Here is a 72,089-nt window from a genome sequence, read left to right on the forward strand (position 1 = left end):
AGTGGGCCAATGCCGAATGGAGGGGAATAGACGCCGCCACCGTCAGTTATGCGGAGTTCTCCCGCCGCTTCAGGGCGGTTTTCGATCATCCCCCAGAGGGGAAAGCGGCGGGGGAGCGTCTGTTCCACCTCAGACAGTGGAAGAGGAGTGCGCAGGAATTCGCACTGGATTTCCGGACTCTGGCGGCCAATGCGGGATGGAATGAGAGGGCCCTCATCGACCACTATAGGTGCAGCCTACGGGAGGACGTTCGCCGAGAGTTGGCCTGCAGGGACACCAACCTAAACTTCGATCAGTTGGTGGACATGTCGATCCGTCTGGATACCCTGTTGGCTACCCGCGGACGTCCGGAGCTGGGGCCGTCCATTCCATCCCCCAGCACCTCCGAGCCGAGCCCTATGGAGCTCGGGGGTGCTGGTGCTAGAGAGAGGAGGAGAGAGACCCGGAGAGAGGCCGTCCCCTGCACCAACTGTGGCCGTAGAGGACACACTGCGGTTCGGTGCTGGGGAGGGTCTCCTAGGGATCGAGGCAGCAGGTCACGCACTGATGAGTCATTCCAGGTGAGTAAGCGCCCAACACACCCAGAGCTCTCTGTTGTCCACTTGTGTATCCAAGTTGTGTTTCCCCAGGTTTCTTCTCACTCCCAGCATAAGGCGCTAGTCGATTCAGGCGCAGCTGGGAATTTTATTGATCGTAGTTTCTGTTATAAGTTAGGAATTCCCCTCATACCAGTTGATGTGCCCTTCCCTATCCATGCCCTAGACAGCCGCCCTTTGAGGTCGGGATTGATTAGGGAGGTCACGGCGCCACTTAAGATGAAGACGCAGGGGGGTCATGAGGAAATTATACAGTTGTATTTGATCGACTCTCCTGCGTTTCCCGTGGTGTTGGGGCTTCCTTGGTTAATATCTCATGACCCCAACATTTCGTGGCAACAGAGGGCTCTCAGGGAATGGTCTGATCAGTGTGTCGGGCAGTGTATAGGTGTTTCCGTAGGGGCGACAACGGTGGAAAGCCCGAACCAAATGCCCGCACTGCACATTCCTCCTGAGTATACAGATTTGGCACTCGTCTTCAGTAAGAAGATGGCGACTCAATTACCACCTCATAGATAGGGGGATTGTGCGTTAGACCTCCAGGCAGGCGCTGCACTTCCGCGTAGTCATGTGTATCCTCTGTCTCAAGAGGAGATGGCGGCTATGGAGACATACGTCGCCGAATCTCTGGGACAGGGATACATACGGCCCTCCACTTCTCCTGCGTCCTCGAGTTTCTTTTTTGTGAAGAAGAAAGATGGAGGTTTGCGCCCGTGGATTGATTACCGTGGTCTCAATCAGATTACCATTAAATACAGTTATCCTCTCCCTCTGATTGCGAGTATGACGGAGTCATTACACGGGGCGCGATTCTTCACAAAATTGGATCTCAGGAGCGCTTACAACCTGGTGCGCATTAGGGAAGGAGATGAATGGAAAACAGCATTTAGTACCACCTCGGGTCACTATGAGTATCTCGTCATGCCCTACGGGTTAATGAATGCTCCTTCAGTCTTCCAATCATTTGTGGACGAGATTTTCCGGGATTTGCATGGACAGGGTGTAGTGGTGTATATTGACGACATTCTAATATACTCTGCTACACGAGCCGAGCATGTGGCCCTGGTGCGTCGGGTGTTGGGTAGGCTGTTGGAGCATGACTTGTATGTGAAGGCGGAGAAATGCCTGTTTTTCCAGGAGTCCATCTCCTTCCTGGGACATCGGTTGTCCACGTCAGGGGTGGAGATGGAGATTGACCGCGTTTCAGCCGTGCGTAATTGGCAGACTCCTACCACGGTTAAGGAGGTGCAGCGGTTTTTGGGTTTTGCCAATTACTACCGGAGGTTTATCCGGGGTTTTGGACAGAGAGCAGCTCCCATCACCTCCCTGCTAAAGGGGGGCCCGGTGCGTTTGCAGTGGTCGGCTGAGGCGGACAGGGCGTTTAGACATCTGAAGGACCTGTTCACCTCGGTTCCGGTGCTGGCACATCCGGACCCCTCTTTGGCGTTCCAAGTGGAGGTGGACGCGTCAGAGGCGGGGATTGGTGCTGTACTGTCTCAACGCTCGGGCACGCCTCCTAAACTCCGTCCCTGTGCCTTTTATTCAAAGAAGCTCAGCCCGGCGGAACGTAATTATGACGTGGGGGACAGGGAGCTGCTAGCGGTGGTTCAAGCCCTAAAGGTGTGGAGGCATTGGCTTGAGGGGGCTAAACACCCTTTTCTCATTCTGACTGACCATCGTAACCTGGAGTACATCCGGGCAGCTAGGAGACTGAACCCTCGTCAGGCTAGGTGGGCCATGTTTCTGGCCCGGTTTGTCTTTAAGCTCACGTATATACCAGGGTCACAGAACGTTAAGGCAGACGCCCTGTCCCGGCGATATGACACAGAGGAGAGGTCCATTGAGCCCACTCCCATACTTCCGGAGTCTTGTCTGGTGGCACCGGTGGTGTGGGAGGTCGATGCGGAGATCGAGCGGGCATTACGTACCGACCCTACTCCTCCAGAGTGTCCAGAGGGGCGGAAGTACGTGCCGCTCGAGATCCGTGATCGACTGATTTATTGGGCTCACACGTCACCCTCCTCTGGTCATCCTGGTATTGGCCGGACAGTGCACTGCCTTAGTGAGAAGTACTGGTGGCCAACCTTAGCCAAGGACGTGAGGGTTTATGTCTCCTCCTGCTCGGTGTGCGCCCAGTGTAAGGCACCTAGACACCTGCCCAGGGGGTAGTTAGAACCCCCGTTCCACAACGGCCGTGGTCTCACCTATCGGTGGACTTTGTCACGGACCTTCCCCCCTCCCAGGGGAATACCACGATTTTGGTCGTTGTGGATCGGTTTTCTAAGGCCTGCCGTCTCATTCCAATGCCAGGTCTCCCTACTGCCCTACAAACCGCTGAGGCCCTGTTTACACACGTCTTCCGGCACTACGGGGTACCTGAGGATATAGTGTCTGATCGGGGTCCCCAGTTCACCTCTAGAGTCTGGAGGGCGTTTATGGAACGCTTGGGGTCTCGATTAGCCTTACCTCGGGTTTTCACCCTGAGAGTAATGGGCAGGTAGAGAGAGTAAACCAGGATGTGGGTAGGTTTCTGAGGTCCTATTGCCAGGACCGGCAGGAGGAGTGGTCGGGATATATCCCCTGGGCAGAGATTGCCCAGAACTCACTTTGCCACTCCTCCACTAATCTGACTCCTTTTCAGTATGTGTTGGGGTATCAGCCGGTCCTGGCACCCTGGCAACAGAGCCAGATCGAGGCTCCTGCGGTGGATGAATGATTTCGGCGCTCATGGAACGCTGCGCATGTCCATCTGCAGCGGGCTATCCGTAGGCATAAGGCGAGCGCCGATCGCCACCGCAATGAGGGTCCAGTTTATGCACCTGGAGATCGAGTCTGGCTCTCGACTCGAAACCTGCCCCTTCGCCTGCCCTGCCGGAAGCTGGGTCGGCGGTTTGTGGGGCCATTTAAAGTCCTGAGGAGATTGAACGAGGTATGTTACAGGTTACAACTGCCCAATGATTACCGCATTAACCCCTCGTTCCATGTGTCTCTCCTCAGGCCGGTGGTAGCTGGTCCACTCCAGGAGAATGAGATACAAGAGGCTCCTCCGCCCCCACTGGACATCGAGGGGGCTCCGGCGTACTCAGTCCGGGGGGTCTGCAGTATCTCGTAGAGTGGGAGGGGTACGGTCCGGAGGAACGGTGCTGGGTGCCTAGGAGGGACATCTTAGATCCCTCCCTCTTGACAGAGTTCCACCGGAGTCATCCAACTCGCCCTGCTCCGCGTCCTCCTGGCCGTCCCCGTGGCCGGGGTCGGCGCACGGCTGGAGCCGCGCGTCAAGGGGGGGGGGGGGGGGTACTGTCACGGATTCTGCCGAGGCTGCTCCTCCTCCTTGCTCGGGCAGGCTTCGGCGTTCGTCGTCCCCGGAGTACTAGCTACTGCCGATCGATGTTTCGGTGTTTGTCTTGTTTTGTCTTGAGTAGTTACACCTGTTGTCTATTATGTTTGATTGTTTAGCCTATAATTTCCCTTGTCTCACGTTTGGTATTTGTGTGTTATTGTTTTATGTCTAGTCGATGTTCGGCCTTGCTGTTATTCCATATTTCGTATATGGTGTTTTTCCCTCCAGTTGCGGAGGTGTTTGTTTTGTACTTTACATTTAGTAAAGTAGTCTGCCTGAATCTCTGTGTCCTGCGTCTAACTTCACTCGCCGCGTACACATCACTCCCTGACACTGGGGCCTTTCAGAACAGGTGTGTATATATACTGAGATCATGTGACAGATCATGTGACACTTAGATTGCACACAGGTGGACTTTATTTAACTAATTATGTGACTTCTGAAGGTAATTGGTTGCACCAGATCTTATTTAGGGGCTTCATAGCAAAGGGGGTGAATACATATGCACGCACCACTTTTCCGTTATTCATTCTTTTGAATTTTTTGAAAGACTTTTTTTTTTTCATTCCACTCCACCAATTTGGACTATTTTGGGTATGTCCATTACATGAAATCCAAATAAAAATCAATTTAAATTACAGGTTGTAATGCAACAAAATAGGAAAAACGCGATGGGGGATGAATAATTTTGCAAGGCAGTGTATGAACAGTGTATGAACTGTAAAAACAAAAAAGTTGAGTAGAATACAATGACATTATCTTATTTCTGTCTACTACAAAGGACAGTTTCACCTTAACTTGTATATCTTGTAATTTAGTCCATCTTCTATCACCTTAACTTGTACAGTAGGTATACAGGGGACATACAGACAGTGGGGCAATTGTGCTGTGATGGTGTGGGGCATTCATTTTCCTGTCATTTCTTTCACTGTGTTGTTTTCCACATTTTGTACAGGTGTGGCATCTGGTGTGAGCTGATGTTCAATGTACCCCTCCTGTGAAAATGTGCAGTATTATTTATCTTTGCAGACTTGAATTAATAGTTTTTTTATTCATTACATTTCTGTCCAGTTTTCAATCACAAGGCAATTGTTACTAATTTAGTCACACCATAATGCAAAACCATTTAAACAATATACAGTGCCTTGCAAAAGTATTCATCCCCCTTGGCGTTTTTCCTATTTTATTGCATTACAACATGTAATTTAAATGGATTTTTATTTGGATTTCAAGTAATTGACATACACAAAATAGTCCAAATTGGTGAAGTGAAATGAATAAAATAACTTGTTTCAAAAAATGCTAAAAAATAAATAACGGAAAAGTGGTGCGTGCATATGTATTCACCCCCTTTGCTATGAAGCCCCTAAATAAGATCTGGTGCAACCAATTACCTTCAGAAGTCACATAATTAGTTAAATAAAGTCCACCTGTGTGCAATCTAAGTGTCACATGATCTCAGTATATACAGTTGAAGTCGGAAGTTTACATACACTTAGGTTGGAGTCATTAAAACTTGTTTTTCAACCACTCCACAAATTTCTTGTTAACAAACTATAGTTTTGGCAAGTCGGTTAGGACATCTACTTTGTGCATGACACAAGTAGTTTTGCCAACAATTGTTTACAGAGAGATTATTTCACTTATAATTCACTGTATCACAATTCCAGTGGGTCAGAAGTTTACATACACTAAGTTGACTGTGCCTTTAAACAGCTTGGAAAATGTCAGAAAATGATGTCATGGCTTTAGAAGCTTCTGATAGGCTAATTGACATAATTTAAGTCAATTGTAGGTGTACCTGTGGATGTATTTCAAGGCCAACCTTCAAACTCAATGCCTCTTTGCTTGACATCATGGGAAAATCAAAAGAAATCAGCCAAGACCTCAGAAAAGAATGATAGAACTCCACAAGTCTGGTTCATCCTTGGGAGCTATTTCCAAATGCCTGAAGGTACCACGTTAATCTGTACAGACAATAGTACGCAAGTATAAACACCATGGGACCACGCAGCCATCATACCGCTCAGGAAGGAGACGCGTTCTGTCTCCTAGAAGATGCTGGAGGAAATAGGTACAAAAGTATATATATCTACAGTAAAGCTAGTCCTATATATTTACATGACCTGAAAGGCCGCTCAGCAAGGAAGAAGCCACTGCTCCAAAACCGCCATAAAAAAGCCAGACTACGGTTTCCAACTGTACATGGGGACAAAGATCGTACTTTTTTGAGAAATGTCCTCTGATCTGATGAAACAAAAATAGAACTGTTTGGCCATAATGACCATTGTTATGTTTGGAGGAAAAGGGGGGGGGTTTGCAAGCTGAAGAACACCATCCCAACCGTGAAGCACAGGGGTGGCAGCATCATGCTGTGGGGGTGCTTTGCTGCAGGAGAGACTGGTGCACTTCACAAAATAGATGGCATCATGAGGAAGGAAAATTATGTGGATATATTGAAGCAACATCTCAAGACATCAGTCAGGAAGTTAAAGCTTGGTCGCAAATGGGTCTTCCAAATGGACAATGACTCCAAGCATACTTGGGGTCATCGGCAGGGACTGGGAAACTGGTCAGAATTGAAGGAATGATGGATAGCGCTAAATACAGGGAAATTCTTGAGGGAAACCTGTTTCAGTCTTCCAGAGATTTGAGACTGGGACGGAGGTTCACCTTCCAGCAGGACAATGACCCTCAGAGGTGGGTAGTAACGAGTTACATTTACTCCGTTACATTTACTTGAGTAAGTTTTTGAAAAAATTATACTTCTAGGAGTAGTTTTAAATCACTATACTTTTTACTTTTACTTGAGTAGATTTGTGAAGAAGAAACTGTACTCTTACTCCGCTACATTAGGCTACAATGAGGTCGTTACTTTTCTTTTTACCTCTTTGGTATTCTACGCGTCATTGTCTTTATCCCCCCGCATATGCCTTATTTTAATGTTTTATTTTGACAGAGAGAGAGAGACTTCCGCTAAGGCTCTACCACGTGACTGTGTTTCACCAATCAAACGTAGTTGTGCAGTCTCGTCACTTTACCATACTCAATCTCAGTGGCGGGACGGGTTGGCTTTACAGTCATAGCAACACAAAAATGTCAGAATTAGCCGTCGGCAATGCAGACACAGACGAGGAGGAACACCCGCACCCCTGGCCTCATATTGAAAGCATGTTTACCTTAGTAAAAGTGCGAAAGAACAGCTACATTATGCGGTGTCTTCTGTGTCTACCAAAACAAACGGACATTTCAGCATTCAAGAACTCAACATCTAACTTGAGGAAACATGTAGCGGTAAGTTTCCTAAATTCGTTTTTTTTTGCTGTGGATAGGCGAATGTTTGTCTTTTAGGTTACATATGTTTTAAACATTTTCTATATATATATATATCCACATTTGATGTGATAATAAGTCTCTTTTAATGTCTTGATCTCCCTGTAGCCTCACAGATTTTTTTTTTGTCCACAGAGGATTCACCCCAACAAACTGGCAAAGTACACAGACTTACTAGAGAACCACAGAAAGCGTAAGTCCTCCTCTTCCAATGATACTCTTGTGAAAAAGGCAAAAATCACAGCCTTTGCTGCCCCAGGGCGGGTAACACAAGCAACGCTTGACAAGCTGATGCTAAATTTTGTATGTGAGGCCAACCAACCATTTTCTGTGGTTGAGACGCCATCCTTCAATACTTTGATAGAAACCTTGCAACCTCATACAGTAATGACAAGGAAAACGTTATGCACAAGAATACAAGAAGCTGCAAAACACAAGAAGAGCATAATCATCAAAAAGCTGAGTGCTGTGAACTATGTTGCTAACGTAGCTACTTAGGTGTCACCTGTCACTGGATAGACAACACCTCACTGGAGAGGCACTCCACATTGGCTTGTAGACCTGTCAAAGGCTCGCACACGTTTGATGTCCTTGCTGCTGCATTAGAGGAAATACATTCTGAGTACCACATCAGGGAAAAAGTGACCAGGACGACAACAGACAGTGGCTCAAACTTCCTTTCGATTATATGGTGAGGAGAAAGAGGAGGAAGCCATCAATGTACAAGAGGAGAGTGACTCCACCCTTGATGATGCAACAGAAGATCAGAGTGAGTCAGAGGTGGAGTATCAAGATGTCTGCAATTCTGGATGACAACACAGGCCTTGAGTACCAACTTCCAAGGCACCAAAAGTGTGCATGCCATCTCCTCAATCTTATATCCACAGTTGATGCCACTGCTGCAGGAGGAGCTGCAAACGAAACCTACAAGAGGCTGTCTCGGTCTGCTTTTGCAAAATGTCATGCTCTTTGGAATAAAACCAGCAGGTCAACCATGGCTCATGAAACAGTGGAACGTGAATGCAAGCTGCAGTTTCTCTGACCCAATCAGACACGCTGGAGCTCCCTGTTCCTCGCTGTAGAAAGGATTGTGCGCATTCACCGAGAGCAAGGAGAACAAGCAATTCGCAATGTCTGCACAGCATTAAAGATAAAGATGTAAGTTGACAAAATGTATATTTTGTTTTTAAAGAATAATAAAAGTAAATAAGCCTTGCTGATTAATGGGTGAATCCACTTGTCTCAAGTAACTAAGTTTTCTTTGCATGGTGGTGTGACAATTGTGGATGACTTGAATGAAATATATATATATTTTTTTTTTTGGTATTTAACATGTACAATGCATAATAAAGACATTGTACCAGAAATAGCTATAAGTAATTGTTTTTATCGTTACATATTTTATAGGTTCAATCCAGCTGAAAATGGGTTTTTGGTCGAGTATGCTGCTGTGATGAAGCCTGTTGCCATGGCCCTTAATATCCTCCAAGGGGAATCATCTGTGCATATGGGCCTCCTGCTGCCAACACTTTACCAGTTGCGGGACAAGCTGAAGAAGTTGGAGTCAACTTGCAAAATGTGTACACCTCTTGTTCACGCCCTGCAGCAAGGGATCCAGAAACGTTTTGGAGACGTCATGAAAGAGCCTGAGCTGATTGCAGCAGCAATACTCCTACCAAGATTCAGAACATCCTGGACCACAGAGGAGAACATCTTAAATGCTGGTAAATATACTTGTTTATCAATTCAAATGTGAACCAGTAGACATTGACCTATATAACTCTGTATAATGTTACTGTCATTTAGGATTATAGTGTGTCAGTGACAAACCACAGGGTGGCAATATAGTTAGTGTGACTTTTTTTTGCTGACTTTTCTTGTTAGATATTGGAACTGGAAGTAAACATAATGCCCGATCTACAACTACATCACTCTCCTCTAATGCCTTTTAGAGAACATGCATTCAGCTTAATTTGTGTTCTGGGATACTAGGCCTGCAATATTGTTTTATTTGGCCATCTATCATGGACTGGTGCTTTTTCAGTTGATGTGTACTGCTGCTCTTTTCCTCTGCTCAGTGAGATGTGCAGTGTGGCCTAATCACAGATCAGAGTATTCATTTCTAGGCACACAGAAAAAGGGCTGTTGCTTGCCATGCAATACAAAGGTACTGAGTAGGCCTAATCAACACCTATTGATTATTTTACGTTGACCGCTTCCTTCTGGTGTGCAGTTTTCTGTTCAGCATGCCTGGTATGAAATGTTTGTGTGTTTCCTTCTGTTGTTCTGTCACTGTGGAGACACACACACAGTTTATGAGAGTTTATGGGCTGCCTCGTTCTAGTTCTGCCTGGTAAAAAAAGTATAAAGGTTTGGAAATTTGTGTTACTTGTGCTTATTTATTTTTTATTTATTATTATTTTATTTTTTAATACTTAAATTTACCTGAATTATTTAAATTTAAGCTATTTTGTAATTCATTAAAGATGATTATTTTGTATTTTTGTCTGTCTGATTGTTGTCTTGTGTTAAAAAATAAATCAGACGTTACTCAACAGTTACTCAGTACTTGAGTAGTTTTTTCACCAAGTACTTTTTTACTCTTACTCAAGTAATTATTTGGATGACTACTTTTTACTTTTACTTGAGTCATATTATTCTGAAGTAACAGTACTTTTACTTGAGTACAATTTTTGGCTACTCTACCCACCTCTGATGACCCTAAGCATACTGCTAAAGCAACACTTGAATGGTTTAAGGGGAAACATTTAAATATCTTGGAATGGCCTAGTCAAAGCCCAGACCTCAATCTAATTGAGAATCTGTGGTATGACTTAAAGATTGCTGTACACCAGCAGAACCCATCCAACTTGAAGTAGCTGGAGCAGTTTTGCCTTGAAGAATGGGCATAAATCCCAGTGGCTAGATGTGCCAAGCTTATAGAGACATACCCCAAGAGACTTGCAGCTGTAATTGCTGCAAAAGGTGGCTCTACAAAGTATTGACTTTGGGGAGGGGGGGGTGAATAGTTATGCATGCTCAAGTTTTCTTTTTTTTGTGTCTAATTTCTTGTTTGTTTCACAATAAAAAATATTTTGCATCTTCAAAGTGGTAGGCATGTTGTGTAAATCAAATGATACAAACCCCCCAAAAATCCATTTTAATTCCAGGTTGTAAGGCAACAAAATAGGAAAAATGCCAAGGGGGGTGAATACTTTCGCAAGCCACTGTAGCTGCAAGCAGCCATGCCCGGAGTTCAAGCTTAATCTACATTTATTTTGTAATTAACAGTTCCTCGGACTGTGTAAGGACAACATAGCACTTGGCTACTTAGTTATGCATTGTTTACATTGGATGGGTGTGTTCTTGCTCATTGTCTCTCACTTTCTCCTTATTTGGCAAATTTCTGTCTTACCCATAGCGTCGCAAAGTGTTTATCCCTTATTTATTGTAACTGATGCATGATGTGATCAATGTGATTTATTTTGTACAACCTATTTTGCTAGAAAAATACATCTAAAGACATTGTTTGTTTAAACAATTTCATTGACTAGATTTATTTTTTAATAGATTTACAGATTTAAGAATGAACAGGACAACATTGATAAGGACACCGTTTACAGGGGAAATTGTATGTGTACATTTGCAAGGACTGATAAGAGAGTGCGTGCCTTGGCTTGTGTACTTAATGTGACATAATTAAGGTGTAGGGTTTATGCCAGGCCCTAGCCCATGCTGTGACTGACAGCAGCAGCTCTACTAGGTAACGATTGGCATTGGTGTCCATGTCAGTGGCTATGTACCATGTCAAGGGCTTCATCTTACAATGACCTGAGATTGTCCCCAACATAAATTGCAGTAATGAAGTCATTCTTTTGAAAAAACCTTCCAGCATTTTTAAACTAATGGCATTATATGAATTGCTTTATTTGACCATCACTTTTATTACTCTTCTACATTAGAGAGGGGGGGGGGGGTGGTATGGTTGTTTTTGCCCGCGCTACAGAAGGCTATATCGGTCTGCTAATGCAGGACTAGTAAAGGCCTTTTGTGAAAAATTCCAGTTATTATTATTTATTTTTTGATTCTGATTTTCAGGGGCTGCTGCAGCAGCCTCAGCACCAGGCCTGTGATTTTGTGATTTTAGGGCAAAGTCATTTGGCTTTGAAGAGGTGTCCAATCTGCCAGGGCACCAAGGGCTGCTAGTGCACCAAGGTCATTAACCAGAATAGGCAATTCAATTGATTTGAAAACCGAAAAACAGTAGCTATTCTGTTAAGAAAAACAGTGTATGTAAATGTAACAGGGTTGGTTATGTTTCCACTTGCCTCTAAAGAAATGTGTATTTAATGTTCAAGCATTCTTATTGGTTGGTTCAACTCTGATGACAATAAGGCGTGTTGTGATTGGCCCTGCTTGCAGCTAGGGGGGGAGATCGCGAACGTCAGGTCTTCCCAGTATGAAAATGTGATGCAAGGGGTAGGTCATGTTCTGAATACTGTTTTATATTTTACAATGTGTACAAGGTTGCTGTACGTTACTGATTTATACATGTGTGGGTATATTGTACCTGTTAGGGATTGAGGGGCTTTCTGAGATGTGCTTTGGCATATGATTGCTGTAGACAAGTGTGTTAGCTAGCATACACCGACATAATGGTCACATAAGCCCACTGCTAACACAGTTGCCTTCATGCTACAGATTTTGCCACCGACAACCATCCATATCGTTAAGCTCTGCACAACTAACGTGCTGTTTCCCATTTAATAACAGAAATAAATGATGTTCAACTGGGACCACTGGCTGATGTGGTTTATTAGGAGAAAACACAATGCAAGGAGAGTACGATATACATCTGTTACAAATGCACATAAATAATTTGCCTACATGTCGAAGTGTAGGTGATAGCCTATGTATATTGGCTACAGCCTGTCATGTCCAGACCGATGCTGACACGAGGGAGGCCCCTGAAAATGTAGCCACTTTAGTGAGACTTTTAATTACATATATATAGGCTAAACGCCAGTCATGTTTGACAAATATAATGTAGGATCATTATTAATATCAAAAGTCTTGATTCTGTAGCCATACTTGAGGCACTGTTCATTCAGATAGGAGAGAAAGGCCAGTGCCTGTTGCGCACTGCAACATCACCCACCTTGCAATCTGAGCGGAGGCAGTCAACATTTTGAAACGCTTTAACCATTAAGGTAATTGTTTAAAACTTGGACATTTTTTCATCATGTTATGAGGCATGTCTTACTGTGTTCCAAACATAGGAATGTTAAGGGGATTATTTTATAAACACTTCCTATGCCATTGAAACCTGTATTTCTCTCATGTTCTCAACTTTCTTTCATTGTCCATCATCCAAAGACACAATCCTAGTCATATTAACAATCCATGCTTGTTGTTGCGTCTTTAGAGCTTCCCTCTTTCTACATTTCTGAAGGATATTTTCATCTCTTTCATATGAAACCGCTAGCATTTGCGGTGCACTTTTGAGAACTGTGTTTTCCCACTAATTGCATTTTGGAACATTCGCTTTATAGCCTACTGCAGTGTGCGCATTGCTGTGCTTATAATGTGAAGAAATACCCTAATAGTTTATCAACATTTTAAGCTAAACATTCTGATCTGTTGCATCAGCCTCATGCCTTTTAAAAGGTTTGTTGTATTAATTTGGGATCTATAGCATCCCACAACTGTCCCAGAGTATGTTTGGAATAGGTCAACTTTTGTACTATTGGATATAGTAGATTGACATAGGCTAGTGCTTTTGCTGTTCCTTACTCATCTTGTTGGCTGACAAAGTAAATGTGGACAGTTCTTCTAACATCTTATCAATATACGCCTCGGAATTTGATAAGAAGGAGGCGCACCGTTGCATCCCTGATGTGTCTATCTTCCCTTGTAGCCTACTTTGGAGCTGCAATGCCTGTGAGAAGGACCCGATCAGGTGAGGGGCATTGGCTAATAAGAATTGAGATATCTGAGAGAGCCATGTAATTGAGAGGTGCTTCGGAGCATGGGCGATTGGCAGTCTGGAGAAGGTAATTATATTTATTATATTCAGCCCAAGGGCACAATGCACAGATTTCTTTCGAGGCTTGCTCAGCGCTCCTACTTCCCGCAGCTAACCATACAACCACAACGTTATTTAACTGGTCGTTCAGTACATAACCGTTCTATACAACGTTGCACACCGTTCTGTCGTACTGAACGCACTCCTTCATGGATTTGCAAGTATCTCTAAAGTGACATTTTCCATGACATCTAGCAATTGACAGTTGAAATAGCCAATGACAGTACTGCAGAGTAGGTACGTCAGCACATTACATACACGTCCTCCTTGTCTTTCAGGTACCAACTTCATATCCCGTATGAGTTCGATCAGTCAGTGAGGGACAGATTGCCTTCTCTGCGAACTACTAGCTAGCTATGTAGTTAGGCAGTTTACAGCTAATTATATCGAGTGAGTCACACAGTCAGGGCGCAGTAATTTTGATAAACACATAGCTACGCTACTGCAAACTGCCCTTATTATCAGCATTTTAACATAATCTGCGCGCTTCGCTGAAATGCTTCTCCTGGCCGGCGTAAGGGATGGAAGGGCTAACAGAAGTGTGATATGTGTCCTGCTGCCCCTGGCTGTCGCCGTGTTGATGTCGGCCGGAGTTGCTGGGATCCAGGAGGAACACAAACCAGTCCAAGAACAAACGCCACAAGAGGTAGCTAGCTAGCGATCATCAATAAAATGCAATACACCGATGTTTCGCATGCATGCTAACGGTAGCGGACTAGCTAGCTAACTAACGTTAGCAACTCGAAAGCATTCCACATAGATAGCTAATGCTAACTAGCTAGTTAGTATAGCCAAAGTAACGTCACCACCACCAGTATCTATTCCCCTAGTCACTGACCTCCTTTCGAGGTTCACGTTTTGGGGACATGGATTGGGGGGAAACATTGCAATCTGGGTTTGCTGGCTGTTCCTTTCGAGCTCGTGTGGTGTTCAGTTCCGCGTTCTGTTCATGTCACGAGCCCAAGTCAGGAAGTTGAACTAGCAATCAGTGAAGTAATTGATTCTCATAGCTAACGAGTATTATTGTACCCCTCAACGTAACTTGACTACCTGCTTCAATTAGACAGACTTTACACATTCCAAGATACATTATGTGGACACACTAATCATAACATGGTTTTCATGGCCAACCTGTTGTGGACCTGAACTGACATTTGTTTCCCTCTTCAACAGAAAGCACCTACTGCTCACGCCATTGGCCCTGAGGTCAGTGGAAATGACTCAAGCAAATCCGAGAACCTGGGCTTCATCCATGCCTTTGTGGCTGCCATCTCTGTCATCATTGTCTCTGAGCTGGGAGACAAGACTTTCTTCATCGCTGCCATCATGGCAATGCGCTACAACCGCCTCACTGTGCTGTTGGGGGCAATGCTAGCGCTTGGCTTTATGACCTGCATCTCAGGTTAGTGGATGAGAGGGGGGGGCCCTGATGATTCTGGGGGTTTTCTGGTTCAAAATGGGGTATAGGTGGTGGGCATGGCGGGGGTGTGGACATGGCCGTGGTCAATGGTGCAGTACCCGACTGAAAACGTTAGAGGCCCTCCTGTTTGCTGCAGTGGCCCAATTTTGCGATTTTAAAGCAAATTTCATGCAATTCTACACATTTTGCCATGTGGCGGAGATACAATGTTGCAGTTTGCTAATTTCCTGCAATTCTACACATTTTGCTATGAGGCTGAGAGAAAGAAATTCAGTTTTAAAGCAATTTCCTGCAATTCTACACAATTTGCCATGTCTTATACTATCTGAATGACTCAAACATTATAACAACATCAATGACCAAAATACTCCTGAATGCATACATTTGAGTTTAACATTCTCCCTGGCTGTCTAGCTTTTATTTAGGTGAATGTTAGTTATCAAAGATGATCTTATTAAAAAATATCTAGGTCCATTATATTTTCTAAATACTTTATATCGTAAACTTAAACAACATTTGGGTTTAGGTTTACACAGAACATTTTTCAATCCCAACAATTATTTTCATAAAATATTTATTTAAATGTTTTACTGTTTGGACATAGACGGCCCGAAAAACACGTAGGTGGCCCACCCAAGACTTTTCTTTGCAGAAAAACCCCTGTGATTGGAATAGATGTGACCTGGCTTCTAAGTTCGTTCATGTATCCCAATTAGTGGAGATACCACTGATGCATCCTGGGTTTGTCCGAATGTTTGTGTGAATATTTGGATCTGTACAGACTACAGGGCCATCACCCTGCCTGTTCTTTGTCTAACCAAGACTTTCTTGTGTTTTTATCAGTGATGTTTGGCTATGCCACCACTATCATCCCCAGGATCTACACATACTACGTGTCTACGGCTCTGTTCGCTATCTTTGGTGTGCGCATGCTGAGAGAGGGGCTGAAGATGAGTCCAGATGAGGGCCAGGAGGAGCTGGAGGAGGTGCAGGCTGAGATTAAAAAGAAGGATGAGGAGGTCTGTACACACACACGGCCTTTTCCCTACATTTGCATATTGTTATGCATTTTCATATTACCCTGCCGTATCTCTTGTTCTAGGGTTTCAATGTTTGGCTTGTATTCCTATTTCCTATAGCTGCAGATGTCTAAGCTGGTAAATGGGGCTCCAGATGTTGAGTCGGGCTCAGGATCAAGCCATCCTCAGAGGAAGTGGCACAGCTTCATCTCGCCTGTGTTCATCCAGGCCTTCACCCTCACCTTCCTGGCAGAGTGGGGAGACCGCTCTCAGCTCACCACCATCATCCTGGGTGCCCAGGAGGTGAGTCCTGACAGACCCACTGTTGAGTCTGTCCGCTTGCCTAGTCAAAATGGCACACTATGGCAAATGTTACACTTGACTTCAAGCCATGGCTATAAAGATGCAAAGTATTTTACAGTAGATACAAAGTCAGTTAATGATTAAGGTCAGGATGAAGGGTTACTGTTGCTGTGTATACTCAAAAGGAATTGTATTGTTAAGGAATTATTCTTGTGCATTCTTTCTACTGTACTGTCATGCTTTTGGGTTCTATGAGAGGGTTAAAGGTGTCATAAACCAATGCTCTGTCTCAGGATCCTTTTGGAGTGGCAGTGGGTGGTACTCTGGGACACTGTCTGTGCACAGGACTGGCTGTGGTTGGAGGAAGGATGATTGCACAGAAGATATCTGTCAGAACTGGTAATGTTTTTTTATTTTCTTCCTTTCAGTGTTCCTGGTCAAGTGGTCATCATAGCCTATACTGTAATGAATGTAGTAGTCATTGGAATTGTGTTTTGGACTTCTGTGTTTTTCTCTCCTCTTCAGTTACAATCATTGGTGGGATCATGTTCCTGGCCTTTGCCTTCTCTGCCCTCTTCATCAAGCCAGATGCTGGATTCTAATTGGAGGGAAGACTTTCAGGCAAATTTTGTACATACCTGTAAAGCTCAACTATGTTTATTAAGAGAGGCTGTGTGTGAGAGCGAGAATGTGTGTTTGTAAGAATGTGTGTGGTTTGAGAGAGAAAAATATGGAGAATATTCTCTAATGGGACTTAGTGTCTGTGTGAATTCTGTTCTCTTGTCTTACTGAGTCTGTGATCCCTCACCGGTCTGAGTCCTGTGGCCTACACCCAGAACAAGACTTACCTCTCCCTCACACTCAGGCCCGTCAGTACTGAGCTTGGGTTCCGTTTGTTCATTCATTCCCCATTCTTGGTTATTATTATATTATGCTTTAAAATCCTACTCCAGTCTCATTTTCACCTCATTTAACATCTGATTTACTTAACGGGGGGGGCTTTCCTCTTTTGTTCTCTATTGTTCCTCAAGCAAGGGGGTGGTCAATTACATCAGAGGGCACCATCAGACCAAGTGATCGAATGCCCTACTCCTTGAAGCTTGCAGTTGTCCCCCCCACCAAAATAAAACATGTGCAAATATTATTTTTTTATTACTTTTTTTTGTACTTGGGATATCGCTTTTCAACAGGAAAAGTTTAAAAAAATTGCTGGAGGACGTCTTTAAGAGCAGCTCATCCTTTGAGTGCATAGAATCTCCCCTCAGCATTAGCTGTGTTGCTTAGCAGCCATGTCAATGCCGGCTGAACACTGATTCCAGGTCAGTCCCATGGAGGGGAGTGTTATGGTCACTGTGGAGAGATTCAGTCCCTTTGATCTATGGCCAGGCCTCAGGTCAACTGCCATACTTTTTGTTCCCCTCAGAATGTCATCTGAACAGTAACATTGGGCAGACTTAGCTTCATAAACCCCATAATGAGTTGATCTACCATTTTTCCAGCTGTATCAGGGATGGGAATGTCTTCACTGTTGTGAATATTACTATTCAGCGATTTCCATCTGCTAGATAGACAGGACATGCCAGTTCTAAGCATCATGGGGATCCTGAAGCAGCAGTAACCCATTCAGTGTCAGTATTCTACATTCTGGCCTCGAGGCAGCGAAACACCCCACGGCCAGTCTGGCCCAATGGAGGCTGCGGGGGGAGCTATAGGAGGACGGCTCATTGTAATGTCTGGAATGGAACAGTATCAAACTCCGTTCCATTAATACCATTCCAGCCATTTATAAATGAGCCCTTCCTCCTATAGCTCCCCCACCAGCCTACTCTGGTCTGTCTGTTGTCTGCCACTCAAATTGCTACTAGGGTTTATAAAGAGGTTGTCTGAGGCCTACTGGTGATGAAATCATGGAACTAAATATTTCTTTACTTCCTCCTAAATTTCACTGCCGATTAAAAAGGACCTGAGCCACTAATTCTACTGCACCTTTCCTGAGTGGTTGGTTATGGTATTTATTTACTACTTTGGAGCACAGATGAGGATGTTGTTCTTGTTCACTTTTTTTTTTTTTGAAGGTACTGTAGACAAGAATATACCTTTTAAAAAAGTGCACAGGGTAATGTGACGCCATTGTCAATATTTGACCAGTTTTACCCTGTGACACCGATCAAGCGTGTACATGTACGTGGTTTGCGACAAATTAACTTTTGATTGAAAAGCCTGATCAATGTTTAAATGCTCAATAAAACCTGTCATGCTTAGAATTTCTTACCTTAACTATATTTTATGTACCAAGTTATCCTGGATATTTACATGTCATTTAGCAGACTCTGTCTTATCAAGAGCAACTTACAGGAGCAATTAGGGTTAAGTGCCTTGCTCAAGGGCACAGACAGATATTTCACCTAGTCAGCTCAGGGATTTGAACTTGCAACCTTTCGGTTACTTGCCAAACACTCTTAACTGCTAGGCTATCTGCCGGATATGAGTGATTGCAGCGAATTGCGAGAAGCAGGTTTCTTACCTGACAATTGACACTCGACTTCTAGTTTGGTTTGTCCATCAAAGGATTCAACTGAAAACAGACGTTTTTATTGAATAAGGGGAGAAAACGGCACTGTTTGCTTTAAAAGGTTCCATTATGTTTAGTTTATGTAAGATTAGTCTGGCTCTAGAAATTAATGTATAGCAGCACACTCCTTGCAGTGATATTAAAACACCATTAAAATGAAAAATGCCTTCAGAATGTGTCTTAGGGTTTTCACACAACCTAACTTAGCTATGCTGCAGAGCAGGGTTAGCACCATATAAATAAAATGGGTATGAAACAACCAAATAAATGAGGCCACTGTAGTAAGTCTTTTTTTTAATATGGGTACTCTGAGAACAATTAAATATGTTGGTCCATTCTACTGATTTCTGGGCACTCAAGGATCAATGTGGTGTTTGAATTTTGGGGTTCAACTAATATGGTGTCACAGAACTAGCCAGAGGTTGTGAAATTTGTTACTTGACTAAAATGTTGAGAAATCCATTAAACTACAAACTGTCCATTCTACTTGTTCTAAATCTAAAATTAGAAGTCTAATTATGGGTTAGCCCAAGTCAAGAACAGCTGGTGTAAAAAGTGGAACATAGCCCAAGGCTATGACTCGATAGTGCCAAGAGATATTGACGATTAAAACAGAATTTCAGTTCCAGGTGCTTTCTGGAAAGTGTCCTGCACAGATTAATTTCATGAGCCAAACAAGTGTTCTGCAAAGAACGCCACACATACAAAGATGAAATGATAGCAGAGAGAAGTACACTCACTGACAGACATTCAGAACTTCTAGTGTGTACATCAGAACATTGAACATGATTCCCCACCTTTTACATTGGGCTTCCCATCAGGGTATTAAAAACAGGTATAACAATTTATTCCCATCTTTCGCTTTGGATACAACACATTAATACCACTCCCTCCATTTTCCCCCACCTCACATAGTCTGGGTTGAATTACCTTATTGTAGCCTTTTGAGATACAACATAGGGGATTCCCTACTTTGATACGTCCAATAAACATGTGAATAAGTCTTATATGGGTAATTTGTTAAAATGGACCATAAATGTGGTCATCCTAGAGATGGTCCAAAATATTAAAATCTAGCATTCGTAATTGTTAAAACTTAATAAAAACAACAAAAGTATCTAGTATTCCTCATCACTTTTTCAGAGAATTTATAACATTTATTGGGAAAAAGAAACCAATTACATGGGGGGGATATATGATGTTAAATAGGGATTTCTTTAAATATTTCAGTACACCTTTGCATAACCATGAGCTCATGAGGAGTTCTGTTTTGGGGACATTAAATCAATAGTCTTCACACGTGTCACAGTTTGTTTTATTCCTTTCTCATTTGAGGTAACTCAGTGGGTAGATGTATTTTCTGTTTTGCTTCCCTTTCTACACAATGAAATCAGTATATTACAGTGTATGACGTTACATATCTACTAGCTCAATTCATCTTTTGAGGTCTAGCTTGGCAATAGAAAAATAATCTTAAAATGAGGTTTGTTTTCTGTTAAAATACTTTTAACCAAGCCCCCCTCAACTATTAATTTAATTATGCATGACCATTTTTACACAACTATGTTAGTGTTTGATATTGAATTACATTCATTCAAGTATTGCACTGCCTGACCCGGTACTGGTAGCTGTAAGGTTTATCACGCCATAGGTGGCACAGGTTTACTTTGTGTCAAAAGAATATCATAAAATCACAGTGACGAAACAACTAAGAGCAACCGTTTCTATACAAAGTGTTGAATAATCTGTGCCGATATGCGTTAACTTTGTGGTTATGAGAAGGACCAGCTTAGTTCTACTGTACAAGGCAATGCACCACCAATAGCCTAGCAGCAGGGACCACCATTTGCACTAAGCGTGAATTTCAAAAAGCAGAGAATAGCAGACTTCGTGTGACTTACTGCACTGTAAACACAAGGGCCTGGGACAGTTTTGCCATGAGGTACTGCAACATGAACATAGATTGGAGCAGCCAGCCTTGTTAGAGACCAGAGCAGGAAATTACCCCTAGAGGGCACAGACATTTTATAGTGTTGTGCTGTGATACCAGAGAGGTTTGATATGTGATTTGACAACTTCTACCAATAAAAAGTTAAATAATGTAGGTTTCACACAATCCTCAAGAAAAAAAATTGCCATCTATAAAGAAAAGTAAATTGAAATCAAACAGACCACAAAGATAAATGCTACTAATTAAACAACTTATTTCTGACCACATGATTCAGGATTTTCACACTGAAAATCAAGGAATGAGGGAAATGCCCAAGCAAGCATAACTAAATAGTTTGGCAATAGTTTTTTTTCTTGAGATGAATTTAACTAATCCTGTCCCTAACCATGACAAGTGAACATTCATGATGACTACTACTAAAGTGGCATTCTACAGAGGCCCCTGACAAGAAATGAGCAGCTTGGAAAACCAGACTCGAGCCCCACTCCACAACAGTTACCATAGAAACCTGGAAATCCCCTATGGAAGTTAATATGGCAATGTACAGTACAACCAGTTCATAGGACCCCACTCAACAACAGTCATTTTAAATTTGCCATGGAAAGTGACACCCCATCAGCACGACAATCAAACCATCACCTTATAACACAGTTACATGGGGATACGTACAGTCTGACAGGAGCAGCAGGAGCAGAAAAACTTCAAACATACCACGTCTGTTATCCGTATGATGAATTGTTTCAATTAATTCTCTTGGCAGGTCCAACTAACGCCAGTTTCACCTATTTCAGAGGTAATGTGTGTTCTAGGTCATGGATCAAATAGCCTTAGCATTTGCTCTATTCTTGTCTGGACTGGGCTTAGCCACAGTGCACTTTAGGATACATTGTTGTAGTTTGTCTTCTCCCATTCAAACAACTGAGAAGTGGAGAGTACTGTCTGTAAGGGGTACATAATGTTAAGAGGTATAAAATAAGTGCTATATGTTTACTTTAATGACCCCAGTAGCTCAGATGAGCATTTGAACATCTCTTGGTTAAGACAGTAACCCCCCCACAGTGTAATGCCTCCAGCACTGTCTGACTGGCTTTAGATAAACAGACAAGCTCACTTTACTAACACATGAAGATGAACTCAGATCACAACAATTGCTAGCGGCATTCTGTCCAAACACTTATTTGATGAGATCCACCATCATTTAATTTTCTAAAGAGGAGAGATGTCACTCATTTGTTTGTTCTGACATTGCCAACCCATAAAAGGCTTCATAGGAGATAAAGGTCATTAACATGCTGTAGTTGCAAGTGACAGGAGAAAGTAGGAACATAAGGGGATGCATTTCATTCATAGAACAGATACTAGATTTCTAACGGTGGAAATATCACTGTGTGAATTGCATTTCTTAGTTTAAGGTAATTTTTGTGACCATTTAAAACGTAATTGAATATATATTTATATGAGAATACTCATTTTTCTACACAAGCCTTTAGGGCTAAAAAATTACAGTATTGTAAAGCACTAGTATAGTCTGTACCTAAAGGTACTTTGCATGCATTGCTATGAGCGTTACGAGACCACTCTTAAAAGTCATAATGCCTCAGATTTAAATAAACTAAAGATAAACACTAATTACTTTTTAAAAGTAAAAAATGCTTATGAATAGTTATGACAAATGTTATGAGGCATGATGGCAGAGTAAATAAGGAGCTCATAAGCTTTCCATAGGATCCATTTAAAGTCTATTTGGTCAACTTTGGGTCTTTGCTTTATTTACTATTTAAAATATTGTTCTGAGTAAAAGCATGTATCTATTTAGTCCTCAACATGTCGCTTTGGACTACAATATATATTCTAAAAAAATATTGTAACTTTAAAACATTTCTGTTTTTAATCTCAATAGAGGAGTTTTCCTAAAACTACGAAAGTGAGGAAGAGGATGAAACAAACTGTGACACGACCAGCAGCATCAGCTGTGTCCACTACACAAACACCCACGCCCCCAAACAGACACACCCCCTGGGAAGAAGAAAGTCTGTGAAAAGATCAACCATTAGGTTTCCTTTTTTCATAGAGTACTAGAAAAAAACGGTATATTCAAAGCTACAAATAACAGACTATGCTTTTCATTTCATGCATCATATAAAATATTAGTTATTTTTCTTTTTTGTCCATATATTTACATATTTTTTGTTCTGTACAATAAAAGTTAAATCCACATGACATTCTTAAAAATATTTTCTGACCCATAATTACTTTGACATGAAAAACAATAATATGACAAATACAGAAAAACGAGGCATCTGTCTGTAGGACTTCTTTGAAGCCTGGATTGAAGCTCCAGACTGGATCGCCCTGCATAAATAAAATCTGTGAGTGTGACGGGAGCACACACTGAACACACAAGAAGAGGGTAGGGGAGGGGACAAGCACTGGCCCCTGTCACCGTGGTGAGGGGACCTCAACAGAGTGGAGGTCTCTGTGGGGGAAGAGTTCTGAGTATGGCCATAAAGCAGAGTGACCCGTGCTCACTGTGAGCACAGCATTGTTTTCTCTCTGACGCGCCAGTGGCTCATGAGTTCAGTGCAGGCAGCCAGAGATCCATCTATTGATCCATCCATCCATCCATCCATCATACATCACTCACTCTATAGACCAAGTTGAAGCAGGGTGGCCTCAGAGGCATAGTCTCAATACTGCTTTCTCAACCGAACTCTTCACCCCATCACACAAACAAATAGACCTGGGCTTGGTTCAGTCCACATGTCTGATTGGATGTTGCCGGGTTACTGGGGCTGTGTGCTGGAGCAGCCTGACATGCTATCTGCCCTGTGAGAGGCCAGCTGCTGCTCCTGTTGCTGCTGTTGTTGGAGCTGTTGTTGCTGTTGTTGTTGCTGCTGCTGGAGCTGTTGCTGCTGCTGCTGATGTTGCTGTTGTAGCTGCTGTTGTTGCGTGCTGGCGAAGGCTCCTTGCTGCTGCAGTGGGAACGCCGTCTGCAGGATCAACTGGGTGGACTGGTTTCCATGTAGCAGCCGAGGGCCCTAGAGAGGAAGAACAGAGAGGTGCGTGGCTGGTCAGAATAGGGACAAGTACTGGATCTACCTTTAGAGACGGTACTCTCTGGTGGTCACCTCACCTGGAGGAACTGTGTTTGTTGCTGGGCCAGCCCTTGCTGTGTGGCTTCGGCCTGAGACTGAGCCTGCGTCTGCTGCTCCTGCTGCTGAGGCTGCTGCTGGGCGATGCTGATGGTCTGAGTCTGGCCCTGCTGAGGAGCAAACGCTGTCACCACCTGGCCCATGAACATGGTCGTTGGGACCATGACCGCTCCACACGCCATCGGCCCAGTCACCAGCTTTGTCAGCAACTGAGACCCAGCAGGGAACCTGAGAGAGAAGAGGGAGTGAGGGTAGCAATGAATTAGCAACAGATTTAAAAAACGAACACACGAAAATGTATGCAAATCAGCATAGTTCTCAGCAACATCAGCCGCTGAGTGAGGCGCATACCGAGTGAGAGGAGAACATACCCTGTTGGTGGCATCGTGTACCTGATCTGTCCCGAGCGGTCCTGGGCAAAGTTTGCCACGGCAGCCGTGTTGTTGCTGCTGTTCTGGGCCAGGCTGGTGGCGATCTGGACCACATTGGCCTGGTTGGGCTGAGAGATCATCATGGTGTTGTAGAGGGAGGCCGGCAGGGCACTCTGCTGGGGCGGCAGAGAGTGAGTGGACCGCACTGAAGACTGTGAGAGGACAGAGCTTGTGTCTCGTAGCAGGTTCTGTTGTTGGGGCTGGGCCTGCTGCTGGGGTTGTTGTTGGACCGAGTGCTGCTGCGGAGTGCTGCCCTGCAGGCTACCTGCAGACACCACCTGGCCCTGCATGGTGAGAGCAGCCCCTGGCTGCATGGTGGTCCCCTGGGCCAGCTGCACAGAGCCCAGGCTCAGCCCACCTGCACCCGGCTGAAGGAACATCTGCACCAGAGCAAATACCACAGAGTAAGACTCATCTCCTTTCATAGACAAACACAGGCATAATGACACGTACATGCATCCACGCAAATGAGCGGACCTTTTGGTTCAAGTACTCACACAGTCAGTAAACCCTCTCCCAGTTCTACATAAGAGGCCCTTTTACCGCTGTTCCCCAGACAGACAGTAGGGGGCAGTGCTCACCTGTAGGCCATGGCCTTGCACCTTGTTGAGCTCTTCCTGGATCTGCCTGAGCTCCTGCTGCTGCCTCTGGATGTTGGCCTCAATCATCCTGGTCCTCTGCTCCAGCTGATCCTTCAGGTGCTGCATGGCGTCCAACTGGGTGGAGAACTGTACCATGGGCTAACAAAGTTGAAAATATGGGATGTTTGTGGACGGCTCATTATAATAAAAAAAATGTGTCACTGACTCTAGCAAAAGAAACTGCCAAATTACCGTCATGACGAAGATTTCTCACCTGGACACTGGGCTGGATCTGTAGCTGATGTGGTGGTGGTTGCGGCTGTTGCAGTTGTTGTTGCTGCTGTGGTTGTTGTTGTGGAACCATGGACGGGGCCATGTTCTGCCCTGTGTTCTGGGTGTGCTGGGAGCTCATCGATTGCTGTTGGATACAAACACAGGAACTACATTTGGAACCAAATCACTATCAAATATAGAGAGGCGGTGACCACAAGCTGAAAGAAACCCACACTGACCTGACTGCTGATGGATGATCTTCGCTGTGATGTCATCTCAATAGCAGAGACTGACTGGTATCCTGGTGTACCCCTGTCTGTCTTCAGCTTAGGTGCTAAGAAGGAAAAAACAAACACCTTACTCTTAGGATCAAAGAAGCTCTCAGGACGGATGACACCATATTAGACAAGATGGATGTAGTAATGTCATGTGGTCAGTGCTTACAGGCTGGGTTGGAGATGGCAGTGTGGGACGAGGACTTGTGGGAGCTGCGTGAGGAGGCGGAGGGCGTGCGGCTGCGGTCAAATCGCTCTAGGGCCTCCTTCAGGCTGGAGGTGTTGAGCTGGTGTTGAGACTCAGAACCAGAGTCCTGAGACTGCTGTGAGATGGAGAGACACTTTGGAAATACATCCTTCCTTTCTCCCTTGCATGAGGTAATCACTGATCTAACACAGTTGGATTGGTGAAAAGAAGGATCATACTACTGGGATTGAAGGACGCATTCAAAACCTGTAACCCCGCTGTTGCTCACCAAAGATGTTTTACAACATCCTTGTTGTCTGAGCACTTAACCATGTCTTACTCTAGTGAGAGTCACAGACATTGAGACATCTTATCCCTTAAGCTGAACAAGACGTCATTAACCAAAATCAGCCACCTCTTTATTCCTGGACTCAGTGATTTCTTATGTTCAGCGGTCAGCAAGTTCTCACATTGGTCTGATAAATGTCTCACCTTATCTACTGCAGAGATCTCTGGTGGCGACTCCTCAACAATCCCCAGCTCTCTGCGCTGTTCAGCCCTCACCTCAGCATAGCTGCACCACAAGAGAGAGACAGGGTTGAACATCATAACACAATGCCTGATGGTAGTGTATGTGATAGTGTTTAGGATATCAATGCAATAATGCTGGTTATATGTAGTATGACTGACACATATACTTGTTTGCAAGATATGCATATGAATATCATTTTTAGTGATTGGTCGATCTTTACCTGACGACAGTGTGCGTGCAGACGATGAACTCGGGCCTGGAATTCCACTGGTGGTAGGTGATGTAGTAATGGGTCTGGAGCCAGATCCACTGTTGCCCTTTGGTGAGAAACCTGTAGTAGCACGATTTCCCCTTCCCATACTGCATTACTGCAAAACACAGCGAGAGAGAGAGAGGAGAGAGATGATGTCACAGATGTGTACATTGGACAGGAAAACAAACACACTCATAAAATGTGCACTTATATAAAATACACAGATGCGACAAAAAACGGACTCACAGTGTTCGTGGCATTTGGCCAGTGTCTCCAGGTCATCCACATGGTAGTAGTCATACCCAGATGTACCCAGAACCTCAAACGGCAGGTAACCTATTATGGGCGGAGCCCTGAGGAGATAAACAATGTTATTAATGTGACAGCATAACCCATTCAAATACAATGATATACAGTTTCTCAGCCTGTAAAGCAGTAATAACACATTAAGAACCCATACAAAGCATTGTATTACCCTCTGAACATCGTGTCTACAGAGGTCCGTATAATAGAGGTTTTCAGTGGCAGTGAAACAGTAAGTACTCCATCTAGTGCTGTTGCTCCCAAACAGTTGAGACTCAGAGCTGTCTCCTCTAGAGAGCAAGCCTACTGACTGGCCCACATACAGAACACAGCAGCCAGCTAACAGAGTTGAACCAAACACACTCTCACTGGGACTGTGTTCTGACTGCTGTGCTGAGCCTCTTTTTTTTTTTTTTTTTTTTTTCACCTTTATTTAACCAGGTAAGCCAGTTGAGAACAAGTTTTCATTTACAACTGCGACCTGGCCAAGATAAAGCAAAGCAGTGCAATAAAAACAACAACACAGAGTTACATATGGGGTAAAAAAAACATAAAGTCAAAAAATACAACAGAAAATATATATACAGTGTGTGCAAATGTAGCAAGTTATGGAGGTAAGGCAATAAATAGGCTATAGTGCAAAATAATTACAATTAGTATTAACACTGGAATGCTAGATGTGCAAGAGATTATGTGCAAATAGAGATACTGGGGTGCAAAAGAGCAAAATAAATAACAATATAGGGATGAGGTAGTTGGGTGGGCTAATTTCAGATGGGCTGTGTACAGGTGCAGTGATCGGTAAGGTGCTCTGACAACTGATGCTTAAAGTTAGTGAGGGAGATAAGAGTCTCCAGCTTCAGAGATTTTTGCAATTCGTTCCAGTCATTGGCAGCAGAGAACTGGAAGGAATGGCGGCCAAAGGAGGTGTTGGCTTTGGGGATGACCAGTGAGATATACCTGCTGGAGCGCAGACTACGGGTGTGTGCTGCTATGGTGACCAATGAGCTAAGATAAGGCTGGGATTTGCCTAGCAGTGATTTATAGATGGCCTGGAGCCAGTGGGTTTGACGACGAACATGTAGTGAGGACCAGCCAACAAGAGCGTACAGGTCACAGTGGTGGGTAGTGTATGGGGCTTTGGAGACAAAACGGATGGCACTGTGATAGACTACATCCAATTTGCTGAGTAGAGTGTTGGAGGCTATTTTGTAAATGACATCGCCGAAGTCAAGGATCGGTAGGATAGTCAGTTTTACGAGGGCATGTTTGGCAGCATGAGTGAAGGAGGCTTTGTTGCGAAATAGGAAGCCGATTCTAGATTTAACTTTGGATTGGAGATTCTTAATGTGAGTCTGGAAGGAGAGTTTACAGTCTAACCAGACACCTAGGTATTTGTAGTTGTCCACATACTCTAGGTCAGACCCGTCGAGAGTAGTGATTCTAGTCGGGTGGGCGGGTGCCAGCAGCGTTCGATTGAAGAGCATGCATTTAGTTTTACTAGTGTTTAAGAGCAGTTGGAGGCTACTGAAGGAGTGTTGTATGGCATTGAAGCTCGTTTGGAGGATTGTTAACACAGTGTCCAATGAAGGGCCAGATGTATACAAAATGGTGTCGTCTGGGTAGAGGTGGATCTGAGAGTCACCAGCAGCAAGAGCGACATCATTGATATACACGGAGAAAAGAGTCGGCCCAAGAATTGAACCCTGTGGCACCCCCATAGAGACTGCCAGAGGTCCAGACAACAGGCCCTCCGATTTCACACATTGAACTCTATCTGAGAAGTAGTTGGTGAACCAGGCGAGGCAGTCATTTGAGAAACCAAGGCTATTTAGTCTGCCAATAAGAATGCGGTGGTTGACAGAGTCGAAAGCCTTGGCCAGGTCGATGAAGACGGCTGCACAGTACTGTCTATTATCGATCGCAGTTAAAATATCGTTTAGGACCTTGAGCGTGGCTGAAGTGCACCCATGACCAGCTCGGAAACCGGATTGCATAGCGGAGAAGGTACGGTGGGATTCGAAATGGTCGGTGATCTGTTTGTTAACTTGGCTTTCAAATACTTTCGAAAGGTAGGGCAGGATGGATATAGGTCTGTAACAGTTTGGATCTAGAGTGTCACCCCCTTTGAAGAGGGGGATGACCGCGGCAGCTTTCCAATCTCTGGGGATCTCAGACGTTACGAAAGAGAGGTTGAACGGGCTAGTAATAGGGGTTGCGACAATTTCGGCGGCTAGTTTTAGAAAGAAAGGGTCCAGATTGTCTAGCCCAGCTGATTTGTAGGGGTCCAGATTTTGCAGCTCTTTCAGAACATCAGCTGTCTGAATTTGTGTGAAGGAGAAGCGGGGGGGGGGGCATGGGCAAGTTGCAGCGGAGGGTGCAGAGTTGGTGGCCGGGGTAGTGGTAGCCAGGTGGAAAGCATGGCCAGCCGTAGCAAAATGCTTGTTGAAATTCTCGATTATTGTAGATTTATCGGTGGTGATAGTGTTTCCTAGCCTCAGTGCAGTGGGCAGCTGGGAGGAAGTGTTTACAGTGTCACAAAACTTTTTGGAGTTAGTGCTACAGGATGCAAATTTCTGTTTGAAAAAGTTAGCCTTTGCTTTCCTGACTGCTTGTGTATATTGGTTCCTAACTTCCCTGAAAAGTTGCATATCGCGGGGGCTATTTGATGCTAATGCAGTACGCCACAGGATGTTTTTGTGCTGGTCAAGGGCAGTGAAGTCTGAGGAGAACCAGGGGCTATATCTGTTCTTAGTTCTGTATTTTTTGAATGGGGCATGTTTATTTAAGATTGAGAGGAAATTACTTTTAAAGAACAACCAGGCATCCTCTACTGACGGAATGAGATCTATATCCATCCAGGATACCTGGGCCAGGTCAATTAGGAAGGCCTGCTCGCTAAAGTGTTTTAGGGAGCGTTTGACAGTGATGAGGGGTGGTCGTTTGACCGCGGACCCGTTACGGACGCAGGCAATAAGGCAGTGATCGCTGAGATCCTGGTTGAAGACAGCGGAGGTGTATTTAGAGGGTAAGTTAGTCAGGATGATATCTATGAGGGTACCCATGTTTACGGATTTAGGGTTGTACCTGGTAGGTTCGTTGATAATTTGTGTGAGATTGAGGGCATCTAGTTTGGATTGTAGGATGGCCGGGGTGTTAAGCATATCCCAATTTAGGTCACCAAGCAGTACCAACTCTGAGAATAAATGGGGGGCAATCAATTCACATATGGTGTCCAGGGCACAGCTGGGGGCTGAGGGGGGTCTGTAGCAAGCGGCAACAGTGAGAGACTTATTTCTGGAAAGGTGGATTTTTAGAAGTAGAAGCTCAAACTGTTTGGGCACAGACCTGGATAGTATGATAGAGCTCTGCAGGCTATCTCTACAGTAGATTGCAACTCCACCCCCTTTGGCAGTTCTATCTAGACGGAAAATGTTATAGTTGGGTATGGACATTTCAGAATTTTTGGTGGCCTTCCTAAGCCAGGATTCAGACACTGTTGGGTTGGCGGAGTGTGCTAACGCAGTGAATAACTCAAACTTAGGAAGTAGACTTCTGATATTAACATGCAAGAAACCAAGGCTTTTGCGATTACAGAAGTCAACAAATGATAGCGCCTGGGGAGTAGGAGTGATACTGAGGGCTGCAGGGCCTGGGTTAGCCTCTACATCACCAGAGGAACAGAGGAGGACTAGAATAAGGATACGGCTAAAGGCTTTAAGAACTGGTCTTCTAGTGCGTTGGGTACATAGTATAAAGGGGGCAGATTTCCGGGCGTTGTAGAAAAGATTCAGGGCATTATGTACAGACAAGGATATGGAAGGATATGAGTAAAGTGGAGGTAAACCTAAGCGTTGGGTAACAATGAAAGAGATAGCATCACTGGAGGCACCAATTGAGTCGGTCTCCGCGTGTATGGGGGGTGGGACAAAGGAGCTATCTAAGGCAGGTTTAGCTGGGCTGGGGGATCTACAGTGAAATAGTACAATTAGAAATAACCGAAACAACAATAAGCTAACCATATTGACATGGGAGAGAGGCATAAAGCAATCACAGGTGTAATTTGAGAGAGCTAAGACAACAGCTGGTAATGACGACACAGTTTGGGCTGAGGCTAAACATAAACAGGATGCGGTACCGTAAAAAGGAACAGTCCAGCAGGCATCAGCTGTATAGCTGTGTTATCATAAGGTCCGGTGAACAGCAATAGGATAGTTCGGAGGTAGTTCGGGGGCTGCTAAAGCACTAGCGAGCAAGAGGCCACGGCTAGCGTGTGCTAGCGGGCCGGGGCTAGAGACTAACTCTCTCTTACACGACATAGGCAAGTAAACACACACAGTAATGGATATAGACAGCCAGACAGCACACATTACCTGTGGTCCAAGAAGAGGAACTTCCATTCTAAGCTGTGTCTAGAGGTGAATTCTTCATTGGGTTCTTCCACAGTGCACATCTCCTGTGGGGTGAGTGAGAAAAAATGAGATTTTACATCTCATACAAAGGAAATCATTTACAGTGCTTACACTAAGGACACTTTACAGTACAACATTAGACATACTTGGTTACCTAGCTACCGAAATATGCAGTCTGTGATATATAAGTCTCTGGAATTCCAATTGTCTTACCTTGATAAACTGTGGTTTGGCTAATCTCACAGTTGCTATGAAACAGACTCGGTCCTCAAAAGCGGGCCGGAGTGACCGCTGGATCACCCCTTCCAAGCCATTTCGAGTCGAGTTAGGCACTTTAGGAGAATGGGAAAACAACAACTTAAACTGACCAAAAGTCAGAAATGACTAAGTGCATTTATGGTCACAAACTAAATACAGACCAGCTACTTGTGAACAACATTCAAAGCCTAATTTTCCCTAAATCAATATAAAGAAAATGTACCATTATTCAGGGACTTGAAGTTTCCGATGAACTTAACATACTCATACACAGGAGGCTCTTTGGGGTCGATCGTCCCTCGGAGCATGTGGCAACAGAATTCTAACTGGTTTTTTGCTGAAAACAAATGAATCATACAATAAAGCAGAGTACAATTTGATAGACTTGGTTTAAATAAACTAATCTAGTTCTGAAACAAATCATCTGCTCATGGCATGCTGTGGCCAAATAAACTTGACATAGGCCATTTAGACCATGGAAATTATAGAAACTACTAGGCAATACTGAAACAGCTCCAGTACTTACTCTTGAGATACTCGGGCGTTAGCGTCTCTCCCTCCAGTATGTGAGACGACAGGGCTTTATACACGTCTGAATGTTCCACCAGGGGCAGGAAGTTCAACAGGTTCTGATCCACCAGGTCAGACTGAAACAAACACACAATGTCAACTTTAGTCATGTATGTCATCCTTGGTCATGGATGTCATCCTTACATATTGTAGGCATTAACTCATATATATGTACTGAGTGAATACTCACAGGAAGATGTTCCAGTAGAGATGTAACACTCTCTGAGACGTAGATTATGTTCCCATCTGTCATAATTGCTAGGAAGAAGCCGTCTAACGCCTAGCAGATACAAAACAGTTGTTGAAACACCATCTACTTGCAAAATAGAATGTGAGAAAGTAAACTATGTAGAAAACAGGTACGAGTGCCACTCACCTCCAGCATCAGCTGTGTGAACTCTTCATTACTAAGAAAAGGAGGTTTCCAGTCCTGTCGGATCTCACTCGACTCCGACTGCGCAGCTATTTCTGACAGAGACACAGAGAAGAGGGCATAACTGACATGAAGTACTCACCTTGGTAAAAACACAGAAATGTTCCTATTCTTCCAGACATGTTGATGTCCAATGGCTAGGAGGAGGAGAGGTCATTACCTTTATGCTTGCGCAGGAAGTCGATGCTCTTCTGTAAGATGGTGGACTTGTCCATCTTCCGGGTGTTGCCCGGCAGCATGGTACCCAGCTCCTTGATGAGGACATTGAACTGGTCTCTGCGCTTCTTCTCAGACTTGTTACGGGACACTCTGGAGGGTTGGACATGAGAAACATAAGAATACACATACTAAGATTCTTACAAAAACAACACAATGATCCAACTAAGCCTTTGTACAGAGTTGTCTTTAATGTGGTTCTTGAGCTCATAAAGACCTCACCGTTTTGCTTTGTCCTTTTCATCTTCTTCCAATAACCCATCAAAGATACTGCTGGCGTCATCCCTGCAAAACAACCAACCATATTTATTTCGGGCCAAAACATAAGAGGTGCAGATAGAGTTGGCCAGACTGCTACCCCAGCCCAGGCATAGGCTAAATTTAGACAGAGCCCCGTGCTCTGTGACTCAGCTGGTATTGAGGCAAAACGGCCAGGAATGCAACTAATTTGTTTTGGAAGGGAGAACCTTTTGCTTACTCAGCGGACCAGGACTGACGACACTAACATGTACAGTTGAAGTCAGAAGTTTACATACACCCTTTTCAAATACATTTAAACTCTGTTTTTCACAATTCCTGACTTAGGTCAGTTAGCAATTTCCAAACGCCTGAAGGTACCACGTTCATCTGTACAAACAATAGTACGCAAGTATAAACACCATGGGACCACGCAGCTGTCATACCGCTCAGGAAGGAGACGCGTTCTGTCTCCTAGAGATGAATGTACTTTGGTGCGAAAAGCGCAAATCAATCCCAAAACAACAGCAAAGGACCTTGTGAAGATGCTGGAGGAAACAGGTACAAAAGTATCTATATCCACAGTAAAATGAGTCCTATATCGACATAACCTGAAAGGCCGCTCAGCAAGGAGAAGCCACTGCTCCAAAACCGCCATAAAAAAGCAAGACTACGGTTTGCAACTGCACATGGGGACAAATATCGTACTTTTTTGAGAAATATCCTCTGGTCTGATTAAACAAAAATAGAACTGTTTGGCCATAATGACCATCGTTATGTTTGGAGGAAAAAGGGGGTAGCTTGCTAGCCGAAGAACACCATCCCAACCGTGAAGCACGGGGGTGGCAGCATCATGCTGTGGGGGTGCTTTGCTGCAGGAGGGACTGGTGCACTTCACAAAATAGATGGCATCATGAGGAATTAAAATGATGTGGATATATTGAAGCAACATCTCAAGACATCGGTCAGGAAGTTAAAGCTTGGTCGCAAATGGGTCTTCCAAATGGACAATGACCCCAAGCATACTTCCAAAGTTGTGGCAAAATGGCTTGTGGAAGGCTACCCGAAACATTTGACCCAAGTTAAACAATTTAAAGGCAATACTACCAAATACTAATTGAGTGTATGTAAACTAAATTGTGGCAAAATGGCTTAAGGACAACAAAGTCAAGGTATTGGAGTGGCTATCACAAAGCCCTGACCTCAATCCTATAGAACATTTGTGGGCAGAACTGAAAAAGCGTGTGCGAGCAAGGAGGCCTACAAACCCGACTCAGTTACACCAGCTCTGTCAGGAGGAATGAGCCAAAATTCAACCAACTTATTGTGGGAAGCTTGTGGAAGGCTACCTGAAACATTTGACCCAAGTTAAACAATTTAAAGGCAATGCTACCAAATACTAATTGAGTGTATGTAAACTTCTGACCCACTGGGAAGCTGAAATAAATAATTCTCTCTACAATTATTCTGACATTTCACATTCTTAAAATAAAGTGGTGATCCTAACTGACCTAAGACAGGGAATTTTTACTAGGATTAAATGTCAGGAATTGTGAAAAACTGAGTTTAAATGTATTTGGCTAAGGTGTATGTAAACTTACGACTTAAACTGTACTTAACCACATTTTCATGACTTATTATAGCCTACATGAAAAAGTACACCACCAGTCAAAAGTTTTACAACACCTACTCATTCAAGGGTTTTTCTTTATTTTTACAATTTTACATTGTAGAATAATAGTGAAGACATCAACACTATGAAATATCACATATAATCATGTAGTAACCCCCCCAAAAAAGTGTTAAACAAATCAAAATATGTTATATTTCAGATTCTTCAAATAGCCACCCTTTGCCTTGATGACAGCTTTGCACACTCTTGGCATTCTCTCAATCAGCTTCATGAGGTAGTCACCCGGAATGGATTTCAATTAACAGGTGTGCCTTCTTTTAATGTAATTTGTGGAATTTATTTCCTTCTTTAATGCGTTTGAGCCAATCAGTTGTGTATTGACAGGGTAGGGGGGGGTATACAGAAGATAGCCCTATTTGGTAAAAGACCAAGTCCATATTATGGCAAGAACAGCTCAAATATGCAAAGAGAAACGACAGTCCATCATTACTTTAAGACATGAAGGTCAGTCAATACGGAACATTTCAAGAACTTTTAAGGTTTCTTCAAGTGCAGCCTAATGAATTTATTTAAATTGACTGATTTCCTTATATGAACTCTAACTTAGTAAAATCTTTGAAATTGTTGCATGTTGCGTTTATATTTTTGTTCAGTATAGTTAAGTATGTCATTATTTTTTATTTTTTATTGATTGATCATATTTAAAAGTGTGCTTTCATTAATTACATTAACAAAAATTATGAAACGAATTTACATTACTTTTCCTGACCGTACAAACCCTCATTTGACAACTTGGAACAGAGCATCATGCCATTCAGGCTGGCACATTTTCAATCAGTGCAATCTTGAACAGCCTACTGTCACTCAAAGATTCACAGACTAGTGGCAAATAAACTTGAATAATGAGTAGTCAGGAAATGAATGCCCACTCTCCATTGCTATTCAATGAAGATCCCGCCTTCATTCTGCTTTGATCAACCTTTTTTGACAGGGTGTGTGAATCTGGGCCAGCGAAAGGCTACTTTGTTTTTATAGTGGAGCCGAGGCGCAATTCCCCAAAAATTAGAAGTGCCTGTATGGCGTTCCGGACAGCTCCGGCCCAAGTCAAGTACTGACTACACACCCATATGCCATGTCTTAAAATATGCAGACAGACTGATTAAAAGTAAGTTTACATTGTAATACTTCTGACAGCCAACTTTCTAGCTCTGCCCACAATTTACAGACTTTATAGCATTCCCAGAAAGCATGGATTATTGAGTCATTATTCGTTTTACACTTAAGACATGACTGCCGTTGTGCTGTAGAATTTGTGCATTTTGTCTCTTGTATAATAAATGCTATACATTATAGTTTATACTGGATTAAGCGTACATTTTCATTAACTGTAATTTCGTTAGTTATGCTCCAACATTCCCTCCATCTTGTGCCAACATCAGTTATTTTTAAGTCTTGGTTCCAATAGTTTTCTTTTTTCTAAGAGATTGTCTGTTGGATATGCTCTCTGCAAGGTTTTGTATATCTTCCCTATCATATGAACATCCTTTTCTGACTCAAATAAGAGTCCCTCAAGGTTGCTCCCTCCAAGGTCTATTTTCACTGCACACTTCTCATTGAACAATAATTCATGAACCACTAACCAAGAGTCCTTGGAGTGGTGGGGGGGGGGGAATCATGCTAATGCATATGAGTGCTGATCTGAGCCCGTGACATTCTGTTGAATGACGTATGCGCGCATCTTGTGCCCATATTTGCCTTCATGCGTTTCTGTGTGAGTATGAGAATAATGTGGTGCGTGTGTTGTTTTTTTACCCCGGGGTGCTTCGAACAAATCAGCTTCAATTACACTCACCAATGCTATTTTTAGACGACCCCATTAAAAATCAACAATGTAGAAACTCAATAGTTTAATAGCAAACAACAAATACAGTAATGAAGAGTAGACAAGCATTTTACAACCATGTGCTGGGCGATATGGACAAAAAGTCCTATCATGATAAATGTAACTATTTTACTTGATAGTGATAAATACAACAATATATATATTTTTTTAAATGGACAGTTAGGCCTACTTTCCATTAGTGGCAGTTTTTTTGAAGTTGTTGTGCCAAGTAAGACAACAGATGGTATAGCCTATGATAGAAAAAGTAAGTTATTGCATCTAACATATCCAGGGAATGCATTATTGATATTTTAAAATAGGATCCAGAATGATCAGATTTATTTTGGGCTCTTCAGAGATGAATTTGCCGACATCTTTGTGCAGATGCCTATTGGCCTAGGCTTCAAATTTATTCCATGGAGGGCAGAGATGTCTGCAGGTTTTCGCTCCTCCCTTGTACTCGATTGATGAATTAAGGTAACTAATTACTAAGGAACTCCCCACACCTGGTTGTGTAGGGCTTAATTGAAAGGAAAAAACAAAAACCTGCAGACATTAGGCCCTCCATGGAATGAGTTTGACACCCCTGTTCTAGGCGATATTATTCACCACTGGAGGAAGTGGGAACTCAAAACACTTAGCTAGATTGCTAACTCTAAATATGTTCTTGTTGCTAGATAGATTAATCAATTAGCCTATATGGCTATCAGTAAATGTAATGTCCAACAAAACTTTTCAGTACTAGGCCAGTTGATGTAAGCCTATTCAGCGCAAATGGCGCATTCCGCACATCAAAACCAACCTCAGGTTGTAAAGTGGTGGCATGAACTCAATATTAAGATTTGAGAAATAAACAGTAGTTGCTTTGAAAACAGTCTGTCCCGCAATTGCATTTGGAGCAATGGTCATATGCTTGTGCTTTTTAGAAAGCATCTCTCCCTCCCTCTGTGCGCACAGTGGGGAGAGGGAGCGAGTGGCTCGCTCACACAGCAGCCGACAGCGAAACAGGCAGATAGTTTCATTGCAGGAATCAACATAATGCATAGGCTATTACTGTTGGCCAAATAATGGTTTTAGAACAAAAAAATGTGCAGGAACGTTGTGTAGAAAAATCACAGAAAATGACCGACCTAAGCAAAATGCTCCGGTAAGAGGACAAGGTCGGTGTTGGTAATTTTCGGTTTATCGTCCCAGCTCTATAGTACATCCCACACACAGCCAAAGACAGATAAGTACAGTCAAGCTCTGGTTTATCATTAACCCTAATGGTGTTTGCTCTCATATGAGAATGAATGGGACTCGGGAGAAATGTGAACTGATATGGATGGAAATAATAACTTTCTTATTACATTCCCCTTGCTGGCGATCAGAGCATTAACAACAACATGTCCATAAAGACACCACATGACCAAATGAAATTCCACCCATGGCACACAATTAGATCAGGCCACCTAAAGCTGGCGTGTTTTAATAAGATGTAAAACCTGAGGATTGTGTATTTAAGATGGTGGTAATAGTGTTCGGCAGGTCTAACCTCTGATTTACAGGAGGCGGAGCTCCAGATGACCTGAGGGCTCTATGGATGTGGCAACAAAACACTATTCTCCTCTGAAACCAATGGACAATGAGCAAGAGGCCCTGCTCACACAAAACATATTTACACAACCACCGTCAACATACCTTAAACTACGTGTCAAACTCAAGGCCCATTCAATCTGGCCTGCGGGTCCAGTTTCGATTTGTTTAGTTTTTGTTCGTTTTCCCCTGAAAAAAAATCTCAAATCGACATTGAAATAACAAAAAACAAATCGAAACTGTGTAGAAATAATAATGGACCTACATTTATAGTATCTTCACTCTGTCCAGCTCGCTATCAGTTGAAAAGTCATTTCTTTATTACATTGTTCAACATTTTCTTAACATTTGTCATAATTAGTTAAAGCAATGAATTTGTATCGACTCTCGTTGCTGCATATTTTCCGCCATTTTCTTCAAATCTGAAAACGTTGTGAGGCCACGCCCATTTCCTGAAGAATTGCATTATGGGCCCTAAAAGTACGGAAAGTGTCCACTGCTTGTATCCTTCGTATTTTGACGAATGTATTACGACATCCGTGAACTTTTGGCATACTACCTATATCCATACTATGACCAATAAGCATACTATACACTCAATTTACGTCACAAATAGTACGGTTAGTCTAAAGTATTCGAACACAGCTTTCATCTGACAAGACTGAATCCAAACGATACACTGTTGATTATCTGTGCATTTCACATTGTGTACTTTTCGCTGCATTTGTTAATAACGAAATCTGAAAATACTCTGGATACATTCAGTAACATAAGAATATGCATGGCAAATTTGGGGTAGGTGCAACATAAGACAAAAAAATGGGGTTTGAGACAACAACAAAAAAAGGGGTTTGAGAGAGGTCTAACTGGTGTCTACAAGTGGCTACATACAGTGCCTCCAGAAAATATTCACATCCCAGTACTTTTTCGACATTTTGTTGTGTTACAACTTGAATTTAAAATTGATCAAATTTAGATTTTGTGTCTCTGATCTACACACAATAACCCCATAATGTGAAGTGGAATTTTTTGGTAGAACATTTTCAAAATGTATGTAAAATGAAATGCTCAGGAGTGAAAATGTGCTTAACAAATCACATAAGTTGCATGGACTCATTCTGTGTTAATAATAGTGGTTAACATGATTTTTGAATGACTAGCCCATCTCTGTACCCCGAACATACAATTATCTGTAAGGTCCCTCAAAATCGAGAAGTGAATTTCAAGCACAGATAGAACCACAAAGACCAGGGAGGTTTTTCAATGCCTCACAAAGAAGGGCACCGATTGGTAGATGTCTAAAAAATTTAAAAAAAGCAGACACTGAATATCCCTTTGAGCATGGTAAAGTTATTAATTAGACTTTGGATGGTGTATCAATACACCCAGTCACTACAAAGATACAGACGTCCTTCCTACCTCAGTTGCCGGAGAGGAAGGAAACAGCTCAGGGATTTCACCATGAGGCCAATGATGATTTTAAAACAGAGTTTAATGTTTGTGATATAAAAAAAATGAATGAGGATGGCTCAACAACATTGTAGTTACTCCACAGTACTAACCTAAATATGACAGAGTGAAAAGGAAGCCTGTACAGAATAAAAATATTCCAAAACATGCATCCTGTTTGCAACAAGGCACTTTTTGTCCTGAATACAAAGCGTTATGTTTAGGGCAAATCCAACAACACAAAACTGAGTACCATTCTTCATATCTTCAAGCATGGTGGTGGCTGCATCATATGAAAAAAGTATGAAAAATGTATGCACTCACTAAACTGTAAGTCGCTCTGGATAAGAGCGTCTGCTAAACGACTAAAATTTAAAAATGTTATGGGTATGCTTGTCATCGGAAAGGGAGTTTTGTAGGATAAAAAGTAACGGAATACAGCTAAGCACAGTCAGGAAAACCTGGTTCAGTCTTCTTTCCAACAGACACTGGGAGACAAATTCACCTTTCAGCAGGACAATAACCTAAAACAAGGCCAAATCTACACTGGAGTTGCTTACCAAGACGACATTGAATGTTCCTGAGTGGCCTAGTTACAGTTTTGACTTAAAAATCAGCTTAAAAATCGATGGCAAGACATTGCTAGAACGCCATTTCCAACAACCAACTTGACAGAGCTTGAATAATTATTTAACGAATAAATGGGCAAATATTGTACAACCCAGGTGTGCAAAGCATTTAAACACTTACCCAAAAAGATTCACAGCTGTAATCGCTGCCAAAGGTGTTTCTAACATGTACAGTTGAAGTCGGAAGTTTACATACACCTTAGCCAAATACATTTAAACTCAGTTTTTCCACAATTCCTGACATTTAATCGTAGTAAAAATGTTGAGAATGATTTATTTCAGCTTTTATTTCTTTCATCACATTCCCAGTGGGTCAGAAGTTTACATACACTCAATTAGTATTTGGTAGTATTGCCTTTAAATTGTTTAACTTGGGTCAAATGTTTCGGGTAGCCTTCCACAAGCCATTTTGCCACAACTTTGGAAGTATGCTTGGGGTCATTGTCCATTTGGAAGACCCATTTGCGACCAAGCTTTAACTTCCTGACTGATGTCTTGAGATGTTGCTTCAATATATCCACATAATTTTCCTTCCTCATGATGCCATCTATTTTATGAAGTGCACCAGTCCCTACTGCAGCAAAGCACCACCACAGCATGATGCTGTCACCCCGTGCTTCACGGTTGGGATGGTGTTCTTCGGCTTGCAAGTACCCCCCTTTTTCCTCCAAACATAACGATGGTCATTATGGCCAAACAGTTCTATTTTTGTTTCATCAGACCAGAGGACATTTCTCCAAAAAGTACGATCTTTGTCCCCATGTGCAGTTGCAAACCGTAGTCTGGCTTTTTTATGGCGGTTTTGGAGCAGTGGCTTCTTCCTTGCTGAGCGGCCTTTCAGGTCATGTCGATATAGGACTAGTTTTACTGTGGATATAGATACTTTTGTACCTGTTTCCTCCAGCATCTTCACAAGGTCCTTTGCTGTTGTTCTGGGATTGATTTGCACTTTTTGCACCAAAGTACGTTCATCTCTAGGAGACAGAACGCGTCTCCTTCCTGAGCGGTATGATGACTGCGTGTTTATACTTGCATACTATTGTTTGTACAGACGAACGTGGTACCTTCAGGCGTTTGGAAATCGCTCTCAAGGATGAACCAGACTTGTGGAGGTCTACAAATTTTTTTCTGAGGTCTTGGCTGATTTCTTTTGATTTTCCCATGATGTCAAGCAAAGATGCACTGAGTTTGAAGGTAGGCCTTGAAATACATCCACAGGTACACCTCCAATTGACTCAAATGATGTCAATTAGCCTATCAGAAGCTTCTAAAGCCATGACATCATTTTCTGGAATTTTCCAAGCTGTTTAAAGGCACAGTCAACTTAGTGTATGTGAACTTCTGACCCACTGGAATTGTGATACAGTGAATTATAAGTGAAATAATCTGTCTGTAAACAATTGTTGGAAAAATTACTTGTGTCATGCACAAAGTAGATGTCCTAACCGACTTGCCAAAACTATAGTTTGCTAACAAGAAATGTGTGGAGTGGTTGAAAAACGAGTTTTAATGACTCCAACCTAAGTGTATGTAAACTTCTGACTTCAACTGTATTCTCTCAAGATATTTTTTATTTTATTTTTTATAAATGTTAGAATTTTTCTTACACATTGACATTAGAGTATTTTGTGTAGATCGTTACCAAAAATGACAATTAAATCAATTTTAATCCCACTTCTTAACACAAATGTGGAAAAAGTTGAGGGGTGTGAATACTTTCTGAAGGCACTGTACCTCTTCAAAGTGTGCACTGTTCCTACATCATTTCAATGCACTTTTATGGCTCAAAGAAGAGTCTTCAACTATAAGGTACTATTTTGAGCTCTCAGCTGTGCTGTTGAGGAACTAGAGCAAGCAGACTTGTAGTTGTTTTCTTTGGAACACAGCCCAGCATCGCCGCCATCACACAATTACTGTTGTTGTTTACACATTCCAAAAACGGTCCATTATAAATCACAATCTGGTCAGGTGGGCATAATTTGAAAGCATGTTCTATTGCCAACATGGCTAGCTAAGTTGCAAAATACGATCTTACAGTGTTAGGCTTTCACATAGAAAAGAGTCACGAGTGCATTCAGATGCGTGTTCCCCACCAAATTTCTTCACAATACCACAGACATAGGCTCATTCTGTTCAGAACAACCCAGGGTATGACACCATGTCATCTTGTAACTGTACATCAAGCATAGTGATCATAAACGTTGACACTGTATATGAAATGAGTTTTATGGCATGGAAATGTGAAGTGCAGATTTGGACTAACAGGTGTTTGGCTTGCTTGTATGACATCAAAGTGGTATTTATTATAATCCTTAATGTCTCATCTTTCAAATTACATTGAGTCCTCTTAATTTACAGCATTTCCCTCACTCAGACAAAAAAAAAGATGGGGCAACTTCTTGTCACATGCAGTGTTCACGTTCAGAACCGCTGTCAGTGTTCAGAACCCTTGAGCTGATGTCATGCATAGCATGTTTCTGTACAGCCACTGCATTCCAATTTAGGCGAATATCAGCGTCCAAATCTGCTATTTGAACCTGTATATGGGTATGAGTGTAGAGAGTTAACCAGGCAAGTCCATTAAGAACAACTGCTTATTTAAAATGATGACCTGGCAAGGTATAGTATATCCCTGCCAGGAGAGACTGAGGATATACTCCATAGTGAACAACAGCCATAAACTCAGCAGGGTACTTCTAGGAACCCAACTTCTCCTTCTAGGAAACCATTTGCTTTTGATTGGCAAAATTAAGCCCCTCCTTCAGCATGAGGTCATGTTCCATACTCTCTACTGACCCCCCACCGCACCCCCGCCTCCCCAGCTCTAATGACAGTAGCGGGGGAGTTCAGTGGTGCCGACAGAAGCCCCAGCCCGGGCCCCTCTGTCACATGAGACGGCACACACACACACCAGGGGAAGTGTAAAAACACCACCCACTCAAAATGGAGCAGGGCTGAGTGGCATGCTAATCCTGGGATTAAGGCGGGAGATCCCGTGCTGGTGGGACATTCCTGCTGTCACTCAGCTACCCCAGCCAGTTAAAACAGGTCTAGAGACACTGAGTCCACCCACACACAGGACAGTCACACACACCTAAAAGGTCCACCAAATGTTGCTTGAAATCACCATGGCGCCTGAGTGCAGGCAAGGTAAAGTACCGATTGAGAACATTTAAAAAACATGTTATTTTATAGATTTTTAGCCACAGGTGATTTGACAGATAGCGTTTCAGTGACCAGTTTGATGAGCAGGTAGGGTAGGATATCTACACTACCGGTCGAAAGTTTTAGAACACCTACTCATTCAAGGGTTTTTCTTAATTTTTACTATTTTCTACATTGTAGAATAATAGTGAAGACATCAAAACTATGAAATAACACATATGGAATCATGTAGTAACCAAAAAAGTGTTCAACAAATCAAAATATATTTTATATTTGAGATTCTTCAAATAGCCACCCTTTGCCTTAATGACAGCTTTGCACACTCTTGGCATTCTCTCAACCAGCTTCACCTGGAACGCTTTTCCAACAGTCTTGAAGGAGTTCCCACATATGCTGAGCATTTCTTGGCTGCTTTTCCTTCACTCTGCGGTCCGACTCATCCCAAACCATCTCAATTTGGTTGAGGTCGGGGGATTGTGGAGGCCAGGTCATCTGATGCAGCACTCCATCACTCTCCTTCTTGGTCAAATAGCCCTTACACAGCCTGGAGGTGTGTTGGGTCATTGTCCTGTTGAAAAACAAATGATAGTCCCACTAAGCCCAAACCGGATAGGATGGCGTATCGCTGCAGAATGCTGTGGTAGCCATGCTGGTTAAGTGTGCCTTGAATTCTAAATAAATAATAGACAGTGTCACCAGCAAAGCACCCCCACACCATAAACCCTCCTCCTCCATGCTTTACGGTTGGAAATACACATGCAGAGATCATCCGTTCACCCACACCGCTTCTCACAAAGACACAGCGGTTGGAACCAAAAATCTCCAATTTGGACTCCAGACCAAAGGACACATTTCCACCGGTCTAATGTCCATTGCTCGTGTTTCTTGGCCCAAGCAAGTCTCCTCTTCTTATTGGTGTCATTTTAGTAGTGGTTTCATCTCCTCTAAACAGTTGAACTCTGTGAAGCATTTATTTGGGCTGCAATTTCTGAGGCAGGTAACTCTAATTAACTTATTCTCTGCAGTAGAGGTAACTCTGGGTCTTCCTTTCCTGTGGCGGTCCTCATGAGAGCCAGTTTCATCATAGCGCTTGATGGTTTTTGCAACTGCGCTTGAAGAAACGTTCAAAGTTCTTGACCTTTTACATATTGACTGACCTTCATGTCTTAAAGTAATGATGGACTGTCGTTTCTCTTTGCTTATTTGAGCTGTTCATGGACTTGGTCTTTTACCAAATAGGGCTATCTTCTGTATACCTTGTCACAACACAACTGATTGGCTCAAACGCATTAAGGAAATAAATTCCACAAATTAACTTTTAAGAAGGCACACCTGTTAAATCAAATACATTCCAGGTGACTACCTCATGAAGCGGGTTGAGAGAATGCCAAGAGTGTGCAAAGCTGTCATCAAGGCAAAGGGTGGCTATTTGAAGAATCTCAAATATAAAATATTTTTATTTGTTGAACACATTTTTGGATACTACAGGATTCCATGTGTTATTTCATAGTTTTGATGTCTTCACTATTATTCTACAATGTAGAAAATACTAAAAAATCTAGAAAAACCCTTGAATGAGTAGGTTCTAAAACTTTTGACCGGTAGTTCATTTCTCTCAAGTGTAGGAGGAGATTGGTAGACTGACTCACCCGCCTATACTGGAAGTCATCTTGTAGCCTGTTCAGGGTAGCAGTTGTGGAGAGGGGCCTTTTAATCGTGAGGTAGACATTTGTGAATGAACCTGTCAGAAAAAGCGAGATTAACAGTGAAATTACAGTACATGGCCTGAAACTAAAAATAATGTTTATCACACAGAATAACCCACAGCCTCCATTCCTGAAGGGCAGCAGCACCCGGCCCAACCTTACCTCCTGTCTAGCCGACTCTGTGGGAGGATAAAGAGTGTGGTGTAGGATGAAGGTCCAGCCTGTGTGGAGGCACTGTGGGGATGGCAGAGGTCTGTGTGCCCCCTAGGGGAGGAGGGTAGTTACGAGAGTCACTGGGAGGATCCTGTGTCAAAGGCCAGCGGTTGTCAATGGCTCCTTGCTGAGCTGAGCTTTCCGCCGGGTTTGGGTGTGGACGTACCACATGACAGCTACATCGGATGCTCTAACTGGTTACGGAACAGAATACATTACATGAGTGAACCTGTAGAGTGTTCTATTTACTCAATCCCAAATCAACCATAGCCTCTGTACCCTAGGTTCTTGTCTATCTGCAATGAATGATTGGAGAAATGTTATATGGCGAAAATTCCAACTAGCATATCAGTGGGTTAAGTGGAGCTATATTTCTTATTTGCCTAGGGGTAGGGTCTAGGGGTCCATCTGGGACTGGCTGTAAATCAAACTGATTAGTACAGAGCAGAGGTGAGCACTTACCGATCACATGGTTCGTCTGGCGCCGCTATGGCACTGGACTAGAAAATATATGTTTTTCTTCAGGGATCTAAAATAAGAAAACACATGACATATACCCTGAAACACGCACATCCTTAAACCCTGAAACAGACACACAAATAACCTTACATATAGATGCACACATAACCTTATATCCTTAGAGATGACACATGATGATGGGAAAGCTGATTCAAAAGAGCCAGACAGGCCACAAAAGCCACAGCCTCAAATACGCAACCAAAAACACAAACTGACATGACAAAATCCTGGTATAGACACAGGCCCTTCTCTAAACTGGTTAGCGATCCTAATAATACCTACTTGTGCCAATGCAAGGACGTCAACAATGGAGCTCGACTGAACAATATAAGTCGCTAATAGTGAGCTTTCCTAAAATGACCAGTATCATGATTCATCCCATTCTGACCCAACAGATTGCAATGCTTTCACACAAACTGGACCAATGCCTGGATAGAACAGACCATTAGAGAGTTAAAGTGAATCCTTTCCAAAATGTTAAACTATGAACATATTTTGAGGAGAGAAAGAGAGCGACCGAGAGAGACCAAGACACAGAGACAGACATTGGGGTGTGGTGGCTGTGGCGGAGTGTCTAGGTGAATGAGGGGAGTGCTGTGGCATCTGTAGAGCATCTACAGATGGACTACCCAAATAAAGTGTGACCCCAAGTGCCTAAATGGAAGGGGGAGGTGCCATTATCATGGCCCATTGACTTTCAACTCTGCCCATTTTTCTGCTCTCTGCACGTGACAGATACATTTGACCTGCACAGGCAGCACGACACACAGGCTCTCACACACAAACACATCACATAACACAGAGAATGAAGGTTCTGTCCATAACATACAATGTGAGGGTCTCTGTCGATAACATAAGGTTACAGGTTTAATGAATTGTCAACGTGACCATGTATGTAACAGCAGCAGCAGCGTTTCTAGCCACCTTATGTAATCTGGCAACAAGGTCGCCATCTGATTGGTCCAGAAACCGATGGGTTGGGCCAGAGTCAGAACATGTGGGTAAAGCAGCGATTTGAAAATTGGTCATTGGCTTTGATACTTTGATACTCAGAGGACCTATCACGTCTGAGACACTCAGAATCACTGTTGACTCCCCTCGTCACCACAAACGACTTAAATGATGGCCGTCTCAGACTCAAGTATGTATCGAACGACAGAGCAGCGGAATAATTTAGTGCGAGTCATCAGGCTATAAATAAAGTGCACAGAATTTAAAAGATATGGTCATTTCGTGGTGGGGAAAAATATAGAAAAAACGTGCGTTTTCGTAGTATAAGCACTCGGAAGCCGACATTAGCATTCCCATAGAGTTAACATTGCAGGTTAGCTAGTTAGCTTTGAGGCATAACAGATTAAACATATCCTAATGTTACCTACATAAAACATTTCGGCACCGTTTGTCTTTTGTCATTGATATTCTGTGTCAACATTGTCCATTCAAGCATTGATCTTTGATTGAAACAATTATTATGCTAACATTTAAATGTTTTCATACGTTTTCCTCAACAGATTATAATTAACATATTTCAAATTCTGTGAACATTCTTTAATAGTTTTGACAAATTTCACAATGGTTTTGCTTGTGTGTCAATGCGCAGGAAGTTGAAAGACAAACGCATTCGAAATGGCTCGGGTCAAGTGGGCAGGGCTACATAAGGTGAATATGGGTCACAACAAGTGAGTGGTGTCTCATCTCACCTACAGCTTTTGGAGGGGTAAACAGATCAAAGCAGAGAGCACTGTTTCATTCATCACTGTTCTTTAACGAGCTGACTGAATCACTAAAACTGTGTCACTAAAACTGTGTCAACACTGAAAAGGGTCAGTGTTGACAGTGGGAAAAAAATGCAGACAGAGCATGACGTGAGAGCAGAGGAATGATAGAAAGTAGGGTTAATAGCAACATTTCTGTTTCCTTTAAAGCAGCAATAGTTGCAGTGGCAACACTAGCGGTAGCTGCAGCGAAAGGCTGTGCTTGTATAACTACACTCAGTGCTTCACTGACCTGCTGACACAATGACCTACTTTCTTCCTCCTTCCCCTTTAACTTCATCACAGCTCCACAGGCAGCCAATAACAGAGCAATTTCAGTCACCGTAAAACCCTGAGCAGCCAACCAGTGAGCAGAGTATGTCACCATGAGCCCTGAACAGCCAATCAAGTCCCTAACCGGCATATTACAACATTCGGAAACCAATCACACAGTAACCAAATGCATCCTGGCTTCCCCGGGGCATTAGTGAGACAAAGGAACTACAAAGAGAAGGGAGAGGGAGACTCGGAGGAGAGAGGGAGGGAAATGGAAAATGAAGGGGTGGAAGGGAAAGATAAATGTTTTTAAAGCAGCCACTCAAATCACTGATGCCGCAAATGTCCTCTGTCTCCCTCATATACACCCTAACAGATAAATACACCTCCCACACAGAAGCCCCTTCATCATTTCTCAGTAGCCTCAAATACATCGCTTCTCGCACTCACCAACACTTTCTCACCATTTCTAAACACACAAATTGTGCTGATGTGCTGCGTGTGAAGTGGATCCTCGGTGCTGCTCGTCGTCACGCACTCATAGCGACGGTGCCCATCGGCAACGCCATAGCAACTGCCCGCGCCATGAAGGGTAAAAATAGCCCAGCTGAATTCCTCTACAGTTGAGACTCCCTCCATCACGGAGTGAGCTTCCCCTATTCTATAATATAGCAGAGAGAGAATCCCTTTATATCTGGCTGAGGCTGCCCTATGATGGTCTACCTACCGCAGAGAGAGGACCTACCTCCATCACTGGACGCTGCTCGCTAGCAGTCTATAACATCCATTACTGTTTGAGTGTTCCGTGATGCTATAGAGAAGAGACTTTCCCCATACGTGTGCTTTCTATGTTATACAGTAGAAACTCCCTGTGTTTAATATATATATAAATGAGAGAGAGAGAGTCAATCACCAAGCATGCCCACCCCCCTGCCATTACACAGCAGAAACTCATTCCATTCAGGAAAGTGCTATTCTGGTCTAGCAGCATTTTAAAATACAACAGGGTTAAAATGAACATAGCAGGGTAAACAGAGCAGAACAAAGAATGAAAACAGAAAAGAGAGGTAAGGAGAACAGAACAAAAAACATACCTAGATTAAACAAAAAAATCTGATCTGGATCATATGGACCTTGGCATACAGAATAGGTCCTCTCTAAGCTGAGCCTAAGCCTGTATGTACCATTCCTGACATATCCTGACACCTGAAACCAAGGAGGATTTGTGGACCATCTATTAGTGAGTGGGTAGGATAGCCCGAGTGTTACCGTCTGAAAAGCAGCAGTAGGGAGCTTACAGTAGGGATGGGGAAAATGAGTCCTCCATAGCCATAGAAACGGGTACATTGGCTCGCATCGCCAACATTTAAAACCTTCAGACAATAAGCTGGAGGAGAGGTTCTGCTCTAAGGTTGCATTGACACAGGCAGCCCAATTCTGATATTCCTTTCACTAATTGGTCTTTTGACCAATCAGATCAGCTCTGATCTGATGTGATTGGTCAAAAGACCAATTAGTGGAAAAATATCAGAATTGGGCTGCCTGTGTAATAATAATAATAAATCACCATTTAGCAGACGCTTTTATCCAAAGCAACTTACAGTCATGTGTGCATACATTTTTACGTATGGGTGGTCCCAGGGATCGAACCCACTACCCTGGCGTTACAAGCGCCATGCTCTACCAATTGAGCTACAGAGGACCGTGTAAACGCAGCCATTGTGGCAGAGAATCCCTCATTAATCGAATGCAGTCAGAAACCACCAACGAGCATCAACACATTCACTGCTGGGAATTTCCTGACATCCAGGACCTCTATACCAGGCGGTGTCAGAGGAAGGCCCTAAAAATTATCAAAGACTCCAGCCACCCTAGTCATAGACTGTTCTCTCTGCTACCGCACGGCAAGCGGTACCGGAGCGCCAAGTCTAGGTCCAAAAGGCTTCTAAACAGCTTCTACCCCCAAGCCATAAGTCTCCTGAACAGCTAATCATGGCTACCCGGACTATTTGCATTGCCCCCCCCCCCACCCCAACCCCCTCTTTTATGCTGCTGCTACTCTGTTTATTATTTATGCACTTTAACTCTACCCACATGTACATATTACCTCAATTATCTAGACTAACCGGTGCCCCCGCACATTGACACTGTACCGGTACCCCCAGTATATAGCCTCCCTACTGTTATTTTATTTTACTGCTGCTCTTTAATAAATATTTTTGTTTTGTTTTTACTTATCTATTTTTTACTTAACACTTTAATTTTTTTCTTAAAAACTGCATTGTTGGTAAAGAGCTTCTAAGTAAGCATTTCACTGTAATGTCTACACCTGTTGTATTCGGCGCATGTGGCAAATAACATTTGATTTCATCTGCAACCAAATACACATTTACACACACTTTGCATATACACCTTCTCTTTCTCTCCCGCTATCAGATAGGAGGCTGCACCTCTCCCTGTTAAATCACATTCAGACAATAAGAGAGGGTGTGCCTGCTACAGTGCACACTGTGGTTAATGGTTTCTAATTAGTAGGCTGACATTTCCAAGAAAAGGGAGAATACAGTGGATTTCTTGGTAAGTGGCGTTACTGACAAACAGCAGCAGGCTTGATGATTCTTCTGTTGGTCATTGACCCGTACTGTAGCTGGGCTTAGGCTAAAGCCTAGGTCTGGAGCTATTCCTCTATCCATGCTGCTGCCCAGTGCCCTGCCCAGTCTCTCCACCAATGGGTTGCTGAAGCCCCCAGAACTGGGCAGCCAGCTGTGTTCCACCCACAAACATGCATCTGCAGCCCTGGCAGCACAAAAGGAGTCTTTGTTTGCATTTGTGTCCCACAGCCCACAGACAGGAATGTCTGAGAGTAGAGCAGCAGTTTCCACTGGCAGCGGGAGAAGGGAGAGGCTGGCAGGGGCCACGCCACTGTCCCACAGGGGCCTGAACCATGCCAAGGACCCCACACTGCAGCCAACTGGGTCAGTGGGGTTCAAAAAAAGAGAGAAAGAGGGGGATGAGCACTGCCAGCACAGGGGAGGAGGAAATTAAAAGATCCCATGCCAACTGGCCAACTGTCCCCTGGTCACCACCTACCCCCATATGTGTCATGAGTGTTGGCCTACATGAGCGTTTTCCTCTGCATGTGAACAAGTTGTGCAGACACGCCTGGTCCAAAGGTTGTCTTTATTGGCTGGGGTCAAACAGACTAACAAAAACATTTCCGATTCCATAGTCACCTGCTACACTAGCATGACTCATAAGACAACAGAGTCAAGAAACACCTCACCTACTGCACACACATACGGCAACATTACCTCCACGACACTGATTCTCAACACAGGGGCCCCACAAGGGTGCAACCTCAGTCCCCTCCTGTACTCCCTGTATACCTGGGCACGCCCCCATCCTAATCAACGGGGCCGTCGTGGAGACGGTCAAAAACGTTAAGTTCCTCGGCGTACACATCTCCGAGGAGCTGAGATGGTCAAACCACACGGACACCATGGTGAAGAAGGCACGACAGAGACTCTTCAACCTCAGGATGCTGAAGAAATATAGACTGTCTCCGAGGGCCCTCCGTGCTCTACAGGAGCACCATCGAGAGCATACTGTCGGGCTGCATCACAGCCTGGTACGGCAACTCCACAGTTGCGGAACGCTAGGCGCTACAGATGGTGGTACGCTCAGCCAAACACTGCCTGCATATGTCTATTAAACTTCTAATCTAAATCATCATAAAACACTGGAGCGCACAGCAGCATATAGGCTAGCATCACAGCCAATGGTGATGATGATCAGGGATGTCAATTTATTAAAGCAACAATTTTCTTCAGTTTTAAGCCTTTAATCCCAATACTTGTTGCAGGGTTTTCTGCAAAGAAATCTGTTTGTCACATACATCCCAAAAGGTTTGAATTTCCCCTACAGATGACCAACTACAGCCCAGCAACAATGTATTCCTGCTGAGATCAACACCATTAGGTCTAATGTTCATATCATCAAACTCAGTCCTGGGGCTGGATGGAGGGAGGGTGGAGGGAGACATCAGTTCAGTGGTTGACGGACTGCTGTAGCCCAGACAGTGAGATCACTGGCTATAGGGGAAATTCCCACAGTTACAGACTGCTGAATGAGGAAGAGTGGGCTCTCTGGAGATGCAAGATACAGACAGACTGCTCTGGCAAAGTCATCAAGGAGCCCTCAGTAAGTCCAGAGCTTTCTAAGCAAGACTAGCCTACATCATAGCAGACAAATCAATACACCAACAACACAAATGAAAACAAGTACTACAGTAGACAATCACACCAACATCAGAAACCATATTCAATAGATATTTTATCCCAAGATAGTCAGGTACATATTTATTTTTAAAATCAGGCCATGATCCCAAAACACTTACATGACACCATTTTGACTTATTAACTGGACACATTTTACCAATGACTTTACTTTACTTGGGCAAACCCAAAGACCCGCTTTGAGAAACCCAAATTCAAGACTCATCCCCCAATAGGCAGCCACATAGCTAGATCATCAAATCTAAATTACATATACACATAACCTCAATTCATCACAGCATTTATACAGAAATTCTTCAGACCACATTAACTTACTAGACCGTCACACCAATGGTGCCAGTCTAAATGGAATCCTTGCATACAGACTGTACAGTACATTCCTCAAAATCCATGCAGCCTTTTTCCTCATCTCCTTACTTCCTTCACTTTAAGAGATGTCCTGTAAGGCAACCAACCCACTGCAGCCTGTGGTCTCAGCACACTGCTTTGTTCAAAATATCCACATGGAAAATAGAAAAACCAATGAGAATCATACTCAAATTTTATCAAGTCCTGTGGTCTGGGCCAGTCTACATGGTAGGAATATGAAACAGTCGTTACCTAACATTCTTGTGACGTGACCCACCTGAAACTTCTCAAATGTCCTTGTGACCAGCCAACGAAACAAACAAGGTATCGTGCCAGAACGCAGTCTTGAGCAGGCAGAGACCCAGAGTGAACAGTCTTGAGCAGGCAGAGACCCAGAGTGAACAGTCTTGAGCAGGCAGAGACCCAGAGTGAACAGTCTTGAGCAGGCAGAGACCCAGAGTGAACAGTCTTGAGCAGGCAGAGACCCAGAGTGAACAGTCTTGAGCAGGCAGAGACCCAGAGTGAACAGTCTTGAGCAGGCAGAGACCCAGAGTGAACAGTCTTGAGCAGGCAGAGACCCAGAGTGAACAGTCTTGAGCAGGCAGAGACCCAGAGTGAACAGGCAACTAGCCTAATACAACCCACTATTTGGGAAAACAGCCTCAAAACACCCATCACATTCTTTCTTGCTCTTAAGTCCGCAGTTTTGGTTTATATTAATCCAATAAACTGTTGGACCAAGGATGGTGTTAGGGTGTTGATTTGGGTTTCATTGGGGTTGGCTGTGGTGGACTGTGTATGTTTTCAGAGGACAAGGTGGTGCCATGTGAGAGCAGCGCAGTGCTGAAGGTTCTGTTCTAGAACCGTCAGCCCAGAGAGTCGCCCTGCCTGCTCTGCTACTCCCAGAGGTTTTGATTAGAGATTAATCACAAGTAAAACATCTGGGTCATTCTGAAGCTCCCACAGTAGTCACACACCAGTCAGAAACACACACAATCACACACCTCCTAAACTTATTTACAACCAAGGCTCGGCACTGTGTCAGTCAGCTGGGATGGGGAGTTCGGTACCACAGATGTTAACACAAGCTTCCATCTGCTCCTAGAACCACATGAAAGTAAACCTCTGTGTAAAGATATGTGTGTGTCGTGTCTTGAACCTAACGAGAGAGGGAGAGAGAAAGTCAGGCACATACAGTGGGGAGAACAAGTATTTGATACACTGCTGATTTTGCAGATTTTCCTACTTACAAAGCATGTAGAGGTCTGTAATTTTGATCATAGGTACACTTCAACTGTGAGAGACAGAATCTAAAACAAAAATCCAGAAAATCACATTGTATGATTTTTAAGTAATTAATTTGCATTTTATTGCATGACATAAGTATTTGATACATCAGAAAAGCAGAACTTAATATTTTGGTACATAAACCTTTGTTTGCAATTACAGAGATCATACGTTTCCTGTAGGTCTTGACCAGGTTTGCACACACTGCAGCAGGGATTTTGGCCCACTCCTCCATACAGACCTTCTCCAGATCCTTCAGGTTTCGGGGCTGTCGCTGGGCAATACGGACTTTCAGCTCCCTCCAAAGATTTTCTATTGGGTTCAGGTCTGGAGACTGGCTCGGCCACTCCAGGACCTTGAGATGCTTCTTACGGAGCCACTCCTTAGTTGCCCTGGCTGTGTGTTTCGGGTCGTTGTCATGCTGGAAGAGCCAACCACGACCCATCTTCAATGCTCTTACTGAGGGAAGGAGGTTGTTGGCCAAGATCTCGCAATACATGGCCCCATCCATCCTCCCCTCAATACGGTGCAGTTGTCCTGTCCCCTTTGCAGAAAAGCATCCCCAAAGAATGATGTTTCCACCTCCATGCTTCACGGTTGGGATGGTGTTCTTGGGGTTGTACTCATCCTTCTTCTTCCTCCAAACACGGCGAGTGGAGTTTAGACCAAAAAGCTCTATTTTTGTCTCATCAGACCACATGACCTTCTCCCATTCCTCCTCTGGATCATCCAGATGGTCATTGGCAAACTTCAGACGGGCCTGGACATGCACTGGCTTGAGCAGGGGGACCTTGCGTGCACTGCAGGATTTTAATCCATGACGGCGTAGTGTGTTACTAATGGTTTTCTTTGAGACTGTGGTCCCAGCTCTCTTCAGGTCATTGACCAGGTCCTGCCGTGTAGTTCTGGGCTGATCCCTCACCTTCCTCATGATCATTGATGCCCCATGAGGTGAGATCTTGCAAGGAGCCCCAGACCGAGGGTGATTGACCGTCATCTTGAACTTCTTCCATTTTCTAATAATTGCGCCAACAGTTGTTGCCTTCTCACCAAGCTGCTTGCCTATTGTCCTGTAGCCCATCCCAGCCTTGTGCAGGTCTACAATTTTATCCCTGATGTCCTTACACAGCTCTCTGGTCTTGGCCATTGTGGAGAGGTTGGAGTCTGTTTGATTGAGTGTGTGGACAGGTGTCTTTTATACAGGTAACGAGTTCAAACAGGTGCAGTTAATACAGGTAATGAGTGGAGAACAGGAGGGCTTCTTAAAGAAAAACTAACAGGTCTGTGAGAGCCGGAATTCTTCCTGGTTGGTAGGTGATCAAATACTTATGTCATGCAATAGAATGCAAATTAATTACTTAAAAATCATACAATGTGATTTTCTGGATTTTTGTTTTAGATTCCGTCTCTCACAGTTGAAGTGTACCTATGATAAAAATTACAGACCTCTACATGCTTTGTAAGTAGGAAAACCTGCAAAATCGGCAGTGTATCAAATACTTGTTCTCCCCACTGTACAGACAGAGGGACGGGGACGGGGACGGGGGTTAAATTGAAGGATATTCTCTCAATTCTAGTGCTATAATAAATCAAGGATATTAGGCTACATTCTGATGAAAGCAAACTAATCCCTGTTTCCATCCTCTTTGCCCAAAGACAGAGCCAGTCTGACCTCCATTACTACTGGACGGCACCACTTAAGTGGAGATCACGATCTACACAGAATATCCACCGTCTGGTCTGAATCACCACTGACATTTATCTCAGTCCTTCACTAGCAAATGTCTGACCTAGGTAGTGCTATACTAAAGTTTACCTACTCTCAAACCTCTAGCAATATACAAGGAATACACAAGAGACGAAGACATTAAACCTGACAATTCGAAGATGAGGTCAATGCTATATAATGTGTTGTGAGTTAAAACAAAAGGCCAATTTATCCTTTCCAATAAGATGCCCATTACATAAATACAAAACAAAAAAATTGGCTAATGGCTTGCTATTTCAGACGATGGTCAAAGACGTGACATATTGTTGTCAGTGACAAAAGCTTTGCTATAACAAAGGCTGTAATTTCAGGCAGCACCACATTAGTGTACAAATGCCAGAGACCACAGACAAGCTTATGCTAGAAGAAAAAGCCATCTGCGTCCATCTCTGCCTGAACATCACGACACAGAGTGGTCAGTTTGCGTCAAACGGTTGACATACATCCTGAAATGAGAGGTGGTGTCCTACACTAAAATGACACTTAGACCTAGATACATTACTGTACATTACTGGAAAAGACCACCTCAATACCTAAAAAGGGGACAGCAGTGTGGAGTAGGCCTAGTGGCACGAGCTGGATTTGGATATTAGCCTCCATTCTACTGGAAGATCAGAATGAAAATGAGGGTAAATTCAGAGTAGCTACACAAGGGATGTGGGCTTACAGCCGTACTCATACGTGCCTGTTTCTATGTCTCCTCACTCTGCCACCTTTAAAAAGGACGTTCTGTTTGTGTGTTTCCTCATTCATTCTTTCCAACAGAGAAGTCATCACACCCCCACATCATGGATCAATTCCCGAACTCCACAGCCCCTAGTTGATTATTATGTACACATTTCACAAAGGTTTGGATGTTGTTTTTTTTACACTGCAATTGCGATTGATTTCAAGACGGTCAAAGGTCTTTTGCAGTGAAGAACTAACAACATGCTCTAAGATCAAAAGCCCTAAGGACATAGTACTATCAGGCTGTAATGTAACTGTAGTCGGTGGGCACACGATCTGTTCTGCCATGCCCTGCTGCAGTGAATCAGCTGTCAGGTTCAGCTTAGAGATCCCTAGGCTGTTGTGTTGTTTTTCTGTAAAAGCAAAAGACTGGCAATCAACTAGCCACCTAATTCACGCCACCTTCAAATCAATAGGACTTTATCAAGGCATCAAATGAACAACACCATACGTCACTCCATCTGAGGGCAGACAATATTGTATGCCGGAGTCTAGGTGTCAAAATGCACATCTCCTAATAAACGTATTTCCTTACTGTGCAATTTCTAAGAATACAAGGTTTAGGCTAAGCAATAAACTGTGTACTATTTGGGGAGCGACTGACACACCTAACTTGGTCTCGGTCAAACCAAAAGTCACTGTGCAGTTTCTAGAATTCAGACAACAGGCTACTGTGCAGCAGGTTATGGCTTCCTGCCCAATATTGTGAGTGATGTGACGTGGCACCCGATGACGGTTTGAGGGAAGGGAGCTGCCAAGGGCCATAAAGGCCATGCTGTGTGCAGTGCTCAATGACAACTTCTCCACGAATTCCTAAACACAAACAACAACACTGAGGTCACACAGACACAGCACTAAAGAGATCACAAGATGCAGGGCAAACTAGGTATCTCTAGTACTGTCAACTAAACAGATACAGCTCAGGGTGGATAACAATTAAGAATGATAAGAATGTGTATGCTCTGATGAAGTTCTTGCAACTGAAAGCTTAGCCTAATTAAATGAAATGTGTGCATTGATCCTGAGTGTGCGTTATCTTTATTCCATTACAGAATAGGAATTACTAACCATGGCCTGCCCTGAACAACTTGTTCCACCATAGAGCCACTCAACAACTTCTTATTCCATTTCCATGGTTAAATAGATGCTTCAGCATTGGTTACACGCTGCGTCTGTCAGTGCAGATATTGGATCGGCATAAGTCAGAGGGAAACTTATCAATAACAGATGACATATCCATCCTGGACTAGACAAACATTGGCCATTGTTAGATGATACTGGGAAATTCCACGGTAACAGAGTGCTGTTGCAAAGTTTGGTAACATAATGACCACACGAACAGCACATCACTCTGTTACTAAAATGTGCATCTGCACTGTTCAAATAAATGTGTTTTTGTAAACATTTTCAGTGGAAATTGTTCAAAGTAGTCCTTGTGCATAGAGTTGTATGGTTTGTTTAACTTCGCAATCATTGTTTTTTGTTTGACATACATTTTAAAGTGAAAAATCAGTCTCGTGTCACTGTTAACTACCGTGGAATTGCCCTACTGCTTGTTTTACAGCTGATAAAGAAACATATTGGTATGTTTTCAAGGCTGTCCAACCCTACTGAGCATCACAGGAACCAGTGCACCCAAATTGCAATTATCAGGCATTCCATGCATTAAACTAAAAATGTGTAGCCTACATCAAGGTAGTAAAATAATATATTGATGATGGTCAGATAGTTCTAGTTGAGTAGCCTATTGCCATTTAGACTTCTACCAGTGGAATACATTGTAGCCGAGTCAAAAGCCATATACACTGAACAAAAATATAAAATCAACACGTAAAGTGTTGGTTTCATGAGCTGAAATTTAAAAAATCCCAGAAATGTTCCATACGCAACAAAAAGCTTATTTCTCTCAAATGTTCCACAAATTTGTTTACATCCCTGTCAGTGAACATTTCTCCTTAACCAAGATAATCCATCCACCTGACAGGTGTGGCATATCAAGAAGCTGATTAAACAGCATGATCATTACACAAGTGTACCTTGTGCTGGGGACAATAAAAGGCCACTTTAAAATGTGCAGTTTTGTCACACAACACAATGCCACAGATGTCTCAAGTTTTGAGGGAGCTTGCAATTGGCATGCTGACTGCAGGAATGTCCACCAGAGAATTGAATGTTCATTTCTCTACCATAAACTGAGGAGTATTTATGTCTGTCATAAAGCCATTTTGTGGGGAGAAACTCATTCTGATTGGCTGGGCCTGGCTCCCCAGTGGGTGGGCCTATGCCCTCCAAGGCCCACCCATGGCTGCACCCATCTTACATTTTACTCATTTAGCAGACGCTCTTATCCAGAGCGACTTACAGTTAGTGAGTGCATACATGTATTTTTTTTATCATACGCACCCCTGCCCAGTCATGTGAAATCCATAGATTAGGGCCTGATGAATTTATTTCAATTGACTGATTTCCTTATATGAACTGTAACTCAGTAAAATCTTTGACATTGTTTAATGTTGCGTTTATGTTTGCGTTCAGTATACCTGCTCAAATGTTGTTTACAAGAGCCACTGTATCTGCATACAACTATCTGTGGTCTGCATTTTTTTACCCATAGCCTACATTTAATGTGCATTTTTCGCAAATGTTCAAGACTGCAGCTATTTAGTTTACTGGCGCACGATGTTCTCCCTCATTCTATGAGGCAAAATCCGAGTTTCGAATTGCAACTGTAGCTAATTCTTGATTACAGTTTCTATTATGCCCATTGGCAGCATATCTGATCACTGACAAACCCATTCAAGCTCATGCTAAATGTTCATCCCCGCTATAGCCAACGGATTTCCTCTGCATAATATTGATTTGTATTTCTCACTGGATCAACCGGTTCGCTACGTTTACAGGTTGCGTCCGCGGAACCTGGGTGAAAATGTTCTGGGTAACTTGGATTTGTTTCACACGGTAGAGCCCAAATCCCTGAGAAAGCTTCCGATTGTTACATTTTTACTGTGCAATCACATCCACAGCTACTGTCCACTTCGCTGCACAACCGCAGCGTTCAACCCCAAAATGAACATCGCTAGAAATTACAGTGAAACAGACGCAACTGTGCTGTCATTCCAAACGCGCACCCGAAACCAACTGCGCGTTTCATCACTCCAAAACAGGGTCACTGCGAGCAACCAGGTTAAATATAGAAACAAAGTTAACACATTATGCGACAGATATATCAACAATATTAAAGATGGTAAACATTCGAAACCCGGGGCATATTTAAACATCAAAAACATCTGCGGCGTTCTGCTGCTCACTCCCCGGTATTTGTAGCTTAGATTATGAATGTGGGTCACCAGGCCTTCTGAATCAAGCAAACATAGCAAAAAAAAAAAAAAAAACAGCTCCATTTATTCCTCTTCAATATGACTGCATCTGCACTATGACAGACGCGTTTCCAAATTATTGTGGATTTTGTCGGTAAAAATATAATTCTCACCTTGTCTGTTCATCGGGATTTTCCTGCTCCTTGTTTTTCTGCGCTGGGTTGAACTGGAGTTGGAAAAACAGCAGGGCCTACCGCGGTCTCTTGACGCGCATGCGCATTATTACTGAGTATTCAATTTGGCACAATAAACTCATCAATATCTTACAAATATTGTAAGACGTTTGAATGAATTATGTTTCGCTTTGATAATAACACAAAGCCTATAGCCTAGCACAACAACCATAACCATAATATTTTTGTTGTAGAATTATTATATTTTTGGAAAGAAGCAGCCTACATTTTGGAGGCACTTCAAAAAAGTGTTTTGTGTGTAGGCCTACCTACGTAATTATTAACTTTAAAGTCAACATGGATAAATAGCTAATTTAATATTTTATAGGCATATTAAATACAAAACCAGATGTTTTATATAATTCATATATTAAATGATTTATGTTTCATTGTTTATATTAGTGGTTCATCATCTGTAAACTAAAAGGATGACCACCACACAGCCAAACTCATTTTTGTTTCTTCCATGCAATATTGTAAAGTACTATTCTTTTGAATCTTCTTGTCATATTTTCTTTAATTGTATTATAGTTGTTGTGTATCTATAGCGGGTTTATTGCTGCGTTCACGTGCTATCCGAGTAATTGGAAGTTCCTAGTTCCAACTGGGAAGTTTCACTTGAAAGACCCTTCAAGTCGGAATTAGCTTAGAAGTCGGGAAACTCGGAGAAAATGTTGTTGCCGAGTTGTGACGTTTCACCACTGACCTTTTACCTTTTCAAACAAAAGATGACATCAAATCCATTTTTGATAACTACAGATATTGTCAATGTTAAGCAAGCTAGCTAAGTTAATTATAAGCAACGTTACCTAGCCTGTCAACCTTATCAAGATAGCTAAAGTCTTATTATTGGTTGAAGAATTGTTCCGACCAAAAAGTACAAAGAATGAAACGAAGTCGTATTTCCGATATCACAGGTAGGAAATAGGAAACTCCGACAAGCATCTGAACGCAGCATATAGCCTATAATTTGTTGCTATTGAATAATTTTTTTCTCATAATAGCCTACCCTACAAACATTTGCTTCATGTAGGACTATGTATACTGAACAAAAATATAAACACAACATGTAAAGTGTTGGTTTCATGAGCTGAAATAAAAGATTCCAGAAATTTTACATAAGCACAAAAAGCTTATTTCTCTAAAATGTTGTGCACAAATTTGTTTCCATCCCTGTTAGTGAGCATTTCTCTTTTGCCAAGACAATCCACCTGACAGGTGTGTCATATCAAGAAGCTGATTAAACAGCATGATCATTACACAGGTGCACCTTGTGCTGGGGACAATAAAAGGCCACTCTAAAATGTGCAGTTTTGTCACACAACCCCACAGATGTCTCAAGTTTTGAGGGAGCATATAATTGGCATGCTGACTGCAGGAATTTCCACCAGAGTTGTTGCCAAAGAATTGAATGTTCATTTCCCTACCATAAGCCGCCTCCAACGTCATTTTAGAGAATTTGGCTGTACATCCAACCAACGTCACAACCGCAGACTGCGTTTAACCACGCAAGCCCAGACCTCCACATCCGGCTTCTTCACCTGCTGGACCGTCTGAGTAAAATCTTTGAAATTGTTGCATTTTGCGTTTATATTTTTGTTCAGTATATAAATGTGCTTTTATTTGTGTATATATATGTATCATAAAACAGAATGACAACAAACGCAATCCCTCTTTTGCTATTAGATGGTGTAAAGAAACTTTATCTGAAGTATTGCATTCCAGTAAACAACATGTTGGCTACTATGTTTGTTTCATATGAATATATTTAAGAATGGTCAGGTTTTTGGCTACGTACGCGCTCTCTGAATTCCTCTTATACAAATGTTCCAAATCTTCCGCCTTCATGAGCCGCTCACTGCGTTGGCAGGGTGTCAATTAGGTCAAACTCTCGAGTCCATCAACCTTTATTGTGCGCGCGGGAAAATATATGTTTGGCAGCTGATGTGTCCAATCACTGGATTGTGCGCTTTCACGATAGGATTTACGTCAAACAGAACGCCCTTTAAAAGTTGTGCCCGAGCTTTCCACATTTTTGGTTATTTTATAGCTCAATAGTTCCTACAGTTAAAAGTGAAAGCAATTTAAGAAAAGCTCCTGTATTTTAGGACTAAGTGGGAGCTATCACTATTTCAACTATCTGTTTCTTAGATTTGTGAACAAATAAGAGTGGGAACAAGGAGAGATATACTGTATAATCGAAATGGATCAGGATTATTCAGCTCATCTGTAAACCCACACAATCCACAGAAATAATAAATCCAGTAAGCCACTATTAGCCTACTACAGAACCTCATATTTATGTTGGGTCTTCAGACCTGACTTCACCTGGTTGTTTGAAAATGCTGGACTTTTTTGTTTAGCCAATTATCACCATATCATAACCTACTCTGAAATGTATCCAATTGATAAGGGTATAAAGTACAGCAAGAACATGAAATCTGGCACAGTACTTGAACTATAGTCTTTATTGTCTTATTACTATTGACCTCACATTCCATTAATGATAGCTCTTGGGGCATAGTTCAGTGCAAAGTCAGTTTGCAGGTTTGCAAGCTGACAAATAAACTGTATTTAGGCTACTGTGTTACTAAAGGTGTTGCAGCATGCTGGATGTGGAAGATTACTGTATAGGCCAACATGGTAATAATAGTGGACTACTGGACCTAACTACCATCATGACACAAAGTTCTGTCTGCTTTGGGATATTCTGTGGCCCCTGCTAAAATGTGCTGTTTCCCTGGAGGAATTTATAAAAAACAAACACTCAGAACCTGACCAAATAGCTGAGAACAAACACTTTATACTGTATGGTTTTCAACACTATGAGAATAATCTTTCTACAATTTCTAAATGAGGGAACATTTTGATGTTTCTCTCATTGTAGAACCGTATTAATCTGAAGCTACTAGCGGCAGAATTGCTATGATAAATGTCTGCTAAGTGAGTTGATGTAGCCTATAAGATTTTGCTGCAGTTCTATGCTTTCCAAGGACAGCTTTAGCTGATAGAAATTACATCCATGTTAGAAACTGTGTTTAAGTACATATATTTGCAGCTGGTGAAGTTTATTTGTTGCAGCATGTGGACATCTACTGTTCAGATGAAGAACTGCGCCTTGGCTTGGAGCAGCTATCTTCTATTTCTTGTATCCCCCCACAAAACAAGGGATTTGTCATATTATCAGTTTGATCAACGAAAGAGACCAGCCTATCTCCCTTTAGGGTCAAGGTTTTCAACAGTCTTAAAGGAAATGTACCATTGCCTTGGGATGGGCTTGGTGCTGAACAGATAAGGACTATGTTTTCTGAGATGTTCTTTTTGCAACCACTAGAAAGTGCCATGATCAAATATTTTTTCAACACAAACGTTGTTTTTTTTTCAATCTTTTTGGTAAATTTTTCAGATGTAAGTGGTATATTTTCAAAGCTCTAAGTACAAAACTCTAAACTGATAACACTTGTAATGCCTCTTATCTTATGTCCAGAACCTTTGATTGAGCATTCATTGGGGTATCAAACATCTTTCACCCGGGTCATTTATGCAAAATCAGTTTTTATGAGAATTTTTTGTCACGATACATCAGATAAGGAATGATAGGCTCACCATGTAGTCATTTTAACTACCATTTTATCTAATAGTTACAAATACAAGGTACACATTTCAAAACTGTTATTTTTAAAGTGATGAATAGAAATACAGATGTGTGTACGTCTTCTGTTTTATCTGGTGCAATATTATGTCCAGCTGGCAGGTATTGTATTTTACCAGCCCTTCTCACTCTTTGACAGAGCATTCTGGCTGGTGACAGAATACATGCTTTCTGCTTGGATGAGTTCTCACACCGCAGCCTGCTCATGGACTAATGTGTCACTGTCTTCCAGATACTTCTTTCAAATAAATACTCACACAGTGGGTGAGAAACCAGAAAGGAAAAAGAGACAGACACTGATATTAATAGTTTTTAGGTAACAGAAAACAAAGTATACATTTTTATTCTATATTCTAGACCAGACTCTCCACAAATATTTTCCTAAGTGACAAAACCATTAATTATGCTGCAATGCTGTAAGGTAAATACAATTAGTAAGTCATCAGAATCAGTTTAGTTCTTCACCGGAATGTAATAGTTGGTAGCTGAAACAATTTGAGCTGTTGGTAATATATAACAATACATGCCATTTAGCAGACGCTTTTATTCAAAGCAACTTACATTCATGCATGCATACATTTTACATACGGGTGGCCCCAGGAATCAAACCCATAATCCTGGCGTTGCAAGTTTCAATGCTCTACCAACTGAACCATACAGGACCATGAGTGGGAGGCTGAGGGAGTTGGGGGTGTGAAAACGAAAAGCCACCCCCAAAACAACTCTCTGAGTGTGAGAACTCATCCAAGCCGGAAAGCATGTGTTCTGTCACCAGCCAGAATGCTCTGTCAAAGGGTGAGAAGGGCTGGTAAAATACAATACCTGCCAGCTGGACATAATATTGCACCAGATAAAACAGAAGACATACACACATCTGTATCAATTACAGTTTTTTTCAATCCCGTCAGTGCAATTTTCAGAAGTACTATATGTGGTACATTTTCACAACTCTAAACACAAAAATCAAAACAGATAATCAAAATGGCTCATGTTTCAAAACTCTACAATCAAATTCACAAAGTCACTTGTTCACTGCACCAAATCCCTCTTTCAGTTTGAATGCATATTCAATCTAAGTATCTGTTTTTTAAAATGCAATATTCACTTTACTTTAGATATGATTTTCTTGTAATTTGTTAACAATACAATTAAAGATGCACTATGCAGAAATCGCTCTGCCATTTCCTAGTTGCTAAAATTTTAATAGTTCGTCCAATTTCAGTTTATGTGACAAAACAAGCAAGTATAGTGTAGATAATCATTGTACCATCTAAACCACTGTGAAATAACTTTTACATAACCAAAATAATATTGTATTTTCAGCTGTTTGAAGCTGTTTTACAAAAATAAACTTAAGAACGGGAAGCATAGAAATAGCGCACATAGAACAGATCTAACGCTTCTTAGACTATGTTAATTTGGTTGGTGTTGCCCAAAAATTTACATATTGCAGCTTTAACTATCACTTAATTAAACTGCTCAAAACCGAAAACTACTGAGCCAAAATTATGTAGTGCCTAGTCAACAGTTTTCTTCAATTGCTTTGGTGCTATTTTCACAAGTATGTGGTGAATTTTCAAAACTCTTAGTACAAAACTCCGAACTGGGAACACTTGTTATGCAGCCAGTCTTACAGTCATTGGTATATTCCCACTGGGCACAGACGTCAGTACAACGTCTTGTTTTGATTTACATTTGGTTGAGTTGTCAACTAACGTCAATTCAATGTGAATCAACAAAAAATGTCACCTTGTCATTGGATTTAGGTTCAAATGTGGGTGAAAAAAAAAATGAAATGCCCTTACGTCAATTACTTTTTGCAAATCAAATCAGTTTTCCATGTTGATTCAATGTCATAACATTTATTTTCTGGGGTTGAAATGACGTGGAAACAACGTTGATTCAACCAGTTTTTGTCCAGTGCATTGAGACAATAAGCAGCCTTTCTGCTCTTTAGTCTGTTAGAAAGGTGGATTTCAATCATAACAGAATGTGGTGCAGCACAATAGTGTTGGGTGAGATCTCAATCTTGTGTCATTATAGATGTTTCAGAGAGAGACAACATTTGTGTGTGTAATTTTTTTGAGCATACTAATTAGGCTATGGGCACGACGAGTTTTCAGCTCACACACACACAAACACACACTCCGCTTTCGTGTTCACTGACAATTTTCCAGTTGCGTCAGGACCTCTTTGTGCAAGTTTCATAAGCAGTATCTGTCTTTCTGCAAAATCATGCCACCACAAAAATAACCATATAACAATGTTTTTAATTCGAAAGATACCTCATTGTAACACAAATAAGACTTTTGGACCAACAAAGACTATTTTATTTGGATTCTTTAATTTCATTGTGTACATTCAACATCACTATACAATGGTCATTAAGGGGTTGTGGTGGAGGTCTGGACCACTCTATGAAGGTTGTTCAGTTCTCTGGTTCTGTCATCTCTGTACAGCATATAGTAGGGACTCTGTAACACATTGTTTTAAAGGGTCAAGGCCATGCAAGCACAAACACATTAGGTTACTACTATAATAATAATAATAATAATAATAATAATAATAATATACAGTATGCCATTTAGCAGACGATTTTATCCAAAGTGACTAACAGTCATGCATGCATACATTTTTATTACTCATGATAATATTGATACTCTACATATTCACAGTAATACTTACCAAAGAGTTTCATGGAAACCTGCCTCCCCACTCTGTCAGATTACAGTTTGATATGTATTTTTTCTTATCCTGACACTTTCAGGGTACACTAGTAAATATACATTAATGTTACAGCACTGTTTACTAATAATAATGGCGTTGCGAAATATCCCATACCTTACGTTTACTCAAATTCTAGGGATCTTCTTCCATTTCTTGGCTGTAAGTAAGATAAGGAAATATTACTGATGTAAGAAATCAAATAAACTTTTGAATGGAGTTAATTCCTGTTCTCTGAATGTGTGTATTCATACCCGATATACGAAGAACCCTCTACTATGAATTCCCCCAGGTCCCTGGAGATCATCCTAAACAGAAAGCACACCGAATATATTAATGAACAGGTGCTATACATTCAGCTATGGTCTCATTTGAGTAGGGCAGTATTTATTCAGCTGAAAACTGCTTTCCGATGATTTTTTTTTATTACAATTTCAGTTGGAACAGAAAGCAGTGTGCTAGATATCCTTGTTGAAGCTCCTTTTCCACTTATTTCATTATTTCGTAGGCAATACCATTAGAGCAGAGATCACTCCCATTGAGTCTCCACCGTAAACAGACACACACTAAGCTGAGCACTTTTCCTCTCACAGTTCTGCTGTAGCTACTATGTCAATGCCAATCCCAGGTAGAATTAAGGATTAATTATGTTGAGTTAAAGCACAGCAATGTGGAAGTTCACCTGTCAGATGCTCTAATTTTAGACCGTAATTACCTGCATCATGGAAAAGAACAGCTAATGTAGACAGAGCGAGTACAGAGAGTGACAATATGTGTGTAAAAAAGGTAGCCTCTATACGCACAATGAATCACATGCATCACATACTGTACACAAACACACATCACTTACACAACAGTCTCATAATAGGGCGGCACACTGAAAAAAGGACAAATCCTGTATACGTTGACAAAGTGAAAAGAGCATATCCTCATCATTTCCTGTATTGACTTCTAAGGGCACGACAAGAGTTTTAGCTCTCCCATGTAAATAAAAGCAAAGGATGCTCACAAGATCTTTCACTTGATCATTACTATTACACTATAACAAAGTACTGTAAATTGTGGTGGCTTTGTTATATGTGAGTCTAAATATGAATAATAATTTGATAATTTGATAATGTACAAGTGGGTATTAATAGGCGTGTGAATTTTTGTTGCATATCCCAAATCTCCCTGAGATACTCTTTGAGAATGGGGCCAGTGTCTGCCATTATCAATGGCAACCCTGGAGCAATTAGGGTTAAGTGCCTTGCTCAAGGGCACGTTTGTCACCTTGTTGGCTCGGGGATTCAAACTTGCCACCTTTTGGTTACTGGCCCAATGCTCTAAACGCTGGGCTACCTGCAGCCGGCTGCTAAGAGATTAGCGCAGGGGTCTCCAAAAGGTCGATCCTTGAGCTACCAGGAGCTCGCAGACCACCTATGAGTATCTAGCCAAACAAGTACATGCAATTTTCACGTGTTCCACCGCAAACTAATCTCAGAAGTATCAGACACCGCAAGCTCCCAGCTACTGTCTAACCAACGCAACATTAACATTATCCCACCCGTGGTAAGCCACTATTGGCTTAAAAAGCCAAACCTAACACAATATCTGCCAATTAATTTCCAGCAATATTGCCCCTTTCTGTCTGTGTGGTGCGGGCGTTTGTCTATCACTCCATGTGTAGCCAGTAGTGATGGGTTGTTCGCGAAGGATTGGCTCTTTTTGAACGGCTCTTTTTGGTGAACGTCGGCTCCCTGATTTGCATACTTTTACTATTGCTTTTTGAGCTGCAGACATCGATTATCTGCAGATACATTATAAAAACATTATCTGAATATGGTAATTCCTCAGTGCAGGAACAATATAGTGAGGAGAGAGCCTCATTCTGGTCCATGCTAATATTTTCAGTGTAACATTTTGTCTTCATTTATTTTGCAGGCCATCTAATAATTTGGTCAGGTAAAAATGTATTTGAACTCACATTTCACGATCTGACATAATGGTAGGCAATGTTCTAGGCTTTAAAATTAGATATTTACAAAATGTTCCTGGTTTAAAGAAGAGCCATTTGGGAGCCAAATAAACGTATCTTTTAGGTGAACAGAGCCAAATGATCCGGCTCAAAGAAAAGACTGCCCATCACTAGTAGCCAGTTGATGTGATAACCATCTTGTGGGTTGACAGAGATACTTTCCCCAAAACCTTCTCAATTAAATGTTAACTGCAAAGTAGGCTTACCTGGCAGAAGTAGACCATGAATAAGTACAGTATATTATTTGTATCTATTATTTGATATTTGCAAACTTTTCCATGAAATAAGCAGCAGCAGTACAGAACCATTAGTAGCTTGCAACATGTTTCATTTTTTAAAAGTAGCTCTCATGCTAGAAAAGGTTGGAGACCCCTGGATTAGTGTGATATTTCCTCTCCAAAGAAGTGACAGGTGCAGAATAGATGTAAAAAGGAACATGCAGATCGGTACATACGCGCACCACAAACTCCTCTCCTCTTTCTCCTCTGGTATGAAGTTGAGGAACAAGCTGCAGGAGAGGGTGCATCACAGGGGACTGACACATCCACATACGGACAGACATGAAGAAACATGAGAACCATGAACAACTGCCCTAAGACAGAGACAAAGGGCTGGGGGCTGCAGAGAGGACCATATACACACACAACATTATCACTAGACATCCCATTCATACAGGCACAAGCACACACACACACACACACACACACACACACACACACACACACACACACACACACACACACACACACACACACACACACACACACACACACACACACACACACACACACACACACACACACACACACACACACACACACACACACACACACACACACACAAACACACACACACACACACACACACACACACACACACACACAGTCCTCAGTACAACCCTGTGTTCATTTGCACACTCTGCATTCATGTTTAGATCAACAGAGCACATAGTGACAGCTCACTCTCCACATGCAGGCCATGCCAGGACATAGGACTGCTCTACAGATGTAATGTACTGTACCAGCCTCATGCGTAGGTCATATTGGACAAAATTTGGTGTGGGATGTCATAATGACGTAATTGATCTGATGGCAGTCCCCAGCCCCAATCAGATAACCTGATTACAATCAATTAGACTTATTCTCATGGCGTAATCACAATGTCTAGGAAAGACGTCATATTTTCATTGTTATCTGGTTGACACGTTTTATATTTTATCAACTCAACTTGATTTTACTGTGCTAACATCCTCTGAGGAAAAACTAACCTTTGCAAAGCCAATCTCCACCCAGTGACTATAAACAAAGCTATATCCTAAATGAAATAATGAAGCCTTCACCAGAAATAGAGGATGGCATTTTGGTTCCATTACAATAACTTGGAGACTTGAGAAGAAAATGGTTGGTACTTAAAAATAGTCTACCATGAATTATTCAGATGGGGCAGAAAATGTGTCCGTTCATTGTCCTTTCTGTTTATCTAATTTAAACTGATGATGTTCCCCACGTCGGTCACCCTGATGACACAGTGGAAGGGAGGGGGGCATGAGGAATTCAAAGTAACTCATGCAAACAAGACAAGATACATGGATGTGGACACGTGCTGCCCCCCAAATTGTTTCCAAGAAAGTGTGCATCTTGCATGCAGAGCAAGAGACAAGGGGGAGGGAAGCACTGTGGCAGGTGGAGCAGTGTTTTTTCAACTTTCTTTATACCAGAGATAGGCAAACTATGGTATTTCCTGTACCAGGAACCAGAAACGTAGGGGCCTATCTCCTTGGAGGACAGCTATTGAGAACTGACTACGTTAACAAGCTGAGGGACTGGGCAGCAATAGGGTTTGTGTGCGTGCACGAGCAGGTAAGAGCTGGGGTAATGTAATATGCAACAGAGTCAATGCAATTCATGCCTCATAATATTTTGGTTACTCTGAAAATAAAAACTAAACTAAAACGTAACACTTTTTCAGGGTTAAAATTCACTTTATAAAGTAAAAAAGTAATACCATACTAATAGCACAGTACAAGTAACAAAGAATTTTAAAAATGCAGTGTGCCTTGTTAAGCCGCAAAGCAGTGCACAGTGAACTTGAACTTTAACCCAACTTACCGCCCCCTCTGTTAGGCCAGCACCTTGTTGCTTAGCATAATGAAATAAAAACTATACACAAGCAAACACACACACAAACACACACACACACACACACACATATTTCAAAAGGTTTGATGTTGATTGCATTGAAAGGCGTTCACTAAAGGCAACATATTTCAATAGACATATGAAACAGACATGATGAAACAGACATGATAAAACAGACATAATGTCACACTTACCCTTTTACTAGGATTGTCCCGCGCTTTCAAGTCCTGCAATGACAAGAAAACAAAACTCAATTTACTCTTGAGAATGATTAAAGGAGTAGTTCACTATTTTACAACTTGATGTTAGATGGTTCCTCACCCTGAAAGTAGTCTATGAGCCAGGAGAAACCATGGTTAAGTTTTCTTTATACAGCCATTACAAATATCAGCTAACTTTAGCCACCGCTATTTAAAAATCAATGGAAATGATGGTGGCATGTGTGCATGTAAAAAAATTATGTCCAAATCATCTGAAATCAACTGTACATGTGGTTTGATGTTACTTAAAGGTGATTGGACCATTTAAAAGGAAAACATGCTCACGTGCTGCCATCACTTCCATAGATTTTTCGCGAGCGGTGGATAAAGTTAGCTGAAGGTTTGTAATGGCTGTTTAAAGAAAACTGAACCATGGATTAGTGAACTGCTCCTTTAAACACTGTATATGCACCAAGTGTACAAAACACTAAGAACACCTGCTCTTTCCATGACATAGACTACCCCAGGTGAAAGCTATGATCCCTTATTGATGTCACTTGTTAAATCCACTTCAATCAGTGAAGATGAAGGGGATGAGACAGGTTAAAGAAGGATTTTTAAGCCTTGATACAATTGAGACATGGATTGTGTATGTGTGCCATTCAGAGGGGGAATGGGCAAGACAACATATTTAAGTGCCTTTGAACGGGGTATGGTAGCAGGTACCAGGCGCACTGGATTGTGTCAAGAACTGCAACGCTGCTGGGTTTTTCACGCTCAACAGTTTTCCGTGTGTATCAGGAATGGTCGACCACCCAAAGGACATCCAGCCAACTTGACACAACTGTGGGAAGCATTGGAGTCAACATGGGCCTGCATCCCTGTGGAACACTTTTAACATCTTATAGAGTCCATGCCCCAACAAATTGAGACTGTTTTGAGGGCATCTCAATAGTAGGAAGGTGTTCTTAATCTTTTGTACACTCAGTGTATGTGCAACTGTGTTGTGCTCACGGAACAGGATAAACCACTATGTGTGTACATGTGATATGATTATTGTTTGAGCTACTATGCTGGAACATGAAGGGTGGAATACCTTAGACTTCTGTACAAGCATCAACACACAGAGTTCTCCCAAAACATCAGGTGTCTAGAGTAGCAACCAGAGAGCAGGGGAGAGGAGGTGAGAGAAAGAATCTGATACAGTTGTACAACCTTTTTCATTTCAAGCCTGTAAGTGAGTATTTCAATTTCATCATAATTGGAATTGATCCTGAACTTGAAAATATGTGAGAGTGAGAAATCATTGAACATGAATCTATTCTCTTCAGTGCTTTCATTTGATCATTTCATTATTCTAGTCTTACTCACCTGAAATGGCAGGTCTGCAGAAAGGTAGGATGAGCACACATCTTCTAGCTATGGGAGACAAGACAGGAGAGTGCTGTTATGAGAGGGGGAGTGAAGAATTCACATGTCTCTTTGTTTCAAAGGAAAGCAACAACTCAGTCTTAGTATAGAGAGAGAGAGAGAGAGAGAGAGAGAGAGAGAGAGAGAGAGAGAGAGAGAGAGAGAGAGAGAGAGAGAGAGAGAGAGAGAGAGAGAGAGAGAGAGAGAGAGAGAGAGAGAGAGAGAGAGAGAGAGAGAGAGAGAGAGAGAGAGAGAGAGAGAGAGAGAGAGAGAGAGAGAGAGAGAGAGAGAGAGAGAGAGAGAGAGAGAGAGAGAGAGAGAGAGAGAGAGAGAGAGAGAGAGAGAGAGAGAGCGAGAGAGAGAGATTCTGTGGCCTACCTGGTTGAGAAGCTGGTCCTGGTCTATCGTTGCTCTCTGCTGTTGTATTGGAACACCTTC

At 42.5% G+C, this 72,089-nt stretch overlaps 3 protein-coding genes across 3 annotated transcripts in view; 1 reads left to right on the forward strand and 2 right to left on the reverse strand.

The window, feature by feature from the left end:
• Positions 1-13,630: 13,630 nt before the first annotated feature.
• LOC311131466 (putative divalent cation/proton antiporter TMEM165) lies at positions 13,631-16,849 on the forward strand. Its single transcript, XM_084164480.1, has 6 exons — positions 13,631-14,000; positions 14,528-14,756; positions 15,618-15,793; positions 15,914-16,096; positions 16,390-16,495; positions 16,622-16,849. The coding sequence occupies exons 1-6, from the start codon at positions 13,851-13,853 to the stop codon at positions 16,696-16,698; spliced, it is 921 nt and encodes a 306-aa protein (XP_084020606.1). The 5' UTR covers positions 13,631-13,850; the 3' UTR covers positions 16,699-16,849.
• A 6,553-nt stretch (positions 16,850-23,402) lies between these two features.
• LOC311131057 (circadian locomoter output cycles protein kaput-like) lies at positions 23,403-45,155 on the reverse strand (the record flags this gene model as incomplete). Its single annotated transcript, XM_084163876.1, has 20 exons — positions 23,403-23,657; positions 23,753-23,999; positions 24,164-24,582; positions 24,784-24,942; positions 25,058-25,201; positions 25,296-25,390; positions 25,501-25,654; positions 26,011-26,092; positions 26,271-26,418; positions 26,550-26,656; positions 30,980-31,062; positions 31,232-31,350; positions 31,500-31,613; positions 31,803-31,923; positions 32,037-32,126; positions 32,223-32,314; positions 32,440-32,588; positions 32,718-32,780; positions 44,934-45,035; positions 45,151-45,155. The coding sequence occupies 20 exons, from the start codon at positions 45,153-45,155 to the stop codon at positions 23,403-23,405; spliced, it is 2,748 nt and encodes a 915-aa protein (XP_084020002.1).
• A 20,855-nt stretch (positions 45,156-66,010) lies between these two features.
• The window catches only part of LOC311130566 (neuromedin-U-like), a gene marked incomplete at both ends in the record, with an annotated part of 10,700 nt that continues 4,621 nt past the window's right edge, over positions 66,011-72,089 (reverse strand). Inside the window, 8 exons of the mRNA XM_084163332.1 lie at positions 66,011-66,046; positions 66,141-66,194; positions 68,358-68,438; positions 70,012-70,062; positions 70,236-70,268; positions 71,338-71,391; positions 71,613-71,660; positions 72,030-72,085. Coding sequence (XP_084019458.1) covers positions 66,011-66,046; positions 66,141-66,194; positions 68,358-68,438; positions 70,012-70,062; positions 70,236-70,268; positions 71,338-71,391; positions 71,613-71,660; positions 72,030-72,085 — 413 coding nt within the window. The remainder of the gene's footprint in view (positions 66,047-66,140; positions 66,195-68,357; positions 68,439-70,011; positions 70,063-70,235; positions 70,269-71,337; positions 71,392-71,612; positions 71,661-72,029; positions 72,086-72,089) is intronic.

Source organism: Coregonus lavaretus (genome assembly GCF_964263955.1).
Source record: "Coregonus lavaretus genome assembly, chromosome: 6".
Lineage (NCBI taxonomy): Eukaryota > Metazoa > Chordata > Actinopteri > Salmoniformes > Salmonidae > Coregonus > Coregonus lavaretus.

What these genes read in the sequence shown, in the direction of transcription:
- LOC311131466 (XM_084164480.1), top strand. Translation starts at nt 13,851, where the DNA reads ATGCTTCTCCTGGCCGGCGTAAGGGATGGAAGGGCTAACAGAAGTGTG. An exon ending in CTTTATGACCTGCATCTCAG is followed by an intron (nt 14,757 to 15,617) that starts GTTAGTGGATGA and finishes TGTTTTTATCAG; the next exon opens with TGATGTTTGGCTATGCCACC. An exon ending in GAAGATATCTGTCAGAACTG is followed by an intron (nt 16,496 to 16,621) that starts GTAATGTTTTTT and finishes TCTCCTCTTCAG; the next exon opens with TTACAATCATTGGTGGGATC.